We start from the raw sequence: 72,089 nt of genomic DNA, 5'->3' as shown, positions 1-72,089 counted from the left end.
TTCGGTGAGTAAAAGGTTAGGGATGGGAGAGCTTAAATGTACCAATATCACACTCTAAATGGCCGATAGATTGACGAAGATACCATTAGGGATATGGGAAGATGTTCCCGTAAGAGTTGGGAAATTTTTCATCCCGGTGGACTTTTCATTGTTGACATGGAAGAAGACTCCAATATTCCAATCATTCTAGGTAGACCTTTCTTGCACACCGCGGGTACGGTGATAGATGTGAAGCATGGAGAGATCACTCTAGAGGTGGGAGATGAGAGCATAAATTTAAATCTTGACAAGACCATAAGAGCTCCCTATTTGCATGAACCATGTTTTATGGTCGATCATTATAGCCGGAAGGATGATAGGAAGAAGTCGGAATTTCAATGGAAAAAGAAAGTTGATGATGCTCCATCAAAAGAGCAAGTGAATAACAACAAAGAGAGCTTGAAAAGCTCACCCATGACAAGTGAAGAGGATGTCCTCATTGGCCAAATCAAGAAAGGAGGAGAGTTGTCTCTATCAACTCAAGAGATTTTTAATGATCAAGTAGACGAAGTTTGTGGTGTTTAGGACGATGAGTTTGAAGGGATTTTTAATCCCTATATTGGTAATGCTATCGATCAAGACCAACATGAAGGACAACAAGTGCAAAGATCTATTAAGGATCTTTATCATGATAATGAACAACCTTTTGACTACTTCTTCAAGGTGTTGAGCAACATCAACAACACCTTGGCTATGCCCCCATGACATCTCACTAAGGATGAGAGTTTGGTTGAGTCCTCTCCAAACCACCATTTGTAAATATTTCTAACTCCCTAACTTGCATTTTAATTCTTACATTGCATTTTTTGTCATTTATGGATTTTTGTGCCTTGATCAAGATATTCATCATTTTTTGAGAGAAGTGAGGGAGGGACTAATAATTCTATTGATGTGTAGTGCTTTAACTTTGTGTGGGGATAGCAATTGCCTAGGCTATTCATGACTTTGTAGTGCCCCTACAATGAAGAACACGAGATTTGAAGAATGAAAATGACACGGGTTATGCAAGTGCACGGATGGACCTGAATCCGGGTAGATCAGGAGGAATACGAGCGGCTTAAGGGTAATCCGCTCGTCTTATAGGAATCCGACCATCTGTGCAGGAATCTGTCCGTCCAAATAAGCTGCAAAATGAAAAATTTTGGTCTGTAAGAGAATCCGAGCGTCCAAGCTTAGAAGACGCTCGTCTGAAACTGGCCGCTCATCTTTGTAGAAAGACGCTCGTCTTTTTGCCAGTGGAGATTAAGCAAAGTTCCTGTAAGAGAATCCGCTCGTCTTTGAGGAAAGGCGCTCGTCCCACATTCAGAATCCGCTCGTCTTCACTGAAAGACGCTCGTCTTTAGGCGAGTTTTCATGAAGCCCATTTAAGCAGAATCCTAGCGTCCCGACGGGAATCCGCTCGTCTTCCCCTGCTGTTTTGAATTTTTCAGGTGTTTTAATACACCTTCCCATATTCATTTCATTCATTCATTCATTCAAACACTACCCATAAACCCTAAAACCCCAAAACCCTCATCCTCTCCATCACCAAAAACAAGATTTCCTCAACCAAATTCAACAAAATCAAATTCAAACTTCTTTACAACAACAATTAATCACTCCTTTTGCAACAATAATCAATTCAAGCACAAAAATCTTCAACCTTTTAGTCGATTTTTGAAATACAAAGCAAAATCCTTCTATCTTAAATCGATTTGGGTGGAATTAGAAATTGAAGATTTTCAATCTTTTAATGGTATAATCAACAATGGCAAGGACAAAAGGAGTAACAAAGGCACTCAAGGCAAAGACGCTTTCGAAAAGGCAACAAAGCCTTCAAGCAAAGAAAGCTTCAATGGCAATGGTGGTTTCTAGTGCAAACTTGGAAGTTCAACAACAACAAGATCCTCCCTTGGAAGCAACAACAACAACTCCGGAAATCGCTCAATTATCCAACTATCCGGAGGTAATTTTCATTTCCAACTCCCATAGGGATACATTTGCCAAGTATGTTAAGAAAGCCATTTTGCCCACCAAATTCATTTGTGAAGATGCCTTGAACAAATTGGGTGTCCTTGAATAAACAAAAGCCTTCTTTGAAGCCATGGTTTTGGGTAAATTGTTCACCATAAGAGAATTGACATACCCCTCCCTTACCTTGGAATTCTTAAGTTCATTGAAAGTGACTAAGGTAGAGACTAGAGAATACATTGAGTTTCGTCTTGCGAATGTGAATAGGCGCATCACCTTTGATGTTTTGGGTAAGATATTAGGACTTAGTGATACACCATATTATCACAAGATGCCCGAAAAGTATGACCCCTCTCCTCTTTGGGAGGCAATTTACGGGAAGAAATTTGTGAGCTTTCATGCTTGTCGCGCTCTATTAGTCCACCATCCGGGCATTAGAGTGTGGCACAAGGTTATCGGGAATACTATAATAGCAAGAAAAGGCACTAATCACTTTACAATGCTCGATTGTGTTCTACTTGAGTCGGCCTTAAATGTAGGAAGGGAATTCACTAAGCCCTACAATGCTCTAAGGCTTTTGATGGAAAGATGGCTTAATGTTGATTGTGGTAAGGAAGGCACCGCTCATATTGTAAATGGAGGTCTAGTTACTCTCTTGGCCAAGCACTTTGACGCAAATTTCAACAAGGATAACACCTATGTGGCGATCAAATGGGGTCATCTCATTGACATGGATGCCATGATTAACAAGTACAAGTGGGTCAAGCATAATTCTCTTGACACCAACTATGGGTGGCTAACCAATGATGCTAGATCCTTCACTTTGCCTTGCAAGATATGCCGATTAAGTGCCCACCGAACAAACTACCTTCTTCCACTCTCCAAGGGCGCCGAGTACATCATCCGTCAACAAAAGGGCGAAATTGAAGAGCCCTCTTCCTCCATTGACACACCACCCTACCCATTCAAATAGCAAGAGTTCAAACCCAAAGATGTTGAAGTGGGCAATGATTACATGACTCTCCTCATGAGAGAGATGCATAAACAAGCTTATAATGATCGAGTAGATGCATACTTGGCCCAATATTGACCCCTCCTTCATTTAGCTAGGCAAGGACTACTTGATCCATCATGTCCTTTGCCTAGTTGGGCGGATAGGGAAGTTTTTTTTCCAAGCACATCTAGAGGTGAAAGACCGGGTGAAGATGAGAATGTCGATGATGAGGTTGTTGATGATGAGGGTGTTGATGATGAGGTAGATGAAGAAGAAGAGGCTAATGAAAATAATGAAGGAAGTGAGCAAGATCAAGGAAGTGAAGATGAGAGTGGAGATGATTCAACTTCCATGGAGGAAAATGATGACAATGATGATATGATGGAGGATTAGCAAACTTTGGAGGCTCCTACCCTCTTGAGTTTTGTCTACTTCTTTCTTTGTTTTCTTTATTTTATCTTGATCATAGTTTGAAGAGTCCTAGCAACATGAGGACTAACACCTTGGCCCCATTGAGGTGCTCTTTTTATTGTTCCCACATGAAAAATCCCAAATGACAATATATAGTTTCATGCATTGCATCTTGTGTGCATGAACTACCCCAAAATTTAAGACATTAGAAATAATGTCTATCTCGGTTTGTGGAAGTAAATGCATAAGCAACAGGTGGTAATCTAAATTACGCTTTCCGTCATAAACAAAAACCCATGCATCATGTAGAGTATATTAGTATAGCTTGCATTTAGTATAGAAATCATGCATCATACTAGCGTAATTTCCTATCATATTGGCCATTGAGGACAATGCCCATATTAGTGTGGGGATGGGAAATTATAACTTAACTTTTATTCAAAACTCCAAAAAAAAATCAAAAATTTCGAAAAAATCAAAAAAATTGAAAAGTTGAAAATCCAAAAACAAGTTCATTTCCTTTGCAGTGTAGTCTTGTGTATTTATTGTTTGTATATATTATGTTTGTCTATCCTTGTTCACATTGATCGACTACGCCACATCCGAGACATGAGGATATTGAAGACCGCATGGTATGATCTTTCCAATCTCCTTTTTCCTCTTTATGTTAATGACTTTGTGGCTTTATTTTGATTGATGCGGTATAAACAATGTGAATCTAGGACTTGCATTTAGATTATTTGGCATATTAGTTGGTAGAATCATATGCATTAGGATGTATATATGTTAGTTGCATCATGGCATATAGTTGCATGTTAGAAAAATTGTGTGAAACCGTCTACTTGGGAAGCTTGACAAGTGTATATAGGCCCTAGTAGATCCTTTTTATTTCTAAGACTTTGCTTGTTAGAATACTTGTAAAACACCCTAGGATGTGTCATGCTAGTATCCTTTGACCCATGGATTAAAGCCTAGTCAAGAGTACCTTGTGGTGTGATAACTCCTTGGCTACCGTTTATTCCAAGGTGACCCTTGAAACCATGCAACCATCAGTCATCCATGTTATACCATACATTTTTGTCATCAAAGGGAATGGGCATAAAAAGAAATTGATTTGAGTCAAGAAATGAAATGAAAAGAGAAAGAAAGTTTGCAAAATGCATCAAATGAAAAGAAGAGTAACAAAAATGAAAACTCCTATGCTTCAAAGATAAGGCACCCTCACTACATATGGGGTGACTTTGAAAATGTTCAAAAGAAAATGCAAAAAGTTAAAAAGTTGTCAAGTGTTTAAATGCCAAAAATCAAAAGAGATGGCAAAAGAAAGTGTTCTCAAATGTTATCTGCCACAAGAAATTAGGGGAAAAAAACCAACAAAAGCAAACTCCCAAATGAAACTCAAATATCTATTGAGCCCTTTATCCATCGTATCCATTTTTGTGCATGGTAGAGAGGGGACGACCTTTCTTCTTGTCTAGGCAAGAGGGGGAATTCCGCGATCCTCCAGTGTTTCTAACACCATAGGGAGTCCATTCTTGACAAAAGCATTTAACGATTGAGGACAAAGGTACCCTAGCTTGACACAATTTGGAGGTGATTTATTGGTATCCTTCTAGGCTTAGTAGTTTTAAGAAATTGCATCTATGAAGGAGTGTGTACCCTTGAATTGCTTCGCTTGTAGATAATTTACGCCACTTAGATGAGGAAAGTGGCTATTCTTTTTTAGATGCATCCATTACTTGATTTTATGTGCTTTTATGCTTGGATGTGTCGCTATTTTGGCAAGACCCACCTTGCCTTGAAAGAAGGCATCCTACCACATGGTTGTCTTGTTGTGAGTGGAAGGGGCGGAGTAAGACCCGCTAATTGTCTCATATTGGCTATGCTATTAGGATAGTTTAAATAACGGTCCTAGTTTTTGTCACCTCTTTACTCGAGACGAGAAAAGGTTCGGTTTGGGGATATTTGATGTGACCATTATTTGAGCATATGTAGTCCCCGAATTAGCCTTGTTCCCATGCTTTTTAGTGCATATTTAGGTCATTTATTGTCTTTAGTCCTTTGTTTTGCATATTCTTTGAGGTTTTGATCCCTTGGTAGGAAAGGAGTGCAAACCTTGCATTTTCATGGCAAAATGGAGCTAAATTGATTGAATTCAATGACCAAGCATCAAAGAGAAGACAAGACTAGAAGGCCCTTGTACATATTATAGTAGTTGGGCAATGATGAGAAAAAATCCTTGCATCTCCTACAAAATCCTAAGGATTGTATGAAGAAGAAGGAAGAAAAGAAGAAAGGAAGAAGCTGACTCAGAAGGACGCTCGTCCAAAAGCCAAACAATCCGCTCGTCCCGTGCCCTGGACGCTCGGATAGTGTTACAGTTATTTCGTTTTCTTCTTTTCTATGAAGGATGCGCATACCTCGGAAAGACTAGCAAAAAGGAGACACGCATATTTTTCTTAGAGGAGCGATTCCTCAAGGATTTAATCGTCATTTAAGCCCTTAGTAAACCCTAATTTGTGTACCTAATCCCCACTATAAATACCCCATTAGTCTAATTAGATAATCATGTTCTTCTTATCAATCTCTAGTGTAGTTTATATCAATCTAATCTCTCTTTAATCTTGTAATCAACTTTTAATCAAGTCTTAATACAAATCTCATTTCCTTAATCTCTCTTTTGTTCATCTTTCATTTTGGGTAATTGAAGATTATTTGGGTTATTATTGGGAGATTGACAACCTTCCAATCAATCATCAAGTACTTCTATTATTCTTTGCTTTATTATTGGAATCATTAGTAGGTATAATTCTCTTAATCCCTTTTTAATTACTATTAATCATCTTCATTTATTCATCATGTTTTACTTTGTTGGTATGATTGACAACCTTGATAGCATGTTCAATATGATAATGAGTGAGTAGTTTCCTTAACTAGGGTTAATGGGTAATTAGGAGAAACCAACATGGGGGATGATTCATGCTTAAATTAATATGTTTTCATAGTTTATTTGCTTGCTTGTTGTGATCTCAACTTATGCACATCTTATGTTTGATGAAATGCGAGCCTCTGAATCCTTGCATTTTTTACCCATCACTTATCTTTTCAATGAGACTTGTAAGACATAAACTAACTCGAGTCTCATTAGACCATGCATATAGTTGAGTAGGGAAGATTAAGTCAACTTGTAGGTGTTGTACAATCTAATCGATTTGGCTTCGGGACCCAAACAATCCTAGGATTGTAAGATATAAACCAACTCGATCCATCGCAACAATAATTGCTTGCTTATAATTTGAGAATATGTTTGTATGATCAATTCCCATGAATCCCCTATGACCCCATGACACCCTAGTGCCTTTTATCAATTGTTTTCATTCCTTTTTAATCATCTTGCTTGTTTACTTTCATTGCTATTTAGTTTAGTGATCTTCTATTCCAACCCCAAATTCTGACACCCCTAGACACCGCTACTTGCAATTGAAAATCTCTCTTCAATACCCGTCCCTTGGGATCCGACCTTTACTTTCCTCTTTACTAATAGTAGAGTTGTTTGTGGAGTTATAAATTTTGGTTTGGTCTAGGTGCTCCTAACGATAAGTACCGAAAACTAAACCTCCCAAGTGTGTACGACCAGGTCTTTAGACAAGTTTTTGACCCACCTTTCGTGCCTGTTTTGGGTGAACCTTTGGTGGGTTGTGTCGAGAGTAGTGAGAAGGAACTAGTGGTGGTCTTGGATGGTGGGTTAGGTAATCGGGATCTGTGGTAGAAGATGGGGTGTACGGACGCGGGTTGCGACTTGTAGTAAGGTGTTGTGCTCGTGGCTGGTGGTTGTTGCACCACCACTGCTGCTGCTAGACTCGCCGGGGTAGGGGGACAAGGTGAAGATGGTTGACGTTGGCCGGCGTAGCTAGTGGTGGCCGTGGGGAGGGCGGTTGTGGTCGTTGGTGTTAGTTATTGTTGTTGTCGTGTTATTATTGTGTGGTGACGGGTGGTTGTTGGGCCGTGGTTGTGGGTTGGTGGTAGGGTCCACCGTGGTCAGGGGGGGCAACGGTGGTGGTGACAATGGCTGTTTATGGAGGTTGTGGGTGTGGTGTGTGGGTTGTTGCGGGTTGTTGTTATTGTTGTTGCCGTTTGTTGTCGTCATTGCTGTTGGCCGTGGTGGCTGTCGGCCGTGGCCCAACGTGGCTGGTGGTGGGGGCCACGATGGCGGCAGTAGGTGGTGAGTGGTGGTTGGGTTGAGTCGGGTTTTGGGTAATTAAATAAGCCGGATTTATTTAGTTAATTAATTAGTATTTAACTAGTCGTATACGTATGAGATTCGTATAATTATATGTATTGGTATAATTAGATTTGTATAATCATACTTATTTGTATATGTATTGGATTCGTATATTTATACGTATTTGTATTTGTATGATTAGATGAGTATATTTATACGTATTTGTATTATTATCGTATTTTCAGAAGTGGGTTTTGTGAGACGGATATACGAGGCGGGCCTACCTTGTTTGGCGGATTGCGTATGCGGATTGCTAAAAGGTAGGTTAATCCTACTCACTTTCAATATGCATTTGAGTTATCTTGTCAGTCGTGTTCTAGCGGATATTGCATTATAACATGATATCGGTTAAGATGATTGGATGAGTCGGTAATTGACATATAATGTGGTATCCTGCATCATCGTATTTGTCATGTATATTGGATAATGTGATGGTTGTGACTGTTGGTTGCTGTTGAGGAGATGGGAGATGGTTGGGAGACTGTCTTCCGCTAGGGTCGCCTCTTAGAGCTTTCCCACTCAAAGAGGGATGTGCACATTAATGACTTGATTTTGGAGGGACGCGTGTGGTTGAGACAAAATGTCTGGCAGGGGATCAGTTTGGCTTCCGCACCCGGTACGTCTGGGCGTGTCCCGGTACCTGTTTGTGGTTATCGGTATGTCTGGGTGTGTCCCAATACCAGTGATGTTGTCGGTATGTCTAGACGTGTCCCGGTACCGTGGTGGCAGTTGTCGGATATCATGTTATTCATATCATAGTCATGTTGTATGTTCACACACTTGAGTCGTCTCACACTTTATTTATTTGTTAAAATTGACGTTTGTTGTGTATGTGCATTGTCACCTATCTCTTTTGGGGTGGCCTGTGTCGATCCATATGATATCCTTTGCTCATATGGGGAGCAGGTTATGTTCAGGATTTTTGGATAGTACGCGGGAGACGGGATGAGCTTGATGATATCACGAGACGAGTCTAGTTGGCTAGAAGAGTACAAATTTCACGAGTTATATTTTATTTATTCATTTGTTTACGTTTATGTAAATTCATTAAACCTTTACATTAATAAAATGTTCTTCGATTAATGTTTTGAAACACTACCTCAGGAAACCAAAATGGTAACGGTCCAATTATCTTGGCCGGATAATCGGGGTGTTACACTTCCATTCATCTCCTTCCCTGATTATCACCTGATGATACCCTTGCCTGAGATCAATCTTAGGGAAAATTCTAACACCACTCAATTCATCAAGTACATCATCTAGCCTTTAAATTGGGAACCTATACTTGATAGTGATGTTGTTAGTGGCATTATTGTCAGTATACATCCTCCATGTTCCATCTTTCTTAGGGACAAGTAGTACAGGGACTGCACAAGAACTTAGAGATTCCCTGACAAAGCCCTTGCTCATGAGTTCCTCAATTTGTTGTTGTATATCCTTGGTGGCTGCCGGATCACTCTTGTAAGCAGGCCTATTAGACAGCACAGAGCCTGGTATAAGATTAATATGGTCCTTAATTCCCCTCAAGGGTGGCAGGCCACTAGGTAATTCTTTTGGAAACACATCTTTGAACTCCTGGATTAATGGTTCAATCTCTGCAGGGAACTCTAAACCCTTCTTTTCAGTCACTTCCTTGGATAGCAGTATCAATACAAGCTGCTCCTATTTCAGATCCATCATCATGGCAGACTTAGATAAGAACAGTACACCACTGATTTCTTCTGTCATGTTTGGACTTCCATAGTTTCTTTGATTTGGTGGTAAGAGGGTCAAGGAGACCTTCTTACCTTCATGTTGGAAATGTAAACATTCTCCTTGCCGTAAGGTGTTGTATTCCTATCAAATTACTATGGCCTCCCTAACAGCAGGTGGCAAGCATCCATGGGTACAACATCACACATCAACTCATCCTTATACACTTTTACAATAGAGAAAGGAACCAGACATTGCTTATCAACCTTAAGCTCTGCTCCGTTGTTTAACCATCTGAGCTTGTAAGGGTTTGGGTGATCCTCAGTCACCAGATTCAGTTTGTGGACCATGGCGATGGAAGCTACATTGGTACAACTCCCTCTATCAATGACCAAGTTACAGACCCTTCCCTGAACTATGCGTCTGAAGAAAATGTAGATCTATATACATACTAACATACTCATGTATGTTAAAATTAATTTGTCATAAAATTAAATATGGATTTTATGCATGCAAACATTAATAAAAGAAGATAAGAAAACATTTTCTCACCATAATGATTTCGGTCATATTGGGCACTAACACGATCTCCTTCTTGTTAGTTCTTGAGCTTTCCATTAATGGATGAACATTCTTGACTTCAAATTAGAAGCCCTCCAATTAGTTGCACCCAAGACAATCCCTTAAACCCACAAATAAACATGTACTAGATGTTTGTAATGTAGTTTACCTTAAAATCTATTACTAATACTCATATACTACTTCTAGTAATCTTAGTAATTCATATGAACAATTTAGATTAAAATCTCATCCTTTTTGATGAAGATGGAAGAGAGAGAAGAGAGGAAATTATACATGAACATTTTGCATGTAATTTGAATGGATATTCATTAAAGAATTAGTAGAGTAAAAACTACTCTAATGTTAGAGGGGGGGCACGGTTTTGGGGGAGGTAATGGACCAATATATTGTCCTTCCCTTTATACTTTTTACCTTATCTAAACCTTAGGCATGTAAGGCTAGGCAAGTAGAGTCATAATGATGTTATTTTAGCTCATTAAAATAAATCACCCACCATCCTCTAGACCCTCTTAATGTCGGTCCATTATGTATAAAATGGACTACCATTTTATTTTTGTCAATTTGTCATTTGTCACACAATATGTCACATGTAGTATGATACATGTTACTAATCAATTAAATGCATATTTATCACATAAATATCATTTTATAAATTAATTAAATTACATTCAACAAATTGACTAGTGATACTTGATCACATAAATAAAATGGGTCATATAGTTATAATTCACAACTTCTTGTAATTATAATTAACCATTCATTCTTATCTTTATTGTTTCTCAAACAATAAATAATTTTAGCAACAAAGCATTTTATTACTAAAATAAATCTTATTTAATCCCATTACAATAAGATATCAATATTCTCTTTCTCACAAATCGAATTGTTCAATTTTAAGGAATTAATTAATCAGACGGTATACAACTAATTAACCTTTTCAATTAAGGGAATCGTCCTTTAGGTGTGACCTCAAGGGATCAACTGATCACCACCGTCGCACGACAGTAATGTCAAACTCTAGCCAGCCAATCATTACCGATATGTGTGGACCAGTTGACTATATATGTAATGTATCATCCCTTCCGTATTCTTGGCATGAGATTTAATAATGATATTTAAATCATGTGATCGCACTATTGTTGAGGACACATTTCCCAACAATCTCCCACTTGTCCTCGACAAGTGTGCGTCACCAATTCTCTTGTCCTATTACTATCTCCCACTCAATGCAAGGTGTCTTTCGGTCGTACTTGCAAGTGATCATATCGAGAGTGGTTTCCTCGATCCGGAGAATAATCGATTGACCGGAATTTATCCACCATGGATACCTTCCGAGCGTGGCCACGCATTTCCAGTTCATTACTCCTCGAGTGGCCCTGAGATATTTTTATAACCCTGACAAGGGGGTGGACAATTCCTATCGCACTTATTCTCTTCGACTAGCCACAGCCATCATAACCCAAAATATGCCCATTTGACCCCATTTACGAAGGTCGTAGTAACACAAATCAAAGTTAATCTGAAACTGTGCCATCTTAGGCGAACAGTCTTTAATCAAAAGAATCGACTCATTAGAATACTATAGTAGCTCTCGCCACGACCAGGCTATATAAATTTGCCAGAACTCTATAAGCGGTCACTGCCCGACAAAGTGTTCCTAACAGTCTGCCTATGTGATCGACTAGTCATCTTACATGACTCTATGGCACTTGAACTTGCCATCAATCGCATCACACTCTAGTCACTTCGAGACGTCACCTCATACAAGTGACTATGGGCGAATACAATGCTAATCCGTGTTCACTTTAACGGGGTTCAATGTTGTCTTTACAACCCGTTTGGATGTAACAAAGTATAATAAAAGAGTTTTAAAGTAAAACTCGAACGACAAATGCGATTATCACATATGAATAGTCAATGCCTGATTACTATTTCATGTTCTATAATCTAATTTGATCTTGTATGTAGTTGTTCATTTCAATTCAATTGAAATGACATGACTCATCATGTTTAGCCTTCGAGAAGGCTTTGGTTAGTAGGTTTTATCAATTTCTTGTACCTTACTAAACCCTACTACATACTCGTTTTCCTTTGTAATGTATACATTTGCATCACAAAACTTTCTGAGTACGTGTCGAGATCCAATCAAGACATAGGTCCTCTAGCCTAAGAATAGCTCCCACTGTTTTCACAGTGTGTGGGACTCATCCTCTTGCACATCTCATGATTGCAAGTGTACTCAATTTCCGTTATAATAACTCTTATTGTTCTTTATTGCCTAGAACGATTCTAGAAAATCTACTTCTTAATTAACATTGCCACAATGGTGTCTTAACCATCCTAATGTGTTTTGATTATGGTTTTGTCGGAAACCATGCGCAACCTCAATTGTCAATTGTCACTTGTGTAACACCCATTCACAATATTGCATCATAAACACTTTGCTTTACTTCCTTAATGCTTCTGCAAGCACTTAAGGGTAATCTTTATGGCTTACTTGGCAAAGATTACTTAAATTCGATTTTGAAAACAATTCATCATACTCAAAGTATATGAAGTGTTATACATCATTACACATTTAATTGATCCGGCAGCGGAAGCAAATGGGATCAATCAAATATGTTCAAATTAATTGAACTAGTCATGAATCTTATCAACATAAGACTTCTTATTGACTCTAATATCATGTGGATTTATCTTCATAAATCCGGATAATAAAGATGTATTATAATACTCCAAAAGTCTTATATCATTCGCAATGATCAGTATGTCATCCACATATAAGACTAATTAAAACTTCCGTAACTCCCACTAAACTCCATGTATAAACACAACTTCTCAACTTATCGAGAAAGGTTTTATCACATGATCAAAATGTTGACTCCAACTCATTGATGTCCTAGTTAAGATCCTCTCTTAAGTTTCACATTATCTTAGGATTGCAAGAATCTATAAAACTTATGACATGTATTGAATACATTCCTTCTAAATGAAGAAGTGGGTTTTAGATTTCACTTGCTGTGTATTTCATAACCTTATAATGAAACACAATCCCTAAGAAGATCCAAATAGACTTAAGCATTTCAATTAGTGCAAAACCCTTTGCAACTAATCTTGCTATGAAATATCTCTTTATTAGTGTAAAACCCTTTGTCACTAATCAAGCCTTTTATTTCGGATTTTCATGGCTCTAAGCCTTGTATTGAGTTGTGACTTAAACACTCTTATGTAAGTCCTTTGTCGATTACTTTCCAGAAGTAATCAACTTGAATCAAACAATTTCTTTTGTAAGTTATAAGCTCTTTACTTTCTTAAAAGTAGCATGAATTCATCATTTTTAACAAGTGACGAATTTAACCTCCTAGGTTTTGAAGAAACAACGTCTTACACAAAACGTCTCATGTAGCCAAGAAAGACCAGTTTCTTGCGACATAACATTTTTTTTTTTTGTGGCATTCTTTGTGGCTCTTGAATAATTTCTCCCACTCTGTCTTCTAAAAATAAACTTGTATTTTAGAAAGACAGCTTCACGAGCCGCAAACCCGTTGTACTCGTGATAATTGAGGAGGGAAAAATGAGCATTTGTTTCTTGTGAAAACTTACAAACATGGTACCCTTACCATTTCATATCTCATATGATTCGATTTAGTGGAAAAATAATTTAGACAAAAATCCCCAAAAGGATCAAGTAACTCAAAATGACTTGATCGAAGTCCAAACCTTATCGAATAGCGTTTGAATTCTTATCCAATCATACATTATCCCATAATGCGTGTTAAGAGAGATTAATTTGTGATAATATATCACAATTCATTTGGCTTGTATCAAAGTCTTCACTTTGATAATCCCATCACGACTAAATCGTAATTCCTTGAACTCTTGAACTTCTTCCAAGATTTCTCTATTTACCTTATTAAGTGAACACACTAGCGTCAACTTAAATCGTTGGTAAAAGAAAATGATCAACCTATTTTGGATCGATGATTTACAACCTCGATCCCCTTTTCAACCAAAAGGCACGAGACATCTTGCTTTGAATACAAGATACGCATATACCATTATCAATCTAATGGTTTCAAGAGTACTCGATAACTCTTTGCGTTCATCATTCCAAAATTTAAGGTTTAATCTTGGGTTACCAATTTGAGTCTTGCATCATCTTCATGATATATTATTCTAGTTTGGTTTAGAATATAATCACCTTGATAATGGGCTAGCCATACATCAGATCATGGTGTATAGGGTCACAAAAGTGAAAACCTCTTTTGTATCTTAACAAGTTTATATTCTTATTTAGAGTTTATGCACTTAATAGTCATAATTAAGTACAACTTTAAATCCAAAAACTAGATTGAGTACACAATTACTTTATCTCTCGACATTATTGTTGCTAGTCGTCATATTCTAATCATCCTATGTATCAAGTACAATGATGAAAACCTCCACTGGTTTCTAATATTGACGAAGTGGTACTAGCAAAATTTATGTTTAATCAAATAAACATTTAAAGAAGAAGGTCCCATTAGATGTCCCACAACTAACTTGTTGATTTTTCAATAATTTGGGGCAGTTTCCTTTCCAACATTTAAGACAATGGAAATTTTATTGGTCGGGATTGATAGGTTTAGTATCGTCATTCCTCAATGACTTTACTTTTAACATTACCTTGTATCAATTCCATTATTATCTTTACTTCTTGAACCTCGTCCTCATCTTAACGGTTTAAGAGAATGCTCCCACTCATTTCAATGAGTCTTTGCTTTCAGAAGCAAAATTGAATTCGTGAAGATTACTCTTCATTTGTTCGTTTTAGTCTTAAAACTTTCATTGAAGTGGTTGCGTTATTTTGGTCAATTACGAATTCTTGACAAAACTAATTACCAAAACAATTTATCGCTTCAAGGTACTTAATTCATTTAAGTACATGGAAAAACAATCCATTGTAAGTAGATGTGTTAGTCTAGAATCAAAAACCTGTTTGATAATGAATAACTTTAATCTATACTCTTTACAAGAGATCCTTATCAATGGTTCATTTGAGGTTTTAGAAGCAAATTCATATTTGTCTTTAGTTACGATGTTTTAAGGAGATTTGAATCAAAAATCGAAATGATATCGTATATGAATTGTGGTAAAGAAATAGAACAATAATAACGGAATAGTGGAAAACTTAACATTTATCGTTATAATAATACATGTAAATAACAAGTAAAGCATTTACATAGTGACCTCTACCCAACTATGATAAATGATTCCAAGACCCAAATTCATATTGACTTAGGCACGGTGGGGCCGATACATCCTTTATCAATATAACTCGGTGGATTAACGTTTAATCGATTCTACTTTTAGAACTCTTGGTCGATAATATTACATTAACATTTATCTTTAGCCCAAAACACATCCGACAAGGGCACGGTGGGGCCGATACATCCCTTATCAAACACTTTTGTTGAGTTCAATCCAAATTTCGAATAAATGTGTCCATGATCCAAACCCACATTAACTTGGGCACGGTGTGGCCGATACATCCTTTATCAACATGAATTCGGTGGATAGACATTTATCACCCACTTCCCCTACGTAACAAGGTTTGTACCCCGGTGGGGCCGAGCGCACTCCCTCGCGAAATAGGTTTTCATGGTTTCTACTATTTGGTAAGGCTAAGTCTCAATTGTTTATTTTAGCGAGAGGTCATGTCAATTTATTATCTATCACGTTTTAAGTGAACTAAAGCGGTGAACTACGATAATTATAATTGACACGGTCAATAAACTCGATAAAATGATAATGCATGTTTTAGTTATGGCGATTTAGCGATGCATGTGACATAAAATAAAATGCAAGCATAAAGATAAATAAATCCTAGTATGGCCTTTCCTAAAATAGAAAAACTATTTAATTATTACATATTCGGAAACCAACTCCATTGGTCCCTTGAACTTCGGTTATGGCACGCATCTCGAGGTAACACCGTCTTTAATGTATCGTCATTCTTGAAGAAATCCGTCTTTGGGAACTCCGGAATGAATAAAATTACATAATAAATTACATAATTTCCTATTATACATTTGTAACTAAAATAAAAAATAAATCTATTAAATTACAAAATGGTGATACGAGATCACAATAAACTTACAACCGAATCGATATTCCCATACATTTCGGGAAATACCAATTAAAATCTAAGGCCATATTAAGTAAAATTACATAATTCAAAATTACATAAATTAAAATTATGACAATCATAAAGAAAATGAAGCATTATAATATGTATGAACATGCTCAATTTTATGCTAAATCGCCTTTAAATAGCCAATATCGTATATTACTCGGTTTTTACGGATTTGCGTGATTTCAACATTTTACAATCACAAAAATACATAAACTCATATTTATGCATAAGTTAATTACCCTAACCTCTTAGGACTCAAAATTTAGTCTTAACTAATAATTTGACCATAATTAACCCATATTTACAAAATTGTTCATAAATGGACCAAAAATTACAAAAATAAGCTATTAAACTTCAAATAAATCACAAAATTTCAAATAAATTTGAAATTTGAAATTTAAATTCATGAACATTCTGGAAAAATACCATGACACTCATAATGTTCAAAATCTTAGGTTAAAAATTTCGAAATTTTTCCGGAAAAACAATGTTGCGGTTTATCGGTTTTTTAATAAAATAATCATAAAAACACGGAAAAAATATTTTCATTAACTTTTCAATTTTAGATCTGAAAAAGATAATAAAATGCAACATTAGACGTTTTTCCTAAGTCATAGATTATGTTTTATTAATTTTCCACTAATAATGTCACTATTTATGCTATTTTTCTTCAAAAATCCATAAATCATGCAAAAAGACTTCTTTATAGCCAATTATTTTACACACATCTTGTAAAATTGCATGTGACAACATATTAATTTTCTATGACCAGATTCGAAATTTAACTCATATTAACCTAATTTTCACCTAAATCCGAATTTAATAATGAAAAATTTATTTTTCGAGCATAACAAGTCCAAAAATTATGAAAATTTACAGGTTATCTCAAAATAATATATGTGACAACATATCCAAAAATCAAAGAAAAATTCGAAGTATAGCTAATTTTAGACCAAAAATGACATTTTTACTCATAAAATCACATTTAAATGCCATTATTGTAAATTATGAACAATAAAATCCGTAAAATTAACCAAAATATCCTAAAATATTTTAGGACCAGAAATATTAACATGCAAGGATTAATTTCATGATATCTCATAATAACACAAATTTTACAAGTTTTATATGTTATTCTTATAACTCGGAAAAACTTTTAACCGATTTGCATGCAAACAACCGTGGCTCTTGATACCGATTGAAGGAAATGTAGATCTATATACATACTAACATACTCATGTATGTTAAAATTAATTTGTCATAAAATTAAATATGGATTTTATGCATGCAAACATTAATAAAAGAAGATAAGAAAACATTTTCTCACCATAATGATTTCGGTCATATTGGGCACTAACAAGATCTCCTTCTTGTTAGTTCTTGAGCTTTCCATTAATGGATGAACATTCTTGACTTCAAATTAGAAGCCCTCCAATTAGTTGCACCCAAGACAATCCCTTAAACCCACAAATAAACATGTACTAGATGTTTGTAATGTAGTTTACCTTAAAATCTATTACTAATACTCATATACTACTTCTAGTAATCTTAGTAATTCATATGAACAATTTAGATTAAAATATCATCCTTTTTGATGAAGATGGAAGAGAGAGAAGAGAGGAAATTATACATGAACATTTTGCATGTAATTTGAATGGATATTCATTAAAGAATTAGTAGAGTAAAAACTACTCTAATGTTAGAGGGGGGGGGGGCACGGTTTTGGGGGAGGTAATGGACCAATATATTGTCCTTCCCTTTATACTTTTTACCTTATCTAAACCTTAGGCATGTAAGGCTAGGCAAGTAGAGTCATAATGATGTTATTTTAGCTCATTAAAATAAATCACCCACCATCCTCTAGACCCTCTTAATTTCGGTCCATTATGTATAAAATGGACTACCATTTTATTTTTGTCAATTTGTCATTTGTCACACAATATGTCACATGTAGTATGATACATGTTACTAATCAATTAAATGCATATTTATCACATAAATATCATTTTATAAATTAATTAAATTACATTCAACAAATTAACTAGTGATACTTGATCACATAAATAAAATGGGTCATATAGTTATAATTCACAACTTCTTGTAATTATAATTAACCATTCATTCTTATCTTTATTGTTTCTCAAACAATAAATAATTTTAGCAACAAAGCATTTTATTACTAAAATAAATCTTATTTAATCCCATTACAATAAGATATCAATATTCTCTTTCTCACATATCGAATTGTTCAATTTTAAGGAATTAATTAATCTGTATCGGTATACAACTAATTAACCTTTTCAATTAAGGGAATCATCCTTTAGGTGTGACCTCAAGGGATCAACTGATCACCACCGTCGCACGACAGTAATGTCAAACTCTAGCCAGCCAATCATTACCAATATGTGTGGACCAGTTGACTATATATGTAATGTATCATCCCTTCCGTATTCTTAGCATGAGATTTAATAATGATATTTAAATCATGTGATCGCACTATTGTTGAGGACACATTTCCCAACAGCGTCTACTCCTGAAGATCAAGGACCTCTGGTCAGCCTCTAATGGTGCCTGGTGTGAATGCATGACTCTCCATAAGACCAAGATGTGCCCTATGTCAGGATGAGCTACAACCTGATCTTGGCTTGACTCCTCCCCAGCTTCCATTTTCTCTAGCACTAGGTTCTCTTCCTCCTCATACTCAACCAATCCTTCTCTTTCCTATTCTTCTATTTCCATTGCTGTCAGTGCCCTCTTAGAAGGACAATTCTTTCTAAAGTGGCCAAACCCTTGACACTGAAAGCATTTGATCTTTCCGTAAGTCACAGGTGGGTTGGTTTTCTGGTTTAGGGGGTTTTTCCTTTATCCAGTGCAGGTGATGTAGCTGGCTTATGTGTACTCCCAATCCTGACAACAGTAAATGGTCTGAATGCAGGTCTAGTGGTGGTCTTAGACACTGCAGGCCTAGCCTTCCCCATTTTCTCTACCCTGAGAGCTAGGTTTACCGCATCATCATAGGACCACGGTGGTTGCATCCTAACCTTTATAGCAATATTTTTGTCAAGACCCTCTAGAAACCAAGCAATCCTTTGCTCAGGTTTTTCATTAATATGACATTGCAAGGTCAACTGCTCAAACTCCCTCAGGTAGGCCTCAATGGGTCTCTTATCTTGCCTAAGTTTGGACAGTTTAATAAAGAGATCCTAAGTGTAATCTTTTGTGACAAATTTACCCAACAACTTTTTCTTAAGCTTAGTCCAAGACCTAAGTGGTTCCTTCCCTTCTATAAGTCTTTGCTGTTTCAAGTTATTAAATAATAGAGAAGCATAACCCTTTAATTTCAAGACAACAACTTTAAAAGCCTTAACATCAGTGTATCCTTTATGCTGAAAGATTTTCTCAATATCTCTAATTCATTCTAATAAATCATTAGGAAAGGCTACCAAAAAATATAGGGACTTCTACCTTAGATGCTTGGATGTGTGTTCAGGAACCTCCTCCAGAGTCATGTTGATTTCTTCAGATTCTAACTCATACTCATGTAATGGTTGTCCTCTCCCTTCTCCCACAAAGAAGCCCCTGCCTCTACCTCTTCCTGTGGCAGGTGGTTGTCTTCTTGGATTATGGTTTGGAAACCTCTCCATTACTGTGTGGAAATCATTGAGCAGTGTATCCACATTTCCTGCTAGAGTTTCTAACCTTGTTTCAATAGAGTAAGTCTCTCTTCATTCATGGTTGTTTTTTTTTTTTGCGTATTTGTTGTAGGTAGGGATAATGAACTCACACTTCTCTCATCCCAAGCCTAACACAAAGGTAGAATTGTGTTATTGACCTGGCTCTGGTTACCAAATTGCAGTGTCAAGCCCCATATCTGACAAAAGGACTCGAATTTTTGTTGGATTGGCCTTTTCTGAAGTTTCTCAGGAATGCAAGGAACTTTAAGAAGTTGATTAAAAATACCAAATGGATAGCTAAATTCATGAAACTTGTTGACAAATCACTTAACTAAATACTATACCTCTGAGTAACTTTTCAAGATTTTAGAGACAATCTAAGTATTTTAATAGAACTAAATAAGACTAGCTGACAGAAGAGATCAAACAGCTTCACACAGATTTGTTGTTTGGGACTGGACAAGGACCAAATGATATAATTATCAACCCAAATTCCACAGAATACTCATAGGGAAATAAGCTAACAATTTGGATGACTTAAACTGGAATTTATCACAGCCAGGCGCAGATAAATATCCAATTCAAGTCAACAACAAAGTTAAACAACCCACAGTCTGAGCACAAGATTGAATAAACTTAACCAACAGACTTTGTTCAACATCTAAAGTCTAAGCACAAGATGTTAACAGGCCTGACTCTTAACTACAGACTAATCACAAGTTAAAGAGGTTTGAAATTGAGAGAAATCTCAGGTTTAGTATTCATCAAAAGCTGCCTGAATGCAGATGGGGTAGAGGTCCTTATATAAGCCCTTCCCTTGGAATTCTCTTACAAATTATCCCTAGAAATCTCATCTATGAGCCAAAATTAGTACTTAGGATACAAAAAGAGTGATGGGAATATTTTACAATGATAAAAAATGATTTGAAGAAAACTACAACAACACAACAGAAAACTGCAACTGATAGTGACAGGTTGCCTCCTTGGCTATTTTGTTACTTGATCTGAGAGTATAAGGACAAGTTGGTGCAGCTGGTGCCTTGACTTTGGCTCTAGGTGATATCTGAAATATGGAGTGACAAATAAAAAGGACCTTAGTATCAGTTCCCCTTGTTTGGCCAGAAATGGCAATCTTCTTTATGCTTTATGTCTGTTTCAGCAACTTATCTCTCAGCTTAGTTTTCTCATGGATGAAGTTTGAGCTTAGTTGGTCAAAGTTTCCGCTAGCCAAGGTGGTAGATGGTGGTCATGCTTGTATTGATACTTATGACCTCCCAAAGCAGGCCTCGAAATGGCTGTTAACAAGGTAGTGTGGTTAGGATTGTGGCCTGATTCCCGATCATTGTTGGCCTGGTCCCTGACTCCTGCTGCACCTTAATTTATACTACTCTAATAACATAGCCGATGTGAGGCAATTAGCGGGACTCAATCCACCCCTTTAACTCACATTAGGACATCTATGAGGTAAGATGCCTTCTTGCAAGATAAGGCGGGGCTTGCCAAAATGGCGATGCATCCAAACATTAAGCACACAAAACACATCAAAGGATGCATCTACAAAAGAATAGCCACTTTCATCATCTAACCGGCAGAAATCTGTTGGAATAAGTGTCCTCCGACAATAATGCGATCACAACTGCCGATCATGATGATCACATGTTAAATCTCATGTGGGAGTAATATTTTACAGTCGACTGGTCCACACATATCGGAAATGATTGGCTAACTAGAGTTTGACATTACTGTCGTGCGACGGTAGTGATCAGTTGATCCCCTTAGGTCATACCTATAGGGAAACATTCTTAATTGATTATTTAATTAATCGTATATTGATACGAGTTAATTAAAATTGCTTAAAATTGACGGACGATTTTGGAAGTAATATTTACGTGTCCTATTGTAATTTTATTAAATGAGATACGGTCTAAGTAATCAAATTGTTTTATTACTTAGATGAAATTTTTGTTTACGGAAACAATTAAAACAGAATGAATAATTAATTATAAATAGAAGACGTTGTGATTCGATCAACCATTTTTTGGTACAAGTAATTATGAATTACTATGTTATTTTATAGATGACATATTTTACTAATGTGTTGATTTTTAATTGTTAAAAATACATTTATATAAATATGTCACAACATGTAACATGTTACATGTGACATTTGACATATTGACAAAATAACAAGATAAAATGGACTCCTCCATTTTATGTTTGTATCATTAGGGTGTTATTGTGTTAAATATTTTAGTGGAAAATACAATTATATCCTAGTCTCTGTAGATACCCAGTATCTGCACCTTCCAAAAACCACCCGATGATGATCGGACTATAACGTGTTTTTGATATGTGTGCGTGGATTGACTATACATGAGACGGTTTAATGCACTACTCGAACATGAAAAATGATTTCAAAAGTTTTCTAACTTCATTTGCATTAAAATAACCCTATTTAGAGTTAAAACCGTCTTCGGACCCAAAACCAACTCAGAAACCCGCAACTCGAGTCAACCTGAGTCAACCCGAGTCAACCCAAATCTCGAATGTCAAAAATAATGCCATGAATGTTTTCATCATGTAATTTCCATTAAAATGACCCTAATTAGAGTCAAAACCGACACCGAGCCAAAAACCGACTCGAAATTCAAATCCCGACTCACACTGGTCAAACCCGAGTCAAAGACACAAAATACCTACCCCAAATATCACCCAAGTGGAAGCTTACATGGCTAAGCAAACCTCAAAGACCACAAATCACAACCAACAAAACATTGGTTAGAACAAATGCAAAATCCAAATTTGCGAAAGGGACAACACATCCTTTTGAGTCACAGGGGGGCTCGCGCCTAAAGCAGGTGCCTGCCTAGTTTCTATGCAAACTCAACCGACCTACCATCCCACATTTATCTATAAATATCCACCATCACACACCATAATATTCACGCGAGAGTCCGCCCCCTCACATCTCCCTTAAACTTATATACTCGACTTCCTATGTCACAAAATCGACACGTGTTTACGACCTACCGATCGTAAACACAAGCCTTACACATATTGTTTGGTACCGTCGCCATGCATTCAACCGACCCATTCGACCAACTCAACATTAATCAACATGTTTTAATTAACATATTTTCAACTCATTTTCAAAACAAAATCCTTTTTTAAGGCACTCTTTTAAACTTTTTTGATCGTGAGTAGTCGCAACGAGCAAACCGTCTCTAAAGTCGTCTACATCGCAAACATCAATACACGTAAGTTAGAGGGTGTAAATATCTCACTTTAATTCATGTCTTTATTGTTTTGATGAGTCTATAAGCACGAACGATGCATAACACGATTCAAATTTAGGTTAGACGAGCCAAAACTGAGTTTTGGCCTGAGGCAGAAGCCCCTTATGGTGCAAAGTGGCTCGCGCCTCAATGGGGGTGCCCAGGTCAGACTCAAACGTGTTTGTTCTCGTCTTTCCTCTTTATTTCATTTCTTATTTGCAATCGGTTTTTACCATTTCAAATGTTTCGAATCATCTTTAAGACAAACTTTTTAACCATAAATTATAATCACCCTTGGTTCCATATACCATGACGGTTTAATCCGTGACTCGGTGATATATTTGGTTAATTACATTTTAATGGGTATTTTAACACCCTTTTCTTTTATTTTGCATTTTTCTCATTTGTTTACATTTGTAAACATATTAGTCATAATTCATAATCATCCTTGGTTCTTTATACCATGTCGGTTTAATCCGAGTACGATGACAAACTTGACTAATTGCAAATAATTGAACTTAACATATTTAGTTCAAATAAAACATTTTACGTTTTATTTGTAAACTTTGCTTTTCAAACATGCAAATCCGACAACGAATAACTAACATAATGGTAATTATTTCGAGTCTTGCAAACAATACTTGCAAATTATTTAATCATAAATACGGTTTTAAATAACCTTTTCAAAAACCAGGAGACGCCCCCTTTGGTCGGCTCATGGCTCGCGCCCCAAGGGACTGCCTGTTTTCACATTTCAAAACCAGGGCAGAGCCCCTTCCATCGCCAATAGGCTCGCGCCCCAATGGGGCTGGCTGGCACTGTTCTGCCTCGTTTTTAGCACTTGTCTAGGACGATCCCGTTTACGGTTAACCCGTATACATGACGGATCAGATTGACAAGCTTACGTTTTTTACACTTTGTCATTTGACACCCTTTTTCAAATAAATGGATCGTGTTAAGCATCATAACCCGAATTTGGTAAATGGATGTTTAATTTCCGTTTTCACATGCAAATCAATCTAAATCCAACTTTGACATCTTATACTTGATATTTGGATTAACAAACCGACTTAGAAAGCTCACATGTTAGGTTAAACCTTTGGATGCACATTCATGCATTTTAACCGTTCTATCAACTTTTGCACTTAAACAACCACGATCGATCAGTAGAGGCCGCTAACGCGGGCGGGATTGGGTGTCCGATTAAAGGGCTTCCCAATACGTACCCTCACCCCTTACTCAGAACCTTTGGATAGTGGATGGCCTTATCCAGGGCGCACGAGAGTCATTTTAGGCATAGAATGCTAAAAGGGGGACGAATCCTTATCTTTAGTATCTATGTCAAACACCGCTTTTTGCCTTGGTTGAACTAGGTATAAAGTGGATTCGAACGGGTTCCAAGCATCCCAAAAATTCTTGGTGGCGACTCCGAACATCTCTACACCGTTTCGCGGCCCTTGCCGAGACGAAACCGACCAATCTAAAGAGATCCGGTCGAAAGCATTTTTACGCCGCCGAGCGTTGCTTTCAAAAGACCGCTGCATGTCCACAGATTGGCTGGGCGTGCAGGTGGCCCGTGACCGCGGACCGGTAGGCGGCCTAAATCCGCAGACCGAGACGTGGCCCATGTCCACAGTTTGGCGACTCCGCTGGGGAGAACTAGGACACTTGTGTCTTTGTGATCCTTAGAGGTGAAACTCTAACGAGGTCGTGGTTAAAGTGCATTAATTGATATTACGGTCATAAGTCGGGTTCCTTGTCCGGGCCCACAACCTAACCCTTTTTGACCAATTGGCTCGTCTCGTCGGCGTGAGTTTTCTCATCCCCGCGATTCGAAACCCGATTGAGTCAAGCATACCATTGACGTTCCACATTTCTGTTTCGTCAAAGAGTTTTCATCACTTTCGAGCACGAGGCTAGGGCACCCTCCTTACACATTTTGTTTGGATTGGTATCCCTCTCTGTGACACCCTCATTTTTAGCATTAAATAAACACGTAAATTCTACAGAAAAACTGACAGGATATGTTTGTAATTGGTTCAACTAGATAAAACCTGTAATTTTTAAAACTTTTCTAAACCATTCACAAACATTCCCAAATGAAGAGTGCCAAAACCTGCAAATACTAACAAACTAATTTACATAACAATACTAAGTCGTGAGAATAAAGTGATACAAACCAAAGTAAAAGAGGGAGACATATGTCCCTCCAAAATATAAACACAACCATATGTTTAAAGGTTTACTACAAAATATAACCAAACTAAGTCCAAGGTTCTTTTGCTCACTAGCTCGTCCGTGAACCCCATCTAATCATCATCAACCTGTCAATCGCATTTTATACAAACACGAAAGCCACAATTCAGTGGGGGGTAACTTCGAGTCCTCCCAGCCACGAAATGTCATATTTAATGTAACATGTAATGTAACATGTAAACAACATCATAAATCAATTAATTATCGAATATTCTATTATATGAACACTAAACTGACCAAATTAAACTATCATGTGAAACATATAACAAGCAGTAATCCAAACTTTATCAATTGTAACCGGCTTGCATCTCACCTATTACAATTCATAAAATCACCATACAAGAAAGGGCAATATATCAAAGACAGGCAAAAGTTCTTAGCACCGTCAATAGTCACTCTGTAACTCGAGTCTATACCACGAGGTAGGGAAGGTAATCGAACCGGTATCTTGGCTCAGAGGTTCTATCAAAACATGGCCAAGACACAACACAACCCTAGCCTAAAATCTGCGCAGACCTAGACATGCGGATACACACCACCGCACCCAAGACCCACAATTTTTCTAAAACAAAGTGAGTACCCTAAGGAGTCCACCAAAGGGTTGGCTAGTACTTAAGCTGACCACTTACCCTCAAAATAAGTAACGAGGTCATGCCCCAACTTGGATATAATCCCACCAAGTCAGGAACACAAAGGCTATTAAGCAGTGAACATATACTCGTCAAAGACTATAAAGTCCTATCTAAGACAAACACAACAACCTGCAAGAAGTATTCAATACCAAATTCCATTTCAAGCAATATTAACAATATTAAAGGTTTCAGGGAATCTAAGGCCGTTTCTACAATATAAGAAACCATTCAATTCAACCAACAACACATGTGAACTAAAAACATAATAAATGGCCTAAAACAAGAATAAGGCCAATTATCCATTTTTCACAATAATTTTCATCCAACCAAATTTTTACCCGCAACCCCAGTCCTGCGACAGGTACGGGTTCAATCGCGGCTGACCAATCACACAATTGACTGACATCGATTCAGTCAAAGGGACCAAGGGCTCAGTTTTCGGCATAATCATCCAAACATTACAATTATCGCTATAAAATTCATTTTAAGCCTATTCATTACAATTTCATATCATAACCTATCCTAACATGTATAAACTACCAATATAAGCATAATTTTACCAACATCATTATATTCATTACTAACATTATTCATTTCAAAAGATTACCCATATGTTACTTATACTAAATATAACATTAGTAAACCCGAAACGACGAACAACGCATGAAAAACCGCAAAACAAGCAACGGGCCGACCCGGGCCAACCTGTGGCTCGCACAGGCTGCTGCTGCGGCTCTTTGTGCCAGGGCCGCCACCCCCAACCCTCCATTTCTCCATTTTTGTTCAGTTTAACATCGTCTGAAGCATCAATTAATCATTCCCATTTCATTTCCATACTAATATGTGAACTTAAACTAACAAAAGACATGAATTAGACATGAATTTAACCCATATTATCATGTGAAATAAACCACTCAATTAACAATCACAAAATCATACAAAAAGCAAAGAATGTGACATTAATTCGTCGAGTAACTCGAAATATGTTACCTTTAGCAACAAAATGAGCAACTAGCACCTTGAACACCAAACCCTAATGTGCAAACTAGCCACTATCTTCAACTATATACGAGTCTCCAAACTCGTCTTCTAAATCTTCACCTAAATAAACAATAAAAACACAATTATAAGCACTAACAATCAAAACCCTAAAAATGGTGGACAAAATAAATTTAGGGCAAATGAATTTAATACATACTAGGATGTTGGAAATGAAGAGAGGATTCCAAATATTTAATCCTTATGAAATTTGGAGTAGAAACGAGTGAATTATGATGAAAATTAGCTTAAAAAGGTAAGAAAATGGTGTTTTATTTTTAGAAAGCTTTAGAACATTCAAGGGAGATGAAGTTGGAAAAGAAAAATGCAAAGGGAAGGTGAAGGAAGGGTGTGGCGTGGCTAGGAGAAAGGAGACGGGATTTTTTCCGCGGAATTTCATTAGTCGGTTTTGGCTCGTTTCGCCGATAATTAGAACCGTTTGTCAAATGCAAATTCCGACGATGCCAAAGTTCTTAAACACGAGATTACAAGAAGATTGAGTTCTCATATGACCCATTTCCAAAATCGTTTGCCCAATTTTCAAAAGAATTGCCATTTTTCCCGATATGCCCTTATTTCGAAATAAAAGGTTTTTACATGGTTTAAACTATTTTTAAACATTTCGAAACTATCAAATTAAATAATTTACTTCAAAATATAATAGAATTATATTTCGTTGAATTATTATTACTTCAAATACCTTAATATTAAATTCAACTTGATTAATAAATTACTTTCGCAAAATAATAACGGTCCGAAATTACGGGGTGTTACACTCTCGCAAATCGGGGTTTGATTGCTTGGTGTGTAACCCACCCTCTTAAGCTAAAACCCGTGTCAGCATAATGCATAATATAATGAACTGTGAGTGCTTATGTGCTACTTGATCATAAGTCCTTCCGTGTCATTTCAAACATTCAAAAGCACATTTTTGCGCCGTTATAATTGCCATTTTAAACCTCGGTCTTTCGCCGACCGTTGCACACCTTCTTAGGCCGTCATAATGACGATTTTCAAATCCGGTTTTCTACAACTGTTTAAACATGCCTTTCTAGGCCGTCGTAATGACGATTTTCAAATCTGATTTTTATAACCATTTCAACACGCCTTCTTAGGCCGTCATAATGACGATTTTCAAATCCGGTTTTCTACAACCATTTCAACACACCTTTCTAGGCCGTCGTAATGACGATTTTCAAATCCGGTTTTCTACAACCATTTCAACACGTCTTTCTAGGACGTCATAATGACGATTTTCAAACCCGGTTTTTACAACCGTTTCTAAGCACCTTTTTATGCCGTTATAATGGCCATTTCAAAACTCCGTTTTTATAACCATTTCAAATGCACCTTTTTATACCGTTGTAATGACGATTACAAACCTTGGTTTTCACAAACCATTTCAAAATCCCCTTTTACGTCGTCATAATGGCTGTTTCAAAACTCAGTCTGCCGCCAACCGTTGCATTCTTAATGCGCCCTTTTACGCTGTCGTAATGACGAATTCTACCCTGGAGTTTTCAAAATTCGAAATCATTTTTCAAACAAAAACGTTATTTTCTAACCGTCGTAATGACGATTTCAACCCGTGCAACTTTCCAAAATTTCAAATCTCGTTTTCTAAATAAAATTTGGCATTTCTAAGCCGTCATAATGACAATTTCAAGTCTCACACTTTTCGATTTGCATACCGCCTTTCAAAGGTTAAAACGGTTTTCTAACCCGTTGTAATAATGAATTAATCCTCACGATTTCCAATTTCAAATATTGAAAACGAATTTAACCATTTTCAAATTTCATTCAAAATCAAATCATTTGAAGGCCAATTTAACCGCGTTTAAATTTCAAACCCAAAACTCAATCTTTGAAAACAAATCTGACCGTTTTCAAATTTTCAATTCAATTTCAAAATCTTTGAAAACAAATTTAACCGTTTTCAAATTTCAAATTCAATTTCAAATCTTTGAAAACAAATCTAACCGTTTTCAAATTTCAAACCCAAAACTCAATCTTTGAAAACAAATCTGACCGTTTTCAAATTTTCAATTCAATTTCAAAATCTTTGAAAACAAATTTAACCGTTTTCATGGCCATTGTGATGACGATTTCAAATTTTTCGATTCTCGATTTTCAAATCCGTGATTCGGAATTTCAAAAACCGTCTTTTGAAACAACACATTGTTTTCAGAGCTGCCGCAATTTCAACTCAAATCGTCTATTGAAAACAATCTTAAGACAACTCCTTCAACTGATCGACTTTCGGAGATCCCTACTCTTCGGAAATTGTCCATAAAACGACAAATGAACCTTTTCGAAAATTTCTATTTTCGAAAATTTCAGTCCACCTTTCCAATTCAGTCCAGTCGATTAGAGTCCAGTCGATTTCAAGCTGTCCTCCAAAGTCAGTACCTACCTTCTGGTCTAGGTCGTGTCGCCCAGTTGTCGAGACATCTCCAATGGCGTTAGCAGAAACCTGTCGGGTTATAAACCCGTCTTTCCCCTACATTACGGGTCAAAGGTAAAGTTTGCGTACATGTCTTGTCCAACGGCGTCACGCCGGCAACGCACCTCCAAATATCGTTATAAGTCGTCTGTCTAGGCATCACTATGCCAAAGTTGACACTCGAGTCTAAATTCAAAGTTATGCACCAAGAGTTCAAACACAAGAGGTCATTCACGATCTTTAATAAACTAATAAACTAGTCACGTCGTCGCGTCTTCACGACAAAACTGCCTTTTGTAAATATGTGTCGTACTTGCCTTTGTTTGTGCAAACCCTTGCCAAGACAAGTTATAACGCTTATCGTTATGTCAATTAGGGATACCTTGGGTGTCGTCGATCGCCAACCAGGAACTCAAGAAGCTAATCCATCCGCATCAACCATGACTTCTGCTGAAACTAACAACATGGTCCTTCGACTAATAGCTACCATGGAAATATTGAGCACTCGTCTCTCCCAAGTTGAGGACAAAATGATAACCGAGAGTCTTCCCTCTCCTGATATTGAGTAAAGAGTTAAGCTCCGTGAAGCCGACTACTTGCCAACAACAGAAACAACCCTCCAGAATACCCTACCGAACACGGTCAGGAACTTTCCTTGGGTTGCTCTCACCTCGTCCCTCTCTACGATGAGAAAACTCGTGCAATTGGTGAAGACGGACTACAAAGCGATATACCCATGATCTCCGTCTCCATCAACAACATATTCTCAAAGCTGCGAGTGGCTATCGATGATTTGAACACTCAGGTAGCTAATTTGGGGAAAAAGATTGGTAATGCCGAAAACGAACCTGACTACTAAGGAGAAGACCAACACCCGATTCCCTAACAAACAAATGCTGAAAATGAGGAGTCATCCGATGGTTCCCACATCCATGAACCCACCAACAAAGAACATGAAATTGCCTCGCCAAAATACCCTTCAAAATATCAAGAAACGTCCCCAAAACTTCCCATTGACAACAACCGAATCCTACTTCCGCCTAGGATTGACAAAAACAAAACTCACAAAAACATCCCAAAAAACACCAATGTTGGAATCAGGGGAAAACATCAAAGGGTGTTCACAGATCTTGGAATAACATATGGCACCGCTCTGAGGATACTTTCTTCAGAAGGATTACTACAACCTATTCGTCCCACTCCGGATCCAGAACCAGAAAACATGACCCAATTTTGGAATGGCTACGCATATTGTCGATATCACAGAGGCAAGGGGCATAAAACTGAAATGTGCTACGAGCTCAAGCACGCCATACAAGATGGAATTGAGGATGGCAGGTTTTCCACCTTACTCTTAACCAGTCCAGACAAAGAAACTGGGTGGCCTTATAGGAAGTTCATCGATTTGGGTGATCGAGAAGATGAGTATTCTGCCGATCATTTGGTAAAAAGGAGAAAGGTAGATTCAACGCCATCCTATCAGCAAGGAGATGATGCTTTAGTTAAACATGTCATTGACTGCCTTCACCCAAATTATGCATCTCGTTTGAAGGGTTGTAACATCAAAAGCGTCGAGGACCTATCAACAGAAATTTCTCGCATCGATGAGATCATTAAAGGAGGCTCAACATCTGAGACCCCTCTCAAAAAGCAAGTCTTCTGCATTACGGAAGTAAAATATGTGGAGCCTTCTCCAGAAAGAGCCACACACCCGCAAAGACAATTTTCAGACTTGGGCATGCCTTATGCCATTGCTTTCAGAGTGCTCGTCTCCGAAGGACTAATCCAACCGATTGGCCCCACTCCAGATCTTACACCCAAGAAAAGAGGCCGGTTTTGGGACGGTTCCCAATATTGCCTATTACATAGGGGTAATGGGCACAACATAGAGATGTGCTGGAAGCTCAAACACATCATCCAAAACATGCTCGATCGTGGCAAGTTGTCTTTATCAACCCTAAATCATTTAATGGAAAAGAGTGGTCCCCATGAATGCCTTACTCCTCAAAAACGGGACAACCTTCTAGGATCTTATCCTTCCAGCGTCCCAAACAACGAGAGTGAAGTGCTCAAGTGGGTTAATGCTCAAGACCAGACATTCAAGCCGTTGGATGCTGCAAAGGAGACCTTCGAAGAGGAAACATGATGATTAGGAGTTCGTATCTACGATTGAGTCTGAGTCCGAGTCCGAGTCTTAGGTTTTCTCATATCTATCCTAGTGTCTGTCCTTTTATTCCTAAGTGACAAACTGAGGGCTGTCCCCATAATTCACATGTATTCATCGAGTTTGTGCTAACATCTTATTTATCTAAATAAAAGCACAATTTCCAGCTATCATATATTCTCCTCTTTACCATTTCCCGCTGACAACGAGAATTGATTTGAGAGTTGATTTAAAACAAACAACATGTTCCAATTCAACGTGAGTACACTCGAGTGACGTTCCGTACCGAGTAAGCAAAGGACCCGAAACTCCGTGTCCATTCTCTTTACCTATTCCATGTCTGGAAATAGAAACCTTTCATTAGCACCCAATTTAGAACGAGCTTCTATCAACGGGATCCTAAGACGAACCCAGATAACAAACCAGAACATCTCCCTGTTCATGATCAATGACGGAAGGCAAGCCCATTCCCCACAAAAACATCCCATCATCAAATTTCAACCTCTCACCAACGGGTACATCCCCATCCGCACCTTTACTTGCCTCGAACGAAGGACGGCAAAGAACCAATGCATCCAAGCCAAAGCTAAATCAAAAACCAAAACCAAAAGGTCGAAAGCCATTCGGCCAATCTCCAAACCAAAGCCAAAGCGAATGGCCAAAATCAAAGGCCCAAGCCAATAGCCATTCCCTCAAAGCCCAAAGCGAAAGGCCAAATCAAAGGCCCAAGCCAATAGCCATTCACCCAAAGCCAAAGCGAAAGGCCAAAATCAAAGGCCCAAGCTAATAGCCATTCACCCAAAGCCAAAGCGAAAGGCCAAAATCAAGGCCCAAGCCAATAACCATTCACCCAAAACCAAAGCGAAAGCCCAAATTCAAAGGCCCAAGCCAATATCCATTCACCCGAAGCCAAAGCGAAAGGCCTAAATCAAGGCCCAAGCCAATAACCATTCACCCAAAGCCAAAGTAAAAGGCCAAAATCAAAGGCCCAAGCCAATATCCATTCACCCAAAGTTAAAGCGAAAGGCCAAAATCAAAGGCCCAAAACAATATCCATTCGCCCAAAGCCAAAGTTCAAGGCCAAAGCAAGAACCGAAGCCGAAATCAATTCGCTCAAAGCAAAAAACCAAAGCCAAAGGCTACTCACCCAACGTCAAGGCTAAGACTCAAGCCAAAATCAAAACAAAACAAGATTGAGACCCTTTTCCCAAAAAGGCCAAAATCCAAAGAAAGCATCCAACACACAAAAGCCTAGGACCCATGAGTCCAAAACACCAAGTCCAGGACCAACAAGTCCAAAGCCCGGGACCCATGAGTCCAAAATACCAAGTCCAGGACCAACAAGTCCAAAGCCCAGGACCAACGAGTCCAACACACCAAATCCCAGACCCACAAGTCCAAAACACCAAACACTAAAACCTCAACCAAAACTCCTTCACCCCTAAGTCCTTCTACAGACTGTTACAGGGAAACCTACCTAGGATCCTGGGGAGTCCCCTCAAGATCATAACCCAAACTGCTTCACCCCTAAGTCCTTCTAGAGACTGTTGCAGGGAGACCTATCTAGGCTTCTGAGGATTCCCCCTCAAGCTCGTAATATCACACCTTAACCTTTAAGGTCCACACATGGAAATCTGATCCCATGTAATTTACCAACCATTTCGTGCTCAGGCCACATCAAGCCGGAGACCCCATTCCGCACCACACTACAAGCCGTTACCCTTCGGCCTAAACACTACAAAATTCTTGCTCCAGATTTTTATCTGTTAAGCAAACCCATTATTACCAAGCTCCACATTCCCTAATGTTGAAGCCAATTTTTACCACAGTCCCCACGGAGTCCTCGAATGCTTTGTTATCGAGAACGGGACATACCTAATCTACCCTTAGAGTGCACTTTTTAGTGTGCTCAAATGATAAGGAACATTTTCACAAATTACACCTCTTCGATTCATGATTAAGAGGTAATTCTCTCCAATCAACCTTCGAGTCACCAAACGGATTTTTCCGTCGTAACCTTCAACTCCAGATTTTTATCTGTCAAACAAAGCTATTATTACCAAGCTCCACATCCCCTAATGTCGAAGCCATTTTCACCCTGACCCATATACGGAGTCCTCGAATGCTTTGCTACCAAGAACGGGACATACCCAATCTACCCTTAGGGTCCACTTTTTAGTGTGCTCACATGATAAGGAACATTTTCACAAACTACACCTCTTCGATTCATGATCGAGGGGAATTCTCTCAAATCAATTTTCGAGTCATCAAACGGCATTTACCTTCGTGACCCTCAGACTTTAAGGTCCTAACATCTCGCTTAGGCACACAAACACATTCAGAACTACGATCTGGTTTGATTTCACTTCATGTGAATACGTAGGCAGTCCTTCAAGGACACAACCATACACCTCAAAATCACTTCAAGGTCCTAACATCTCGCTTAGGCACACACATTCAGAACTATGATCTACTTTGATTTCACTTCATGTGAATACGTAGGTAGTCTTTCAAGGACACAACCATACACCTCAAAATCACTTCAAGGTCCTACCAACTCGCTTAGGCACACACATTCAGAACTACGATCTGGTTTGATTTCGCACACATGCGAATACGTAGGCAGTCCTATTACAAGGGCACAACCACACTCCCACACACATTCAATTTTCAAACCTTCAATTTGCAACCCATTGCAAAAACCAGCTCAGAACTACGATGTGGTTTGATTTCGCAAACACGCGAATACGTAGGCAGTCCCTTAACAAGGACGCAGCCGCACACCCATTTCAATCTCAACCATCAACATCAATCCTCAAAAGCAGCCCACCCAGCCGCAAAAATTAATCTTATACCTCTTTACTGGGGGCTTCTTCTTTAAGACGTCGCCCATTCAAATTACCGCCTTCTCACTCTAGGGGCTTCTTTTTCAAGACGCCACCCATCCTTTATCCTCAAACATCTTTTGAGTCTCGACAACAGTAAAAAATAAACCACCTTTAGCCTAGTGCTCGGTTCGGACGATGACAAGGTCTTGGTTCCGATTTCCGAATCATCATGCCTCAAGGAGGGATCTCAAACAAGCAAACGGTGGCAAAGATGTATGGAGAAGATAATCAATTCTTATTCCCCAGCCGAGCGGATCTTCTACTCTGATGATCTGATGCGCGTTAACACCCTTTCTTGGTTAGGAGTTGCACTTACATGTGCAAGGTCTCTCAGAGTCATCCCCGTGTCGTGTCGATACTAAGTCTGTACCACGTTCACGACTACCCATTTGTCTGTCTGTCAGTATGCGTCTGTGTGAGTCAGTGTCACAATGGTCACGTGTCTCCAATATATCAAATCACGGATCTACGAGTAACAAGACCCGCCTTTAAGCTTCACAACATTAAAAATTTCTATCTCCCCTCGCGTGAGATATTACGTGCTAGTTGCATATATGCTAACTGCTCACATGCTTATGTGCGTACGTGCTTATATGCTTGCATTCAACGAGCTTGTCTATGCGACCGCGGATTTGTGTGGTCACTAACCATGCAGATAATGTTGAGAAGACAAACTCACTCCAATTGAGTACTGGGTTCTTCCCAACAAACGACGACCCATCAAGTCCAAGGGCTTTAACCCCGTCGATTACATGGCTTACGCTACCTCCCAGCGAGCAGCAACTCATATCCCCGGCGAGTCCTGAGAAGTTTCTAACTCCCCAGCGAGTGCCGATTTTCAAATGGAAGTCACACAGGCTATTTCCCACAGTCGATCATTCGACCATGAATGGCTGGCGAGCCTATACGCACCTTCAACATGGTTGGCGAGCCTTTGCGCGCAAACGAGAATTATCTAAGGACATATCGCGAAGATGCCTCAGGTATGACTCCTTCCTATGGCTCGCAAGCCTCAATACGCACCTTTACCATTGGCTGGCGAGCCTTTGTCCGCACACATCCAAGGACAGATCCTGAAGATGCCTCGGGTACATTTCCTTACCACAGCTGGCGAGCCTTTGTCTGCAAACGTTCAAGGATAGATCCCGAGATGCCTCGGGTATGATTCCTTCCTTTGGCTGGCGAGCCATACAACGCACCATGGCTGGTGAGCCTTACAACGCACCGCGGCGGGCGAGCCCCTTCACATCCGCATCAAGCTGGCGAGCCTTTGTCCATAAACAAGATACAACTCAAGGACGTATCCCGAAGATGCCTCGGGTACGAATCCTTATCACAACTGGCGAGCCTTTGTCCACAAAGGCGCAAGGACATATCCCGAAGATGCCTCAGGTATGATTCCTTCTTATGGCTGGCGAACCTTTGTACGTAGTCTAATGAACTTTAAACGACCTGAATCGAAAGTCGACAGACTCTAAAATGTTCCCTATGGCAGGTCCTTGACTCGAATCCCCGAGTCGCCTCGACGTCGCCCTTCCCGACGGCAGGTCGTCGGCTCAAATCCTTTTGAGTCGCCTCGACGACGCAATGGTCTTCAGGTTGTAATCTTCGATTGACCTGGAGATCATACTTTGACTTTCGCCCTGTCCAAGCCTCAGTCAAACTGGGGGCTCTATAGATACCTAGTATCTGCACCTTCCAAAAACCACCCGATGATGATCGGATTATAACGTGTTTTTGATATGCGTGCGTGGATTGGCTATACATGAGACGGTTTAATGCACTACTCGAACATGAAAAATGATTTCAAAAGTTTTCTAACTTCATTTGCATTAAAATAACCCTATTTAGAGTTAAAACCGTCTTCGGACCCAAAACCGACTCAGAAACCCGCAACTCGAGTCAACTTGAGTCAACCCGAGTCAACCCAAATCTCGAATGTCAAAAATAATGCCATGAATGTTTTCATCATGTCATTTCCATTCAAATGACCCTAATTAGAGTCAAAACCGACACCGAGCCAAAAACCGACTCTAAATTCAAATCCCGACTCACACGGGTCAAACCCGAGTCAAAGACACCAAATACCTACCCCAAATATCACCCAAGAGGAAGCTTACACGGCTAAGCAAACCTCAAAGACTAGAAATCACAACCAACAAAACATTGGTTAGAACAAATGCAAAATCCAAATTAGCAAAAGGGACAACATATCCTATTGAGTCACAGGGTGGCTCGCGCCTAAAGCAGGTGCCTGCTTAGTTTCTACGCAAACTCAACCGACCTACCATCCCACATTTATCTATAAATACCCACCATCACACACCATAATATTCACGCGAGAGTCCGCCCCCTCACATCTCCCTTAAACTTCTATACTCGACTTCCTAAGTCACAAAATCGACACGTGTTTACGACCTACCGATCGTAAACACAAGCCTTACACATATTGTTTGGTACCGTCGCCGTGCATTCGACCGACCCATTCAACCAACTCAACATTAATCAACATGTTTTAATTAACATATTTTCAACTCATTTTCAAAACAAAATCCTTTTTTAAGGCACTCTTTTAAACTTCTTTGATCGTGAGTAGTCGCAACGAGCAAACCGTCTCTAAAGTCGTCTACATCGCAAACATCAATACACGTAAGTTTGAGGGTGTAAATATCTCACTTTAATTCATGTCTTTACTGTTTTGATGAGTCTATAAGCACGAACGATGCATGACACGATTCAAATTTAGGTTAGACGAGCCAAAACTGAGTTTTGGCCTGAGGCAGAAGCCCCTTATGGTGCAAAGTGGCTCGCGCCTCAATGGGGGTGCCCAGGTCAGACTCAAACGTGTTTGTTCTCGTCTTTCCTCTTTATTTCATTTCTTATTTGCAATCGGTTTTTACCATTCCAAATGTTTCGAATCATCTTTATGACAAACTTTTTAACCATAAATTATAATCACCCTTGGTTCCATATACCATGACGGTTTAATCCGTGACTCGGTGATATATTTGGTTAATTACATTTTAATGGGTATTTTAACACCCTTTTCTTTTATTTTGCATTTTTCTCATTTGTTTACATTTGTAAACATATTAGTCATAATTCATAATCATCCTTGGTTCTTTATACCATGTCGGTTTAATCCGAGTACGATGACAAACTTGACTAATTGTAAATAATTGAACTTAACATATTTAGTTCAAATCAAACATTTTACGTTTTATTTGTAAACTTTGCTTTTCAAACATGCAAATCCGACAACGATTATTATTAACATAATGGTAATTATTTCGAGTCATGCAAACAATATTTGCAAATTATTTAATCATAAATACGGTTTTAAATAACCTTTTCAAAAACCAGGAGACGCCCCCTTTGGTCGGCTCATGGCTCGCGCCCCAAGGGACCGCCTGTTTTCACATTTCAAAACCAGGGCAGAGCCCCTTCCATCGCCAATAGGCTCGCGCCCCAATGGGGCTGGCTGGCACTGTTCTGCCTCGTTTTTAGCACTTGTCTAGGACGATCCCGATTACGGTTAACCCGTATACATGACGGATCAGATTGACAAGCTTACGTTTTTACACTTTGTCATTTGACATCCTTTTTCAAATAAATGGATCGTGTTAAGCATCATAACCCGAATTTGGTAAATGGATGTTTAATTTCCGTTTTCACATGCAAATCAATCTAAATCCAACTTTGACATCTTATACTTGATATTTGGATTAACAAACCGACTTAGAAAGCTCACATGTTAGGTTAAAATTTTAAATGCACATTCATGCATTTTAACCGTTCTATCAACTTTTGCACTTAAACAACCACGATCGATCAGTAGAGGCCGCAAACGCGGGCGGGATTGGGTGTCCGATTAAAGGGCTTCCCAATACGTACCCTCACCCCTTACTCAGAACCTTTGGACAGTGGATGGCCTTATCCAGGGCGCACGAGAGTCATTTTAGGCATAGAATGCTAAAAGGGGGACGACTCCTTATCTTTAGTATCTATGTCAAACACCGCTTTTTGCCTTGGTTGAACTACGTATAAAGTGGATTCGAACGGGTTCCAAGCATCCCACAAATGCTTTGTGGCGACTCTGAACATCTCTACACCGTTTCGCGGCCCTTGCCGAGACGAAACCGACCGATCTAAAGCGATCCGGTCGAAAGCATTTTTACGCCGCCGAGCATGGCTTTCAAGAGACCTCTGCATGTCCACAGATTGGCTGGGCGTGCAGGTGGCCCGTGACCGCGGACCGGTAGGTGGCCCAAATCCGTAGACCGAGACGTGGCCCATGTCCACAGTCTCCTAGTCATGCATGCCTAGTCTTTTTCTTGGGAAGAATAGAGGATCATGCATTGGCTATACTCCCTTCCCCATACCCGGTTTCTCCACCCACACAAGCAAAGGGTTTGTTTTATATTTTTGATATATACACTACTCTTGTGAGAAAATATTTATTCATTCATATATTTTTCAAAAACCTTGTGAAGTTTTAGAGAGTAAATACTCCAAATAATTCCTCCTTTCCACCTAAATTGTAGAGAAACAAAAATATATTTTTGTGTCAAATTTTATGTAAGATTAATATTATTACTAGCTCATAATAATATTAGTCATTAAGGCTGTTCCTTCGGTATAAACTTTTGGAAGAGATTCTAATTTGAATCTTAGTTCATCCATTGTTGGAAAGCTCAAGAACTAACAAGTAGGAGATCTTGTTGGTGCCTAATAAATCTGAAACACCAATGTAAGAATTGACGATTTCTTCTCTACTTTGTTTTATGTTTGCATGCATAAGATCTAGTTATTATTTTATGCCTAAATAATCACATTTGTATGAAATGTATAGAAATTATATTAATGAATCCTAACAATTGGTATCAGAGCCTTAAGTTGTTTGCATGCAAATCTATTTATTGTTTTTCCGAGTTAATCTTACTAACAAACAAAACTTGTAATTTTGTGTTTTTTATGATATATCACGAAATCACTTTGCATGTTAAAATTCCTGGTCCTAAAATGTATTTGGGATATTTTGGTTCATTTATGGATTATATTGTTCATTTTGTTAATTTATGACATAAAAATTTGATTTTGTATATATAAATGTCATTTTTGGACGAAAATTACTTAAACTTCGAATTTTCCAGTGATTTTTGGATATGTTTTCACATGTAATACATACTGATGGCCTGTAAATTTTCATGTTAAAATAAGTTGTTTTGCTCGAAATAAGAATTTTATAAGTTAAAATCGTATTTAATGGGTAAATAGGTTAATATGAGTTATATTTCGAATTTAATAATGAAATTTTAGTATGTTGTCACATGCAATTTTACAAGATGTGTGTAAAATTTTTGGCTATAGTGAAGTCTTTTTGCATGATTTATGAATTGTTGATGAAAAATCACATAAATAGTGACTATAATTAGTTATAATGTTAAAACATACTTCATGACTAAAGAAAAACGTCACATGTTGCATTTTATCATATATTTCAGATCTAAAAGTGAAAAGTTGATGAAAATAAATTTTCTCATATTTTAATGGTCATATTTGTTAAAACCGATAAACCGCAACTTTGTTTTTCTCGATATTTTTTTTCGAAATATTTAACCTAAGTATTAAATATTATGAGAGTCATGGTATTTTTTCCAGAATGTTCATAAGCTTGAATTTCAAATTTTGAAATTATTTGAAATTATTTTGATTTAATTTGAAGTTTATGTTATAAAATTGTAATTTTAAGTCCATAATGAACAATGTTGTCAAATCAAGTTGAATTATTGTCAAAGTGTTAGTGAAGACTAAATTTTGAGTCCTAAGTGAGTTAGGATAATTAACTTGAACTTAAATATGAGTTTATGTAACATATTGTGATTTAATAAGTTAAATCACGCAAATCCGTAAAAACCGATTAATATACGATATTGGCTCTTTAAAGGTGATTTAGCTTAAAATTTGGCATGTTCATACATATTATAAGTGCTGCATTTTATTTATGATTTTCATAATTTTTGTTTATATAATTTTGAATTATGTATATTTACTTAGTATCGCCTTAGTTTTTAGTCGATATTACCCGAAATGTATGGGAATATCGATTCGGTTGTAATTTTGTGATCTCGTATCACCAATTTGTAATTTAATAGTTATTTAATTTTATTACAAATGTATAATAGGAAATTATGTAATTTATTTTGTAATTTCCCGGAGTTCCCGAAGAAGACGGTGTTGCCTCGTTTTACATGCCAATACCGAAGTTCAAGGGACCAAAGGAGTTGGTTTCCGCATTTGTAATAGTTTATTAGATTTACTATTTTAGGAAGGCCATACTAGGATTTTTTTTTATGCTTCGCATTTTATTAATATGTTTCATGCATCGCTAAATCGCCATAACTAAACATGCATTTTAAATCGAGTTTATCGACCATGTCAATTACAATTATCGTAGTTCACCGCTTTAGTTCACTTAAAAGGTGATAGATAATAAATTGACATGATCTCTCCCTAAATAAACAATTGAGACTTAGCCTTACCAAAAATTAGAAACCATGAAAACCTATTTCGTGAGGGAGTGCGCTCGACCAAACCGGGGTACAAACCTTGTTACGTAGGGGAAGTGGGTGATAAATGTCTATCCACCGAATTCTTATTGATGAGGGTTGTATCGCCAAAGCGTGCCCAAGTTAATGTGAATTTGGATCATGGACACCTTTATTCGAAATTTGGGTTGAACTCAACAAAAGTATTCTCGACCATAGCCGGATGTGTTTTGGGCTAAAGATAAATATTAATGTAATTTTATCGACCAAGAGTTCTAAAAGTAGAGTCGATTAAAGAGTTAATCCATCGAGTTATATTGATGAGGGTTGTATCGCCAAAGCGTGCTCAAGTTAATATGAATTTGGATCTTGGAATCATTTATAATAGTTGGGTAGAGGTCACTATATAAATGCTCATATCTTTTTAAATTATTTACAAGTATGATTAAAAAGACAAATGTTAATATTTCCTTTTCTCCCATACTTGTAGTTCATTACAATGAATCCACCAAACGCTACAACACCGGTAACTACTGAGTCTTGCCACAATGTTTTTGACGACGTTTGCTTCAACAATGATTTCGACACTACTAGAGAACTTCATTTTGGGATAGGTTCGGATGGAAACCTAAACTTCATCACTTCTTCTAGACCACCTACTACTACAAGATCTCTTGTGCGCCAGTCTCAGGAAGACCGCCTCATAAAATCTATAGGATCTTTATCTTTGGAAGAGAAAGATGCCGAAACTAGTGGGAGCTCAAGTAATGAAGCTCTTGCTTCTAAGGGCAAAAGGTTCAAGAAGAAGGGAAAGGAAGGGAAAAACTTCAAGCAAGTTGAAGATGAGTGCCATTATTGCTATGGCATGGGACATTGGCTTAGGAATTGTCCTATATATTTTCGAAATATAAGGGATGGAATCATCGTTCCAAAAGGTAAAATTCCTAAGGAAAATTATGTTATTGATGTAAATTATACTTCCACTACGACATGGGTATCGGATACAGGTTGTGGTTCTCACCTTTGTAATCATTTACAGGGGCTAAGAGACGTGAAGAGGCTTAGAAAAGGAGATGTGGATCTACGCCTTGGAAATGGAGCTCGAGTAGCGGCCGAATCCAAGGAAACTTATGTATTGGCTTTGCCTAATGGATTTGAGTTGTATTTACATAATTGTTTTTATGTGCCTACACTTTCTAAAAACATTATTTCAATCGCCATGTTAGACATGGACGGTTTTTGTTTTGTCATTAAAAACAATCGTTGTATTATTTCAAGGAACGACTTGATTATAGGCCAAGCTCCTTCCATTAATGGCATTTACATTTTAGAAATCTCGAATCCAACTGATGACATCTACAACATTCAATCAAAGAAACTTAAATCAAGTGATCCAAATGAATCGTTCATTTGGCATTGTCGATTAGGTCACATAAACGAGAATCGCATCAAAAGATTAATTTCGACTAATATGATTACACCATTTGATTATCAATCATATGGAACATGCGAATATTGCCTTCTTGGCAAGATGACTCGTAATCCTTTTAGCGGTAAAGGAACACGAGCTAGTGAACTATTGGGACTCATACATACAGATGTGTGTGGACAAATGAGTATCACCGCTCGAGGAAATTATGACTACTTCATAACCTTCATCGACGACTTGAGTAGATATGGGTATATCGATTTAATGAAGCATAAGAGTGAAGCTTTTGAGAAATTCAAGGAATTTCAAAATGAAGTAGAGAACCAATTGAACAAAAAGATAAAAGCACTACGATCCGATCGTGGTGGAAAATATCTTAGCCATGAATTCGATTCACACTTGAAAGGTTGTGGCATAATATCACAACTATATCCACCCGGAACACCACAACTTAATGGTGTTGCCGAAAGTAGAAATCGAACCCTACTTGATATGGTTCGATCAATGATGAGTCAAACCGAGCTACCAAACTCGTTTTGGGGATTTGCGATCCAAACTGCAATAAAATCATTGAACATTAGTCCTACCAAAGCAACCGAAAAGACTCCATATGAGATATGGAGAGGAAAAGTTCCAGTTCTATCCTATTTGAAAATTTGGGGTTGTGATGCTTATGTCAAAGTTAAAAGTGACAACAAGCTAGCCCCACGATCTGAAAAATGCATCTTTGTAGAATATTCTACCGCCTCAAGAGGTTATCACTTCTATAAACCTTAAGAAAACAAAGTGTTTGTATCTTGCGACGCTGTCTTCTTAGAAAGAGAATTTATTTCTAAGAGACAGAGGGGGAGAATTTTGAACTTGATGAAGTTCAAGAGCCACAAACCGAGGTAGAGACGCAAGAAGATGTTCCTTCATCGTCTAGCATGGTTGTCCCTCCCCCACTTAGAAGAACGGGCCGAGTTTCTCGCCATCCCGATCGATATATTGGACTTATCGAAGAAGATGGAACACTCGATGTGTTGCTTTTAGAAAGTGACGAGCCCGCCACCGACAAAGCCGCAATCTCTAGTCCCAATTCCTCCTTGTGACTTGAAGCCATGAAGTCTGAGAGTGATTCTATGCATGAAAACCAAGTTTGGAACTTGGTGGATTTGCCTGAAGGTGCAAGACCTCTTCAATGCAAATGGATTTTCAAGGTCAAGAATGACATAGAAGGACATGATGATGTCTACAAAGCTAGGCTAGTGGCAAAAGGATTTACCCAAGTCCAAGGTCTTCATTATGATGAAACCTTTGCCCCCGTAGCCATGCTAAGATCCATACGGATTTTGTTAGCGATTGCAGCATTTCATGATTATGAAATTTGGCAAATGGATGTCAAAACCTCTTTTCTAAATGGGCATTTAGAAGAGGAGGTGTACAAAATACAACCCGAAGCTTTTGTTGTTTCTAAAAATCCTAACAAAGTATGCAAACTTAAGAGATTCATTTATGGACTTAAGCAAGCATCAAGAAGTTGGAATCATCGATTCAATCATGTGATAAAAGAGAATGGTTTCACTCGAAGTGCTGAGGAACCATGTTTATACATGAAATTTAGTGGGAGCAATGTTGTGTTCCTAATCTTGTATGTCGATGACATACTACTCATTGGAAATGACATTCCGATGTTGTCTTCTGTTAAGAAGTGGTTAGGTAACCACTTCCAAATGAAGGATTTAGGAGAGGCACAACGCATATTAGGTATCCGGATCCATAGAGATAGATCCAAGAGGATATTGGCACTAAGTCAAGAATCTTATGTTGATAAGATTCTTCGACGTTTCAGCATGGATAAATCCAAAAGGGGATTGGTACCTATGGTAAGTGGGACAATGTTGAGCAAGTTTCAATCGCCCACAGAACCCCATGATGTTGAACGCATGAAGTTGATCCCTTATGCTTCCGCCGTTGGATTAATCATGTACGCCATGATATGCACACGTCCTGATGTCTCGTATGCCTTGAGCATGATGAGTAGATATCAAGGAAATCCAGGTGAGAGTCACTGGATAGCCGTCAATAACATCCTTAAGTACTTGAGAAGAACTAAGGATTCTATCTTAGTGTTTGGAGGAGACACCGAGCTCCGTGTTAATGGTTACACGGACTCAAGTTTTCAAACGGATAGAAATGAAATGAAATCAGAAGCTGGTTTTGTTTTCATGCTCAATGAGGGTGCTGTTAGCTGGAAAAGCCTCAAGGAAGCTGTGACCGCGGATTCAACAATGGAGGCTGAGTACATTGCAGAATCAGCAGCTGCTAAGGAAGCTATATGGATCAGGCAATTCACGGAAGGTCTAAGAGTAGTACCTACCGCCAATGATCCCATCACTCTCTATTGTGATAATAGTGGGACGATCTTCCAAGCCAAAGAGCCAAAGTCTGGTAATAGATCTAGACATGTACTTAGAAAATATCATGTAATTAGAGATTTCATTGAAAGAAAGGAAATTGCGATATGTAAGGTTGGGACGGATGATAACATAGCTGATCCGCTCACCAAGCCTTTATCGCAGGCTAAACACAATGGACATATGGTGTCCATGGGTCTTAAACGTGTACCAAGTTAGTGTTAGATTTTGAAATAAAATAAAAGTGTTATTTTGTTCATCATCGCATTTGTCTTTTATCTTTTTTTATACCTTGTTACATCCAAACGGGTTGTAGAGACAATTGAACCCCGTTAAAGTGAACCCGGATTAACATAGTATTCGCCCATAATTACTTATATGAGGTGACGTCTCGAAGTGAGTAGAGTGTGATGCGATTGATGGTAATTTCAACTGCCATAGAGTCATGTGAGATGACTAGTCGATCACATAGGCAGACTGATAGGAACACTTTGTCGGGCCTTATGACCGCTTATAGAGTTTTAGCAAATTTATTTAGCCTGGTCGTGGCGAGAGCTACTATAGTATTCTAATGAGTCGATTCTTTTAACTAAAGACTGTTTGCCTAAGGTGGCACAGTTTCAGATTAACTTTGATTTATGTTACTGCGACCTTCGTAAATGGTATCAAATGGGCATATTTTGGGTTATGATGGCTGTGGCTAGTCGAAGGGAATAGTGCGATAGGAATTGTCCACCCCTTGTCAGGGTTAAAACAATATCTCAGGGCCACTCGAGGAGTAATGAACTGGAAATGCGTGGCCACGCTCGGAAGGTATCTATGTTAGATAATTCCGGTCAATCAGTTATTCTCCAGATCGAGGAAACCACTCTTGATATGATCACTTGCCAGTACGACCCGAAAGACACATTGCATTGAGTGGGAGATAGTAATAGGACAAGAGAATTGGTGACGCACACTTGTCGAGGACAAGTGGGAGATTGTTGGAATAAGTGTTCTCCGACAATAATGCGATCACAACAGTCGATCATGATGATCACATGTTTAAATCTCATAATTAAGAATACATGTGGGAGTAATATTTTACAGTCGACTGGTCCACACATATCGGTAATGATTGGCTGACTAGAGTTTGACATTAATGTCGTGTGACGGTGGTGATCAGTTGATCCCCTTAGGTCATACCTATAGGAAAACATTCTTAATTGATTATTTAATTAATCGTATGTTGATACGAGTTACTTAAAATTGCTTAAAATTGACAGACAATTTTGGAAGTAATATTTACGTGTCCCATTGTAATTTGATTAAATGAGATACGGTCTAAGTAATCAAATTGTTTTATTACTTAGATGAAATTTTTGTTTACGGAAACAATTAAAACAGAATGAATAATTAATTATAAATATAAGACGTTGTGATTCGATCAACCATTTTTTGGTACAAGTAATTATGAATTACTATGTTATTTTATAGATGACATATTTTACTAATGTGATGATTTTTAATTGTTAAAAATAAATTTATATAAATAGGTCACAACATGTAACAAGTTACATGTGACATTTGACATATTGACAAAATGACAAGATAAAATGGACTCCTCCATTTTATGTTTGTACCGAAATTTTGGGGATGGGTTAGGGTGTTATTGTGTTAAATATTTTAGTGGAAAATACAATTATATCCTAGTCTCCTAGTTATGCATGCCTAGTCTTTTTCTTAGGAAGAATAAAGGATCATGCATTGGCTATACTCCCTTCCCCATACCCGGTTTCTCCACCCACACAAGCAAAGGGTTTGTTTTATATTTTTGATATATACACTACTCTTGTGGGAAAATATTTATTCATTCATATATTGTTCAAAAACCTTGTGAAGTTTTAGAGAGTAAATACTCCAAATAACTCCTCCTCTCCACCGAAATTGTAGAGGAACAAAAATATATTTTTGTGTCCAATTTTAAGTAAGATTAGTATTATTACTAGCTCATAATAATATTAGTCATTAAGGGTGTTCCTTGGGTATAAAATTTTGGGAGATATTCTAATTTGAATCTTAGTTCATCCATTGTTGGAAAGCTCAAGAACTAACAAGTAGGAGATCTTGTTGGTGCCCAATAAATCCGAAACACCAATGTAAGAAGTGACGATTTCTTCTCTACTTTGTTTTATGTTTGCATGCATAAGATCTAGTTATTATTTTATGAGTAAATAATCATATTTGTATGAAATGTATAGAAATGGAATTAATGAATCCTAACAAAATCATCTAAAAGGGAAGTAATTTAAGGGTACACATTCCATCATAGATATTGGTTCTCCAAGTTACTAAGTCCAAGAGGATACAAACAAGTCACCTCCACGTTGTGTTAAACTAGGCTACTTTCGTCCACAATCGCTAAATGCTTTCGTCAAGGGTGATCGGATGGGGTGGAAGGATGATCCCTATGATGTTAGTAGCATATGACATGACAAATCTCAGATTCTCTACAAGTGTAATCGCCAAGGATTGTTCCAAGCTAAACAAGGTTGCATAACAAAAAGGTTTTTGGGAATGAAGTGCTCAAGTCAATTAAAACAAAGGCATTGGATTTGACTAGAATTCAAAATTTGGCCACATTTCAACTTTCGCATTTAACATTTCAAAACTTTAAGATGGGGTTTGTCCCTCATTTTCTAGTGTCCTTTGCTTTTCCCGATCGCTTATTAGGCAACTGGTTAACCTCTAGACAATAGCTTTCGGGTGATAGTCACTTTGTCTTTGGGCAGATGAATTCACAACCGTGTGGGGGCCCAATTCAATGGATCCCTCACCAAAGCACATTGAAGTTGTACGCTTCCATCCAATTTCTCCGCAATTCAACAATTCAAAATATTTTAGGTTTCTTTGGCAATTAAAACGATTCCACATCACAAAACCTTTGAAATGAGTACTTCAAACTTATTAATGAAAAGTATTTTTGGGTTGCCAAACCACCAAGTCAATCAAGGTCCCCTAGATAAGTTAATCAAGTCTATATCACATTATAAGCTTAGATAGATGACTCACATGCAACCCTTGACTAGGCTTTAGACCATGGGACAAAAGATACTAGTATGACAAATTCTAGGGTGTCTTGAGGGTATTCTAGCAAACAAAGTTTCAAGCAGAAATATTATCTACAAGGGCCTTATATACACTTGTCAAGCTTTCCAATTAGGCATTTTCACAAAAAAAAAAAAAAATTCTAACATGCAAACTACAGGCCATAATGCAACTATCATATATATACAACTCTAATGCATATGTTCTATCAACTATTATGCCATATAAATTAAATGCAACTCCTAACATCACATAGGTACATACCGCATTAATAAAAAAGTAGCCATATTTTCATTAACATATAAGAAAGGGAGAAGGATATTTGGAAAGATCATACCATGCGGTCTTCTTTATATCCCTTACACTTTGCCCTCCTCCACCAAGTGAATGCTAAAGAATTCTCTCATTCATCATCATTGCTCCCTCCATACTCATCACTCCGATTGACCTTTGATTCATCACTATCATTGAAATACATAAATTCGTCCCCCTCACTATTCACTTCTGCGGTATCACCAACATTTGAGGCTTCCGCTTTTCCTTTACCATTGCTATTAGCTCCTTTATTCCCATGGGCCGAAATAGGGAAGAGTATGTCAATTTGAGCCCATGAAGGTAGTGCTCCTTCCACATTGATTCTCCCTTGGCGGGCTAATTGATGAATAGTGGGGTAAATAGCATAGTAAGCATCCACGCGGTCCTCATATTGTTGCTTATGCATCGCTTGAAGTAACCCCTCAGCAAAATCATCATTTGGTAGAATAAAATGGTTAGGGTGGTTATAAGGTTGGTAAGGAAAGGGGTAGGGGTAGGGGTAAGGAGGAATAGTGATTCGCTCCCCCTCATCTTGTTGTTGCTCATTTGCTTGTTGTTGAGTAGGTGGGGTAGGTTGATCTGTGTTGAACTTCCGGGCACTAAGTATGATGGTACCCGGGAAAGCGGTCCTCTTCTTGGTGATATTCTTGTTAATCCTTCTCTTGGAAGGCTTAGTGGGGTTCCCCCTTTCGTTAACCATTTAATTTGCCTCTCATACCCTTTATAAGCTATCCAATGATGTTGTTGGAATATGAGTTGTTCATTAAGTCGAGTATTGCCCGGAAGATTGACTTAGGAGTTCTCTTTGTTGAAATTCAGATTAAACTTCTTGGCCTTTATTGTTGTCAAATCTCCATTTACAATATGTCGCATCACACTATCACATCCATTTCTAAATCATGCCCACCGTTCAAGCAACAGCAAAAGGGCATTGAAATTGTACCCGCTCTTCCCTTCTATTTGCAAATAGGATTCAGTAAAGGTAAGATTGAGCTAGTTGACCACGTCCGGGTCGCGTCGAGCTAGTAGAGTTCATGTGATGGAACGGTATGAGAATTTTATAATTGGGTTTTGTATATAAGAAGCCGAACAATCCTTTATCCTTGTCAAGTCACGGCCCGTTAGGGCTCTCTAAAGGGGTACTACACTATAGTTCTTAGGCTTGTATGGACGAGAGGTCGACACATCTAGACCCAAGATATCCGCAAATTCAACCAAAGTCATCATCCTTGTGACATTCTCCAATCTAAATACAATGCAAAAAGTGTTGTTTAGGGTAAAATATGTAGGAAACATAGAAATTCGAGCACAAGTGATTGATAAGCGAGTTCATGCATGTGGAACAAAGTGGTAAGTCCAAACGAATCAAACAATGCCTCGGTTTGGTGTTATATTCCCAATTTCTTTAAGGTATCATGACAAACAAACTTTTTAGGGAGGATGTTCTTACCCATTAACCGATGTTAAGAAGATCCTTTGTGCATCATTGACGAATTCTATGATGGGGAAACGCTCGAGTAGCGAGATATCAATGATTTCTTCATGATCCCTTTTCCTTGAATTAAAGTGTGAGCAAAAAGAACTCCCAATTATCCGTATGGATCTTCTTTTCCCCATTGTCATGATCTTTCCTTTTGCTTTTATTGAATTTGAGTCAAGAACTTTGTTTTTGAGAGTGAAATCAAAACCCCCTAAATAGGATTTCTTTCCTTTTTGGAACTTCTCAAACCCTAGATTTGGGTGAGCTAATGTTTAGGGTGGTTGATTTGTTTGTTTGGAGATGAGGTTTTTGGATGTTGAGTATTTGTGAGGGAGATTTAGTTACTAGAAGAGATAGGAGTTAATGTGTCTCAAAAAGTGTGGTGGAAACGAGGAAAAGAAAGGAGGGTTGGTAGTCTTTAGAAGAGGAGCACGGGAGGGAGACGCGTGGAGTGGTGATAGAGTCGTTGATGAGTGGGCCGTTGTACGCTCTCAAACACATTTATACCCAACTACTAGCATAGCAAGCAAGTCGGGGTCGAACCCAATGGACCGGGGTACTCAAATTGTTTAATCTAATTGTAGTTTCACTAGGTTTGTCCCAATTGGTTTGAGTTGGAGATTCTAAACTAATGAAAGCAATAAAAAAGCAACGAAAGGTAAAAAAAGCAATAAAAACAAGGATGTGAACAAATGATTAACAATACTAGGGAATCATGGGATCATAGGTGATTCATGGTGAAATAGCATAAATGAATCAAATAGATGCAAGCAATTATTATTGTTGGAATCGAGTTAGTTTATATCTTACAATTCCTATGAAGTTTTGGGTCTCGGAGCCGAGTCGGTCAAGACTTTACAACACCTACAAGTCGACGTAATTCTTCCTATTCAACTATATGCATGGTCTAACAAGCCTTGAGTTAGTTTATGTCTTACAAGTCTTGTTGAAATGATAAGGGAATTATGCTAGGTTGTCAATCAAGCATTTCATCAAACATAACATGTGCATAAGTTGAAAGTACAATAAACAAGCATTCATATGAACTTATTTAGCATAGATTTATCCCATGATTACTGCCCTAATCCCCCACTTGTCCTTAGTTAGTAAACTACTCACTCATTATCATGGAAAACATGTTAACAATGGTGTCAATCATCTTAACAAGTATAAACATGATGGAAGAGTGAAACAATAAGCAATAATTAAGTAAAGAGTGAAGAAATTATACCAATCTTAAGATGAACAAATGGAAAGAAAAGAATAATGGAAGAGAACTTGATTGATTGATGAAGAGTTATCACTTCTCCAAATAATAACCCAATAATCTTCAATTACCCAATAAGAAATCTTGAAAAATAATTAAGGAAAGATTAAAGTGCAATATGTGGAAAGAATAAAGGCTAATCTATTCTAATCTACTCCTAATTAGAACTTAATCATAGCTTAAGAGGCTTCCCCTTTAAATTATTACAAAGAAGTTTATATAGTAGGTACAACATTAGGTTAAGTAAGGGTAGATTAGGAAATAAGCTTATGTGTCGAATAATGCCTTGCAATTTTTAAAGAGGATCCGTGGGAGGTAGTTCTGGGCACCAACTCGAGCGAGTTGAGCTCGACTCGAGCGGGTTGAGGAGCAGCTCTTTTCTTCCTTTGCTTCTACGTTTATAATGCCTTCATATACTCCTTTATTCCTATCTTCCTTGGTCATCATTCTTGCGTCCTCTTCATACTAGTCCATCCAAGATCATCAACAAGCTTCCGAGTATGCGCGAGAGATGGGAATCCCGCCTTATTATCTTCTTTTCTACAAGACATATGAAATGCACTAGGAAAGCAAATAGGAAAGAATTGACGGATAAAATTGCTATGGAATGATATATTAGTATGCAAAAATAGGTTGATTAGGGGACTAAATGTGCGTAATCAAGAGCCACATCAAATATCCCCAAACCAAACCTTTACTCGTCCCGAGTAAAGAGGTGACTAGAACTAGACCATTATTTAAACTATCCTAATAATAATATAACCGATGTGAGATAATTAGCGGGTCTCACTCCGCCCCTTCAACTCACAACAAGACATCCATGAGGTAAGACGCCTTCTTGCAAGGCAAGGTGAGGCTTGCCGAAATGGCGATACATCGAAGCATTAAGCACACAAAACAAATAATGGATGCATCTACAAAAGAATAACCACTTTCCTCATCTAAGTGGCGGAAATCATCTACAAGGAATGCAATTTAAGGGTACACACTCCATCATAGATATTAGTTCTCCTAGTTATTAAGTCCAAGAGGATACAAACAAGTCACCTCCAAGTTGTGTTAAACTAGGCTACCTTCCTCCGCAATTGCTAAATGGTTTTGTCAAGAGCCAAATCCCTATGGTGTTAGAAAACACTGTACAATCGCAGAATTCCCCCTCTTGCGTAGACAAGAAGAAGGGTCATCCCCTCTCCACCATGCAACAAAGATATGATCATCAATGGATAAAAGGGATTCAAAGTGTATGTAACACCCCCATACACCATGGTGCCATACCAAGACCACCTAATACATGAAAGTGTTACCATCTCGGTTACCCGAGACAATATATATCAAATAGACCATCAAAGAATGTACATTAAATAAATAGTTTAAGTAATTACATCAAAACCCAAAACTACAAAGTACGATATAATTGTTCCAAAACCAAAATCCAACTAAAGTAAATAAAATGTTCGACACAACAGCGGAAGACTCCAAATTGACCCATGGTGACTCATGCCAAGCTAATCCCTCGCGCATCCAAAGCATACCTGCTCAATAACTGCTCACCATCCCCGAATGGATCACCACAGTTTTTAAAATAATAAAACGGGGCCAGTTACTGCATACACAATATAAGACATTATAACAACAACTCACATACACAATTGCCAGCCGCAACCAGTAATCCACTCCGCCAGTGGGGGACCACAACCGTTCCCATCTAAGCCCCGCTCATCATTACCGAGCGAAAACCCATGTTCATTAATGTGCACATCCCCTCTTGTGGCGGGTTCCACAAGGGGCGAATCAAGGGCCTGAAGCCACTCTCTCAAGTGACTTTACTCAGCCGAGGGCGCACCTCGCGAAACACAGACAAACAACCACAACCAATTACAATATCAACAATTCCAATTCCACTACGATATAAACAAATGCCATTAACCAACAACCAACAACTAACAACCATCTCATAATCATTAAAACAATAATTGAGTAGGAAACCCTACCTGGAAAGCAATCACCTCACAAATGGTTACAAGCAGTAGATCAATAATGCTCCTCTACGAAATCACCTCCTATCAACATATAATCATACAATCATAATCCAATACCAATACTACTCCAAAAATCCCCAAATCACCCAATTAGGGTTTAACCAAAATTAACGAATTAACATGAAAACTGTACAAGGATCTTACCTACAATACGACGGTCTCAACGGTATAAAGAACTCCGAAATTCGACGACTCTAGCCCTTTGATTTGATAGTAATGAGAGAAGAAGAATCGACCTTGCTTTCTTTTCTTGGTAAAAAGTTTAGGTTTTAGGAAAAAGGTAAAAAGAACTGACGTACAAGATTTATATATTATTTCACGCATTGTTATTAAAACCCGGCAAAACCCGTATAAAACCCAATTTACTCGATCGAGTAACTAACGTACTCGATCGAGTACCCGCTACTCGATCGAGTACAGATAAAGCAGAACGTACTCTAGAATGCCAAACTAACTTACTCGACAGAGTAAGCCTTACTCGATAGAGTACCCAACAGCTCATAAAACCGTAGTATTACAGTCTTCCCTCCTTAAAAATGAACTTCGTCCCCGAAGTTCAAACCCAACCTATAAGACTGTGGGGTAATATCCGTATAAGACCCTTTAAATTTAGGACTATAACGTAAATTTAACATGTGAAATATGGTCATAAACGAAATACAACAATGAAACGATAAAGATAAAGAATCAACCTCGGGTCCTTTGATGCACGGCGTAAAGAACAGAAATCAACAGAGATTCCCTCCTAATTGTTGCACCCAAGACCGTCCGAGAAATGCCCTTGTGCTAGAACGTGTTCTCCGATTGCCTTGCAATATTGGGAGAACTTGATGTGAGTTTTTCTCGAGATTTGAGATCTCGGTTTCAGAGAAAGCTTAATCTCCAAAACCCTAATTTTTGTCAAAAATTAATAATTAGGTTTCAAAAGGAGAAGAAACCTCTCCTTTTGATGACCTCGGTCCGCGGGTCACTAGAGGAGGGAGTGGGCTTTCCACTTTCTCCTCATTTAACTCGTGATCCGACTGATCCGACTCGTCTCGCTAAAATGTATATGACGTGGTTTTTATTATAAATCGTCATCGGTTATCGGCTATTAAAACATCAACTAATAATACGGGTTAGTTGAAATATTAATACATGTCCGACAAAGACAATATTGTATAATTATATTCAATATACATTTAATTAAATATAAAACGCTTATATTCAATTTTACGAATTAACCGTTTAATTCGTCTTAGCCATTATTATTTAATCCGTATTAAATAAAATATCTCAACATCAAATTTTGACTAAATATTAGTCAAATAACTCGACTAATCGGTTAATCAAAATCGCATCTACATGACTGTATTTTCATACTGTCACGTCTCTCAAACGTATCCTATAGGTGTGACTTTTAGGGACCAGTTGATCACCGCCATCTGTATGACAATAACGTCAAACTTATCTAGCAAGCCAACCGTTATTGATAAACGTGGATCAACTGATAATAATACCAAAAGTATGCCCTTTGATCCTTTTAGAGGTTTATAAGTCCTTGCACTAACTGTTAAGGACACCAACCCCAACAAGCTCCCACTTGTCCGTACAAGTGTATGTGCAATGACGTTATCCGCACTAACTGGAGGACACAAGCTCCAACAAACTCCCACTTGTCCGTACAAGTGTATGTGCGATAACCGATTCTCATATTCATTTAAAATTTCTCCCACTCAATGTAAAACAATTTGCAGATCCGGATCCGCAAAGGTCGTATTTTACAATCGATCTGTATCTAGAGTGGTTTCCCCGACTAGAGAGTAACTTAACTGATAAAACGAATCCGTATCCGAGCATGGCCATGCATTTCGATTCTGACTCCTCGAGTGGCCCTGAGAAATATCGAGTAACTGATAAAGGCTGAATATTTCCTTCAACTCGACTCCTTCCGATCTAAGCACGATGAAATGACCCGAAAAAAATCTACTTGGCCCCCTGTTACGGATGACCGTGAGAAACAAACCAAAGTGACCCAAAATCTGCCTTAGTCTCAAGAGACAGTCGATAGTCAAAAGAATCGACTCTTAGGATCACCATGGAAGTCCTATCCACGACCGGGCACCGAATGTTATAAAACATTTAGGACTCCACGTCGATGTCACAATTGTGTCCTACGAGATATCCGTATAAATCGCCTCTGTGATTGGTCAGTCAACCGGTTGACTTATGGCTCGTTGAACCCACCATCAACCAACGTCACAAAATAATTGCCAGAGTTATCAGCTCATGTGGGCAATTAAGGACTGAAAAATATAATGTTCGTTCAGTTCACTTTGTGGTGTTCAAAAATTGTCGTACAATTCCACATGAAAAAAACAAAATTTTTTTAAAATATCAAAACGATGATGTCGTATAGAGTACAAAAGGGAATGAATCTAATCCATAAAAGAGTACTACAACTTAGGAACACGTTTAATTCCCATGGAATTAACATGCCCTTCATGCTTATCTTGTCGTAATGCTTTAGTGAGAGGATCTGCTATGTTATCATCTGTAGCAATCTTTTCTATCACTACTTCCTTTTGCTCCACGTAATCCCGGATTAGATGAGCTTTCCGTTGTACATGTCTAGACTTGTTGCTAGACTTAGGCTCCTTAGCTTGGAAGATGGCACCACTATTGTCGCAATAGATGGTGATCGGGTCATTCGAACTAGGCACTACAGATAGTCCATGTAAGAATTGACGCATCCATATCGCTTCCTTTGTAGCTTCAGACGCGGCATAGTACTCGGACTCAGTCGTAGAATCTGCTTTATGCTTTGTTTCGAACTCTTCCACCGATCATTGCGCCATTAAGAGTAAAAACGAATCCGATCGAGATTTCGAGTCATCACGATCCATTTGGAAGCTAGCATCTCACAGAACGGTTCATGCGCATAGCTTTTGTTCGCCTCCATAAGTCAATGCCCAATCTTTAGTCCTCCGGAGGTACTTAAGAATGTTTTTGACAAACAACCAATGTGATTCACCTGGATGCTGTTGGAATCGACTTGTCATACTCAATGCATATGCCACGTCTGGACGTGTGCATATCATGGCATACATGATTGATCCTATAGCCGAAGCATAAGGAATCCGTGTCATGCGCTCTTTCTCTTCCGGTGTCTCTGGTGCCTGAGACTTGCTCAAATGCACCCCTGGAGCCATAGGAAGAAACCCCTTCTTGGAGTTAGTCATGCTGAATCTCTCTAGGACTTTGTCTATGTAAGACTCTGATCGAGAGATAACATCCGTCGTGATCTATCTCGATAGATACGGATGCCTAGAATTCTTTGCGCCTCTCCCGGATCTTTCATCCGAAATGGTTTTTCAACCATACTTTCACCGAAGTTAAGAGAGGTATGTCATTCCCAATCAGGAGTATGTCGTCAACATACAATATTAGGAAAACAATCTTGCTCCCACTCGACTTGATATATAAACATGGTTCCTCGACCGATCGAGTAAATCCATTTTCTTTAATCACTTGGTCGAAGCGATGATTCCAACTCCGAGATGCTTGCTTAAGTCCATAAATGGAACGCTTAAGTTTGCATACTTTCTTAGGATGTTGTGGATCGATGAAACCTTCGGGTTGTACCATGTACAACTCTTCCTCCAAAAAGCCGTTTAAGAAGGCGGTTTTCACATCAATTTGCCAAATTTCATAGTCATGAAAAGCGGCGATCGCTAAGATGATCCGAATGGAATGCAAAGATGACTACGGTGCAAAAATTTCATCGTAGTGCAAACCTGGCACTTGGGTGAAACCTTTAGCAACTAGTCGTGCTTTATAGATATCTTGTTGACCTTCCACAGAATGCTTTATCTTGTAAAGCCATTTGCATTGAAGGGGACGAACCTTAGCAGGTAAGTCAACAAGATCCCATACGTTGTTCTCATACATAGAGTCCATCTCGGATTGCATGGCCTCAAGCCATAGCTTTGAGTCGGAACTAGTCATGGCACCTTTATAGGTTGCGGGTTCACTACTCGTTAAGAGTAGAACGTCATCTATGTCATGTTCCTCGACCATACCAATGTATCTGTGCGGAGGAATAGAGACTCTTCCCGACCTCCTAGGTTCCTCAGGAATATTCACCGCAGCCGGGATTGAAGGAATAGGTTCCTCCAATGGTTGCTCGGTATTTGGTTCTGGAATCTCCGACAGGTCGAAGGTTCCATCACTCTTTGCATTCTCGAGAAATTCCTTCTCTAAGAATGTCGCACTAGCCGCAACAAAAACACGTTGTTCGGTTGGCGAATAGAAGTAATGACCAAGTGTTCCTTTAGGATAACCTATAAAGTATGTCTTGACCGATCGCGGGCCGAGCTTATCTTCAGGTCTCCACTTGACATAAGCCTCGCAGCCCCAAACCCGTATAAAGGACAAGTTAGGGACCGTTCCTTTCCATAGTTCATATGGAATCTTGTCAACAGCTTTAGACGGACTTCGGTTAAGTATTAGAGCGGCTGACAAAAGAGCATAACCCCACAATGAGTCAGGCAACACGGTGTGACTCATCATGGATCGAACCATATCAAGTAGTGTTCGATTTCTCCGTTCGGACACACCATTCAATTGAGGTGTTCCAGGTGGAGTTAACTGTAAGGCAATCCCACAGTCTTTAAGGTGTTGATCAAACTCGTGAGAAAGATACTCGCCACCACGATCTGAACGCAGTGTTTTAATCTTCCTACCTAATAGGTTCTCGCACCTATTCTCGTATTCCTTGAATTTCTCAAAGGATTCACTTTTGTGCTTCATTAAGTAGACATATCCATATCTACTTAAATCATCCGTGAAAGTGATGAAATACCTATAGCCTTCTCGTGCGGTGATTGACATAGGTCCACATACATCCGTGTGTATGAGTCCTAATAGGTCAGCAGCGCGCATTCCAACACCTTTGAAGGAAATTCGAGTCATCTTACCGATGAGACATGATTCACACGTGCCAAATGATTGAAAATCAAAGGCCGAGATAGCTCCATGTTTAATGAGTGTTTTACGCGTTTCTCATTAATGTGTCCCATACTACAGCGGTGCCATAGATACGTCTGATCTTTGTCACCAACCTTTAACCTTTTATTCATTACGTGTAATATTTCGGTTGTCTGATCTAAAACATAAATTCCATTCATGGAGACTGCCTTGCCATAAATCATATCGTGTAATGAGAAAATGCAAGTATTATTCTCTATTACAAATGAAAAACCAAGTTTGTCAAGTGCGAAAACGAAATAATGTTTTTGGAAAGACTGGGTACATAATAGCAATCATATAATGATAACTCAAATCCGCTAGGAAGCTGGATCACATATGTTCCCCTCGAGACGGCAGCCACTCTTGCTCCATTCCCGACACGCAGGTCAACCTCACCCTTTACGAGAGGCTCGAGATTTCGGAGGCCCTGCACATGATTACACAGATGAGAACCACAACCAGTATCAAGTACCCAAGTTCCGTAACTTGCGTGGTTAATCTCAATCATATGAATAAAAGTAGAAGAAGAAGACATACCAACAGGTTTAACGCGACCTGCTTTTATGTCCTCATGATAAACAGGACATGTGCGCCTCCAATGCCCAGTCTTGTGGCAGTGATGGCATTCCATGTTTTCGGTTTTGCTCTTTGTCGCGCCTGATGAGGTGCTCGACTCACCAGGTCCACTCTTACCTGAACCCGACTTCTTGAACTTCGCCTTACCTACTGCTAGGTTTGCCTGAGCTTTGCCCTTACCCTTTCCCTTGTTTGTCACAACGAGAACATCCTGTTTCATGCTCCCACTGAACTTCATGTCCTTCTCGGTCTGTACGAGGAGGGAGTGCAGTTCATGGGGAGTTTTCTTCAAATCATTCATATAGTAATTCGCTCTAAATTGCGAATAACCATCGTGGAGTGAGTGAAGTATGCGGTCGATCACAATGTTCTCGCTGATCTTACAATCAAAGGTCTCCAGCTTTTCGACATTCTCAATCATGCTGAGAATGTGTGGGCTAACCGGTTGGCCCTTCTGGAGTCTCGCATCAAAGAAGCGAGTGGTATGCTCATAGGTCACGATTCTCGGTGCTTTCGAGAATTCCTTGGTGAGCGTGGTGAAAATCTTGTTCGCACCATGGGCTATGAAGCGTTTCTGCAAATTGGGTTCCATTGCAAAAATGAGTACGTTTTTAATCGCACCCGCTTCCATACAGAAATCATTAAACTTGGTGATTTCAGCAGCTCTAGCCGTGGGACCTGGGTTTGCCGGGATGGGCTCTAATAGATATTTGAGCTTCCCGTCGCAGCGCGACATTCCGTAATGCCGCCTCCCGGTCATGAAGTTTGATCCATCATTCTTCGATCGAGTAGACCGCTTCATCCGATTCATGAAGATCCGGCCGTGGACTCACGGTCCAATGTGGCACTTGGCATTGGGTTATCGGTAGAACCAGCCATTTGATATTAGCAGTTTAAAAGTTCGTGATCTACACTGAAAAAGAAAGGAAAACAAAAACGAAATAAGCAACTCATCGAGGTGATTTAAGTCTATTTAAAAATTCGTTTTAACGTGTAGACTCTCGCACTTGCATAATTGATCTCCCTCAAGAATGATACAAGTGATCCCCAGACTCAATTTCGTAAACCGATAAGCCAACCGTTTAGCTAATTCTTTCGGAAGAACTCTTGGTCGATAGATTTCCGTAAATCCTATCTATAGTCCACCATAATCACAGGATCGTACGAGTGATCATAGTGTTGAGATAAAATAGGTCAATCGGTTCCAACTTACCCGACGTAGAAGGGGTCATATTATGCCTACCGACGAAGAAGGGACTCATTGGAGTTTGACCTATAAAGACCGTTCTCAATTTTTGTTTATACGAGGAAGATCCCATCAACTAAATTATGATTCATATTAAGTGAACGAATAACTAGCGTCTGCGTGAATGAATTAATTTGGGTGATGGCTTAAAAAACGTGTGACATGAGAATGTCAATGAAAACTAACTCGTGACCTCTATATGTGTCAGTTTTCATGCAATAATTAGGTGGTTTGGTTTTTAGGCGGAAAATGATGCATACTATCGTTACGATAAAATAAAAATTGAATGCAATACGTAAATAAAAATTCCTAGTGTGGCCTATCCTAGTAAAATAAAACATAAAACAACTTTGGAATCCACCGTTGGACCCGACAAGCTTGTCTTGATGTTCCATCTTGATCCATGTAGCGGGAGTGAGCATCCGATCTTCATCTTTGGTCTTCTCAAAAATTACAATTTAAAATTACAAATATAAACCTATTTACATTCTAATTAAAACTGTAATTACAAGTGAAAAATCCAAAACGGAGATACGAGATCTCAAAATACAACCAAGACCGTGTTCCATCATTACGGTAACACGTTCTACTAAGGCCACACTAAGTTACAACTGTTTGCAAAATAAATAAATAAATACGTAATAAAAAGCATTCAAAAACATTCATAATTAACGATAAATAAAATGCATCAACTAAAAACAAATTCATTCGTGACATAATTCCGTAATTATGTGAAATTTATCCAAACCACCTTTTAATGATTAAAATTCATGTGATAAAACCGCTTCTATCAGTTTAATTTTAATCTAATACAATCCGTTACTTTAAATACGCTTTAAAATAACTTAATGGTACGTGTGTGAACCGTTTCACAATCATAGCGAGTGTACAATATCCGTATAAAGTACAAATTAAGGCCAAAAGAAAATTTAAAGCTAAAGGAAAAATTTTCAAAGTCGCTAAAACGAAATCCCTCGATCCAGGGACATAAGTGCTCGATCGAGGAACAAGAGGGCTCGATCGAATGAGGCCGCCATTCGATCGAGGGGCTTGCCAATCAGAAGTACTCGATCGACAAGATCGAGGTCGATCGAGAGCTTTTATCAAGAAATCGCTCGATCGAGTACGAGGACTTCTCGATCGAGCAGTGGGGGTTTTAAACAGGGTCGATCGAGTCATCGCAAGGACTCGATCGAACAAAAACAAGACAGAAAAAGCTCTCGATCGAGTAAGAATCCATTCGATCGAGACCATACAAGTTCAAAACTTAAAACCCTCGTGAAAACAAATGAACACAAAACCAAATACAATTTTGATCAAAAACGCTTAAAATCAATTTTATAATTTGACAAAACTTGACATATTATTATAATCTCCGTATAAAATAACAATATGTAAAAGAACAAAACGGAAAAAGTGAATCAACCGTGTAAAACATGTCACGGTTTCAACAAAAACGCAACATCCGTGTATCCAAGGCACGGATTTCGAGACAAAAACTACCGTTTCAAAATCGTTTTATGAAAAATCACAATGAAAATTTACGTGGCCTCGCTCTGATACCACTTGTGGGGTAATATCCGTATAAGACCCTTTAAATTTAGGACTATAACGTAAATTTAACATGTGAAATATGGTCATAAACGAAATACAACAATGAAACGATAAAGATAAAGAATCAACCTCGGGTCCTTTGATGCACGGCGTAAAGAACAGAAATCAACAGAGATTCCCTCCTAATTGTTGCACCCAAGACCGTCCGAGAAATGCCCTTGTGCTAGAACGTGTTCTCCGATTGCCTTGCAATATTGGGAGAACTTGATGTGAGTTTTTCTCGAGATGTGAGATCTCGGTTTCAGAGAAAGCTTAACCTCCAAAACCCTAATTTTTGTCAAAAATTAATAATTAGGTTTCAAAAGGAGAAGAAACCTCTCCTTTTGATGACTTCGGTCCGCGGGTCACTAGAGGAGGGAGTGGGCTTTCCACTTTCTCCTTATTTAACTCATGATCCGACTGATCCGACTCGTCTCGCTAAAATGTATATGACGTGGTTTTTATTATAAATCGTCATCGGTTATCGGCTATTAAAACATCAACTAATAATACGGGTTAGTTGAAATATTAATACATGTCCGACAAAGACAATATTGTATAATTATATTCAATATACATTTAATTAAATATAAAACGCTTATATTCAATTTTACGAATTAACCGTTTAATTCGTCTTAGCCATTATTATTTAATCCGTATTAAATAAAATATCTCAACATCACATTTTGACTAAATATTAGTCAAATAACTCAGACTAATTGGTTAGTCAAAATTGGCATCTACATGACTGTATTTTCATACTGTCACGTCTCTCAAACGTATCCTATAGGTGTGACTTTTAGGGACCAGTTGATCACCGCCATCTGTATGACAATAACGTCAAACTTATCTAGCAAGCCAACCGTTATTGATAAACGTGGATCAACTGATAATAATACCAAAAGTATGCCCTTTGATCCTTTTAGAGGTTTATAAGTCCTTGCACTAACTGTTAAGGACACCAACCCCAACAAAGACAAGAACACCTAACACTAACTCCACCAACCATGCCTACTTCCACAACACGGCTCACGATATCGTCTCAATTATAGCATAGGATCTCGATAAAAAATCCATAATACCAACCACAAATGTCGCTACCTCCATCCCACTAACCGATTACCCACTAACAAATCCAACATGAAGACAATCCACCAACCAAGATCAACCACCAAACGGAATGTTACATTCTACCACCCTTAAAATGAACTTCGTCCTCGAAGTTTACTCACACTCATAAACATCATACTACTACAAGCCTTGTCATGACCGTTAATAGTATCAACCATAACATAAGTCCATCCTTTATTCTACACCAAGGCTCAAACTTCCAAATATACCGCAACATGTACAACCGTCAAACTCTCTTTATCGCATCCTACTGCTCTTTAGATAAATGTTACGTCCTCGTAACCCACTAATACTAGATCATTAAGTATATCTTCTCATTATCCTTATCACCACCGCATGTCAAAGATAACCCACTATAACCTCAACACCTACAACCATTCCTATATTCCGGGCTCTCTTTCTTTAACAAATCTTATAGCTAATCATTCGGCACCCCACCTAACGTATACCACAAAATCCTTAGCATAACCAATACTCCAACTTTTCCACATTACCGTAAAATGACATACCTCTCTATAATGCACCTATCTCCAAAATCATAACTCATGATCCACAATTGTTACACACACTCACATAAGATCCTCAAGTTCTCTCTTTTATGGCCGCAAAACGCATCCTGAATTTAACATTATACTAATTTCTAACACTCCATACCTGCTATCCCGATAGAAAATTATGAACACCAACAACTTCCACATTAGTATAACACATGTTCCACAAATCACTTGCCATTACTATGTCAACCAATGCCTCCTCTAAAATAAGATCAAAAGTACTCCAACAACCTCGCGCAACTGTGTCACATCAACAGAATATCACTATACCATGATATCAACGGAAACATACACAACTCTCTTCCGTGTTATACTCTACCCTCACTCCCAAGCCGAAACTGGAAAGAAACATCAATAAATAAAACAACAGTCTATATGTCCAAACTGAAACTCATAAGAAACAGCAGTAAACGAAACAACAATCTATATAACTGGTATACACTTTCGTAAACTCATCTCATAAGCATCATGCCTACTCCACCACAACCGATGATAACATTGCAACACCGCCCAACAACCGCACCATCACTAATGATAGCTCTAGGGACTCCAAACCTTGGAAAGATCACTTTTTTTAAGAGCTTGGTTACCGCCTTTGCATCGCCGGTTGGAGTAGCAATTGCTTCTACCCATTTTGATACGTAATTATTGACAACTAGAATGTATTTGTTGCCTTGGGACGATACAAAGGGGTCTTGGTAATCAATTCCCCATACATCAAAGATCTCAACATTCAATATGCCTCGTTGTGGCATCTCATTTCTCCAAGATATGTTCTCGGTTCTTTGGCAAGGGTCACAATGCAGGATGAACTCTCTAGCATCTTGGAACATGGTGGGCCAATAGAAGCCCTATTCTAGGACTTTGGCAACCGTCTTTCTTGGTCCATGGTATAAAACATCACTATATGAGTTCTAGAGATTAGGATCATCCCAAAAATACCTCTTCACTTCAAATAGGAATATCCTTCGTTGCTTGTAGTTCAAATTCGGGGGAAGAACACCTCCTACAAGGTAATTTGCAAAATCGGCAAACCATGGTGTGGTGTGTCGCTCGAGTTGTGTGTGGATGGCCATTAGGATATCATCAGGAAAGGAATCATTAATAGGTGTATCTTCTCCATTGTTGTCAAACCGAATCCCTGACAAGTGATCCGCAACTATAGTATCGGCCCCTTTCTTGTCTTTTATCTCTAAGTCAAAGTCTTGAAGCAACAATATCCACCTCAACAAGCGTGGTTTTGATTCTTTCTTTGTCAAGAGGTGTCTAAGGACACGGTGGTCCGAGAAGACTATCACTTTCGATACAAGTTAATAAGAGCGGAACTTATTCAAAGCATACACTATAAAAAGAAGTTCTTTTTCCGTGGTATCATAGCTGAATTATGTAGCATCAAGGGTTTTGCTTATATAGTATATGGCATGTAAATCATTCCCAAACTGTTGGCCTAGAACGGTGCCAACGGCATAGTTGCTTGCATCACACATTATCTCCAAAGGCAACTCCCAATTTGGCCGTTGTATAATCGCTGCCGAAATTAGAGCTTCTTTAATCCTATCAAAGGCCTCAACACACTCATGAGTAAATTGGAATTGGGCATCCTTAATCTAGAGCAGAGTAAGGTGTTTTACCATTTTGGAAAACTCGTTTATGAATCGTCGGTAAAACCCCGCGTGACTGAGACAACTCCGCACCCCTTTGACATTCACGGGTGGCCAAAATTTCTCTATCACCTCAACTTTAGCTTTATCGACCTTGATGCCCTTTTCCAAAATAAAATGACTCAAGATAATGCCTTCATTGACCATCAAGTGACACTTCTCCCAATTTAAAACAAGGCTAACATTTTCACATTTTTTAAATACAAGTGACAAATTATGCAAACATGACTCAAAATATTTCCCATAGACACTAAAATCATCCATAAGTACTTCCATTATGGTTTCTATGTAGTCGGAAAAGACACTCATCATGCAACGTTGCAATGTGGCGGGAGCACTGCATAGCCTGAAGGGCATTCTCCTATAGGCAAAGGTACCATAGGGGCATGTGAAAGTGGTCTTGTGTTGGTCGTCTGGGTGTATCGGGATTTGGAAGAATCCAGAATACCCGTCAAGGTAGCAAAATAACTTACTAGAGGCTAGCCTCTCAAGCGTTTGATCAATGAATGGGAGAGGGAAATGATCTTTTCTTGTTGCAGAATTCAACTTACGATAATCAATACACATTCGCCAACCGGTGATCTTCCTTGTGGGTATTAGGTCATACTTGTCATTTTTCACCACTGTGGATCCTTCATTCTTGGGTACCACTTGAACGGGGCTAACCTACAAGGAATCCGAGATAGGGTAAATGATTCCCGCATCAAGTAATTTCATAACCTCCACTTTTACAATCTCTTGCATATAGGGATTTAATCTTCTTTGGCCTTGAATGGTAGGCCTATGATCATCTTCTAAATGTATCCTATGCAAAATTCAGGGCATATTCCCTTAAGATCATCTAGACTATAACCTATAGCCTTTTCATGCTTCTTTATCACATCAAGCAAACTCTCTAATTCACAATCATCAAGTTTTTCATTGACAATCACGGGTTTGGTTTTAGACTCATCAAGGTAAGCATGCTTCAAAGTTGGGGGAAGGGGTTTTAAAGATGGGGTTTGTACCTTAAATTTTACCTTTGATGGTTCGTTTGGAACACTTTCCACCTCCATTACACTTTCCACCCTCATTGCTTGTTCCACCTTGTTGGATTGTGATGTCTTATTGAGAATGGCATCTATCCTCATGGATTTATTATAGGCGAGCTCTTTGTTGGCTATAATGGCTTCAAGGAGATCTACTTCTAATGCCCAATGTTTATTTTTGGCCTTACTTGCTTCCAAGACCTCCAATGCTTCCAAAGGGTCTTTGATGAGAGTAGGGCCCACATGGTCCTCTACACAACAATCTATAAGGTCCATCTTGCAATTTAAACTAAGAGAAAACGGTGAGAAGCACCATGAGTAAATGTTTTTCCCCAAGGCAAAGAAAGACACAACTAAAAACAATGATTAATAACAATTCAATTGAAGACCATCCCCGGCAACGATGCCTTTTTGATAAGACATGTTGTCTACGCTCTCAAACAATATTTATAATCTTAATAAATTACCCTTAGTTGAGCGGTAAGTAAAGGTCGGATCCCAAGGGACGGGTATTGAACTAAGCTATCAAATGCAAGAAGCTATGTCTTATGTCACATTTGGTTTGAGTTGAGAATGTAATCTAAACAACTTAACAAAGGAAATGTAAACAACTGAAAGCAAAGCAAAGTAAGCAAATAGAGTTTGTAAACAATTGATTAAAACACTAGGTTGTCATGGGTTCATAGAGGAATCATGATGAGATTATATAAATAAGTTACATATACAGAAGCAATTTATTGTTGTAATGGAAATGAGATAGTTTATATATGAAATTCCTAGGGAGTTTTAGGTCTCGGAGCCTAGTCGGACACAACTTTACAACACGTACATCGACTTAGTCCTCCATATTCAACTATATGCATGGTCTAACAAGCCTTGAGTTTGTTTATGTCTTACAAGTCTTGTTGAAAGGATACAAGAATCCTGCTAGGTTGTCAATCGAGCATTTCATCAAGCATAACATGTGCATAAGTTGAAATTACAACAAGCAAGCATTCATATGAACTTATTAAGTATATATCTACCCCATTATTAACTCCCCTAACCCACCACCCCCCCCCCCCCACCACTAACCCTATTCAGGGAATTACTCACTCATTATCATGAAAAACATGTTAACAATGGTGTCAATCATCTTAACAAGTATAAACATGACGGAAGAGTAAAGCAATAAACAATAAGTAAGTAAAGAGTAGAGAAATTGTATCAAACTTATAATGAACAAATGGAAAGGAAAGAATAATAGAAGAAAACTTGATTGATGATGAAGAGTTGTCAATTCTCCAATAAACCCAAATAATCTTCAATTACCCAACTAGATCTACGAATTCATGAACAATAATTAAGGAATGATTTAAGTGTAATTAAGCTAATAGATTTCTAATTAATCTCTAATGTCTCTCTAATCTACTTGTTTAATCTTCTATTAAAAAGGAGTATTTATACTAAGTACAAGTATTAGGTTAGCTAAGGGATTAAATGACGATTAAGACCCTTAAATGAAGTCCAACGCCTTGCAAGTCCTGGCATGGGAAGCACGACCTCCTCTTGATAGACGCTCATCCTGCATTGAAGGACGCCCGTCCTACCTTCGACACGCTCGGGCTGAGCTTGGGGGTGCTCATCCTTCTCATTGGGATGCTCGTCCTGTTTCTGGGACGCCCGTCATGAAGAGCAGTTTGCTTCTTCTTTCATTTAGCTGCCGCCTAACTCGTGGAGATCCTTCAGGGGTCGTGGGGGTCATTCATCATTGCCCATTTACTTGTTCTATAATATAGGCCTTAGTATCGGTCTCATCTTTGATGCTTGGTCGTTAGATTCGATCAATTTATCTCCCTTTTGCTTCGTTTAGGCATGACTTAGCACTCCTACCCTACCAAAGGCACCAAAACCTTATAGAATATGCAAAATTGGCAGGTAAAGATAGAAACGACCCTAATACATGCTAGAAAGCATAGGAACGAGGCTAGTTAGAGGACTAAATGTGCATAAATATGAGTCACATCATTGACATCGAGTACAACTTCGTCAATTTCATTTGAGCTTTCCATTTTTGTATCACCCCTTGACCATATACACTGATCACTACATTACTCAAGCTTACAACTATAACACTCACTATACCTCACAAAATGTGCTCCTTGCTTCAATAAGATCATCAATTTCACTTCCTCTTTCCAATATCCACCATAACCACGTATAACCACATGTCCTCCACTGATGGTAGGTTTTGTCATAGAACCCACTTCAAAGAATGTTTATAAACTAAACTGTTATGTAGCTAGTGGTCGAGGTCGAACACGAAGATGGTGGGGTTAGATTGGCTATAAGTCCTTATTTCGTTTTAGTTTAGTCAAGCACACGAATTGTGAACGAATTCTACTCTAATAAACTAAGTTTGAATGTGTACTAAACACACACACAAAAACACTTGAAACAAACAGAAGTGTTAGGGGATTTACGGGGGTCATGCAATAAAGTGTTGGGCCAATGGTCAAGGTAAATAAGATTAAGATACGTGAATCACACGAATACGGGATAATCAAAATAACTAATACTCTTTCAAGCAATTAGTACTAGTCCCAATTAGCAACTAATGCACTTTTGGCGCCACTAACTACTAATCCAACCTATGTGAAACAAGTCAAAGCCTTGGATTTCTCATATTAACTAAGACAGGAAGACAAAATGAACCCTAATTGTCATTAAAGTAACCTAGCAATCAAAGATTACACACGAGTTTCAATTTAAAGAATTAAGACCAAATACCAATTCAAAGACACAAACTTTGATAGAGAATAAATGTTTACTCACTTAGTTAGGTCACAAAATGGAAATTAAGGTGGAGTTAAATAATACACATTCATGTTATTATTAAGAGACGAAATTAATAATCTAGCATGAAATTAACCCAACGAAAAAGTGAATAAACTAATTCATAAAACAAAGTCTCTAACTTGTATGCAATAACCCCAACCCCTAACAAATAATCTACTCTAACATAATTAAATTAACACTACGTAAACTACTTACTAACAATAAAGATGAAATAAGTATAATCAGACTAACAATGATTTATGCACAATCCAGGCAAAGAACATCGGGAAGCCGTTAAATGGGTTCTTCGTTATCTAAAGGGTTCTTCTGATATTGGTTTGGTATTTCATAAGCAAAGAGTTGATCCCGGAGGTGTAGTTGGTTACGTTCACGCTGACTACGGTGGAAATTTGGATCGGAGAAGGTCACTTTCAGCCTATCTCTATACTCTATGTGGCTTTGCAATTAGTTGGTATTCTTCATTACAAGCCATTGCGGCTTTATCAACAACTGAAGCAGAATATATTGCTCCAACTGCTGGTATGAAAGAGGCGATCTAGCTCTATGACGTGGTCAACGAGCTTGGTTTAAAACAAGATATTCTTGTAGTATTTTGTGATAGCCAAAGTGCAGTCCACTTGACCAGAAATAGCAAGAATCACTTAAAAACAAAGCACGTTGATATCAAGCACCATTTTATCCGAGATATTGTTGATGCAGGAAATTTAACTGTTGAAAAGATTCATAAAACTGAGAATCCTGCAAATATGTTAATCTAACCACTCACAACAGCTAAGTTTGACCATTGCTTAGACTTAGCTGGTATTATTCACACTTAACAAGGCTTCATTGGCGAGAGAGATTATTTCAGTGGGAAGGCAACTCAAGGTAGAGATTGTTGGAGTTATGCCTCTCCTTTAATAAGAAGATGTTAGAACTTATTCTAACTTATGGCATGATAATGGAAGTGCATGAAACATATGGTGGAGTAATGGAATGCACAAGCAACATTATTGAAGTAAAGGAAATTGTGTGCAACATATGGAAATCAAAGAATAACGTATCATTACATTTACTTCATAAATAATTATAAATACATGCTCAATTCTCCGCAAAATAACACCCAACAAAACTACAACATAATACTTCTCATTATTATTGCTCTTTATTCCTACTCTCTATAGTATATCATTGTGGATGTTCAATATCACTGAACTCTCCGAGAGTAATTTATTTGGTCATTTTATATAGGCCATCGAGAAAATACTTGTACTCCCATAAACCACTATAGTGAAATATTTGGCTCTCTCGCCGGTGGTTTTTTACCTCTATTTCAAAGAGGGTTTTTCCACCTAAAAATATTGGTGTTATTTTTATTATTTTTTTATTATTTCTCTTAAATCTTTGGTAGAATTTATTCTCTTCTGTACCCTGTACCCCAACAAATTGGCATTAGAGCAATAATATTTCAACTGAGATTTTTTATAATGTCGACAAAATTTGACATAGAGAAATTTGATGGTGAAATTAGATTCGCCATTTGGAGAGTTCAAATGTGAGCTCTTCTTATACAAAATGGTTTAAAGAAGGCTTTTGATGGTAAGTCGAACAAACCATCCACTATGACAGATGAACAATGGGATGAAATGGATGAGAAGGCATTGTGCGTGATTCAACTTTGTTTATCAGGTGAAGTTTTATGTGAGGTCATTAAAGAGATGTCCGTTGCTAGCATGTGGACTAAATTGGAATCTCTATACATGTCCAAGAGTCTAGCAAATAAGCTTCGACTCAAGGAACGTCTATTAACTCTTCGCATGTCAGAAGGTACTCCCGTAAAAACACACTTAGTTGAGTTTAATTCTATCATAATAGATTTGGAGAACCTTGATGTTAAAATCGATGATGAAGATAAAACTGTCCTACTCATTGTCTCATTACCACCCTCATTTAAACACTTTAAAGAAATTATGTTACACAGTAATCATATTACATTATCCTTTGAAAATGTCAAGTCTCACCTCCTATCAAAAGAAATATTTGATATTGAAATTAATTCTGAACAATCGGGTGAAGGCTTGGTAATTAGAGGGAGAACATTCGGAAAAGGTAGTAGTAGTAAGAGTAAGGCCATGTCAAAATCAAGAGGCAAAAACTCTAAATTTTGCCGATATTGCATGAAGAAAGGACACGAAATGTCTGAGTTTACTAATCTGAAAAAGAAGCAAGAAAGAGATGATAAGGGTAAAGGTAAACAACCTAAACACCATGTTGAAGCTAGTGTTGTTGAGTCCGAGTCTGATGGGGATGTTTTAGTTACTGCTGATATAGAACAAAGGTCTAGAAATGACTGGATACTTGACTTCGACTGTACTTTCCACGTGACACTTAACAAATATTGGTTTACTATTTACAAATTAGTTAACGATGGTCTTGTTTTGATGGGAAACGATGCACAATGCAAAGTTTTTGGTGAAGGTACAGTAAAAATTAAAACACATGATGGTGTTGCTAGAACCTTTACTAGTGTCAGACATGTCCGTAACTTGAAGCGGAATCTCATTTTCTTAGGCACCCTTGGATCACTTGGGTGCAAGTATTCAGCTGAAGGTGGAGTTTTAAAAATGTCAAAGGGTGCTCTTGTATTAATGAAGGCAAATCAATCTGGTAGCTTGTATGTGTTGTAGGGTTCTACTAATAAAAGTTCTGTAGCAGTTGTCTCATCCAGCGATGACATCAAATTGTGGCATATGAGATTGGGCCACATGAGTGAAAAAATAATGCATGTCCTTAACAAGAAAGGACTACTCGAAAAGCATTGTACTGGTAAGGTTGATTTCTGCGAACATTGCATTTTTGGCAGGTAGAAAAAAGTTAGCTTTTTAAAGGGTATTCATAGAACCAAGGGTACTTTGGATTATATCCATTCTGATCTTTGGGTTCTTCAAAAGTTACTTCAAAAGGAGCTTGTCATTATATGTTGACCATTATTGATGATTTTTACAGAAAATTCTGGGTTTATTTTCTCAAATACAAGAATGAGGCGTTTCCCACATTAAAAGAGTGGAAAACTTTGATAATACAGCAGACTGGAAAGAATGTAAAAAGGTTAAGAACTGACAATGGTCTTAAGTTCTGTTTGAATGAATTCAATGTTTTTTGCAAGAAGGAAGGTGTTGCCAGACATCGTACCATTCCAGGAACTCCATAACAAAATGGAGTAGCAGAACGTATGAACATAACTATTATGGACAGAGTTCGTTGTATGCTCTCCCATTTTGGCCTGGGAAAAAACTTTTGGGCTGAAGTGGCGTCTACAACATGTAATTTGAAAAAGCGTTCCCCAAATATATCTCTTGACTGCAACATTTCAGAAGAAGTTTGGTCAGGTAACCCTGTTGATTATTCTAATATTAG

This window comes from Silene latifolia, unplaced genomic scaffold (genome assembly GCF_048544455.1).
Source record: "Silene latifolia isolate original U9 population unplaced genomic scaffold, ASM4854445v1 chrun_scaffold_16, whole genome shotgun sequence".
NCBI lineage: Eukaryota > Viridiplantae > Streptophyta > Magnoliopsida > Caryophyllales > Caryophyllaceae > Silene > Silene latifolia.
This window is presented reverse-complemented; position numbering follows the sequence as displayed.